Source organism: Trachurus japonicus, chromosome 12, assembly GCF_045865225.1.
Source record: "Trachurus japonicus isolate A0001 chromosome 12, Traja_1.0".
Classification (NCBI taxonomy): Eukaryota; Metazoa; Chordata; class Actinopteri; order Carangiformes; family Carangidae; genus Trachurus; species Trachurus japonicus.
The window spans coordinates 10893683-10965099 of NC_140918.1; the positions used below are offsets into that span (position 1 = coordinate 10893683).

A 71417-nucleotide genomic window follows, 5' to 3' on the forward strand; every position below is an offset into this window, starting at 1 on the left:
CTTAAAATATAGACTTATTTAATTTTTTTCGGGACAATTACGCAATTTGGGGCTTCAGCACAAGACGGACATTACATACGAGCATCATGGAGGTATTTGGATGTTTTTTTGTGTGTGTTTTTTTTACGAAGAGCTCTGGTGTCCCTTTGCAACCGTTATATGGACATGCACTGCTACGCCAAGACCCCCTGTAACTCAGAGAAGGGACGGTGGACTCTGAGAATTCTTCCAGCCCTTAGTCAACATGAGGGTGAGTAGATAATGAGCGAAATATCATTCTAGGGTGAACTATCCCTTTAACAGTTTTACTTTCTGCACATGTACACGCAGACAGAGAGACCGTCAGACTCACACACACACACACACAGGTTTTCAGCTCAAATTCATCAGGCTCTCAATTATTTTATACTTTTGATGTAAACATCTCCAACAATTTATATTTTTCTCATGAATTTAAGTTCAGACGTTTAGTCTTTCCAACTCTATTAATAGTAGTACAATTACAGATGGAGCCTGGGACATAGGATGCAGCTTTTAACATGTGTCCTATCTATCTATCTATCTATCTATCTATCTATCTATCTATCTATCTATCTATCTATCTATCTATCTATCTATCTATCTATCTATCTATCTATCTATCTATCTATCTATCTATCTATCTATCTATACCCCTCCCTATTTTTTAACCCCTCTGTCTCCTTTCTTTCTTTCTTTCTTTCTTTCTTTCTTTCTTCTACTCCTTCATTTGTATTTTACGTAACTTTTTATATCCTTCCCTCTCTATCCATCCATCCATCCATCCATCCATCCATCTACCTCTTTCTATCTATCATCCCCCTCTCTCTTTTTCTTCTTTCTTTCTTTCTTTCTTTCTTTCACTCCATTTCTGTCTTTTTACTTCTTTGTTTGTTTGATTGTTTCTTTCTCTCTTTCTATTCCTTTTCTCTTCCTTTGTTTTTACTCCATTTCTTTCTTTCTTTCTTTCTTTCTTTCTTTCTTTCTTTCTTTCTTTCTTTCTTTCTTTCTTTCTTTCTTTCTTTCTTTCTTTCTTTCTTTCACTCCATTTCTGTCTTTTTACTTCTTTGTTTGTTTGATTCTTTCTTTCTTTCTATTCCTTTTCTCTTCCTTTGTTTTTACTCCATTTCTTTCTTTCTTTCTTTCTTTCTTTCACTCCATTTCTGTCTTTTTACTTCTTTGTTTGTTTGATTCTTTCTTTCTTTCTACTCCTTTTCTCTTCCTTTGTTTTTACTCCATTTCTTTCTCTCTTTCTTTCTTTCTTTCTTTCTTTCTTTCTTTCTTTCTTTCTTTCTTTCTTTCTTTCTTTCTGTCCTTTTCTTTTTTCTCTCTTGTTTCAATCTTTCTTTCTTTCAACAATTTCTTCAGCTCATTCAGCATTGCTTCCAGCATTCACACCATTTCCATTCTTGGAAATGTTTTTTCTAGTTAGTGTGACTGCTGAAGCAGTCACACTATTGTTCTTCTGTTTGGCCATTTTCTTCCGCCTTTTTACGGTCTTCTTCTAGTCCTTCATACTTTGTGCTATTTCAACAATTCATATATCAAAACGTGCAGCTTTTTTTGAACTTTATCGGCATTACTTTTCTCTTTTTAACTCTTTATACTTTTTAAAATATTTAACTTTTTCTGATTTTTTTCAGCTTTATAATGTGTGTGTATTGCGTCTAACGAGCAGAGCCAGAGTGGTGCCAGAGTGGAGAGAGGCAAAAAAACATTCTAGAGTTTTTCTGGCTAAACTGTCAGCACGGCCACAAATTAAACTCTAGACAAATTATTTTCTCCAGTTTTGTAGCCACACTTGTCTTCTGGCTAAAATTCTGGTCAAAAATGCAAAGAGACTTAGATAATAATTTAAAATATTTTTTAAATGCAGCCAGGGAGCTCTCTGCTCTCATACAGCTCAATGCATTTTTTTCACAGCAGCAGGAGAAGGAGCTCAACTTTGTAACTTGCTGTTAAGTGCTTTTTAAATCATTTTAATTCACCAAAAAATAGTCACAGGTCACAAAAAAGTCCTCTCCTTGCTTGGTGTGGCTAATATATACTCATTTCTCCTTATTTTAAGCATCATTGAAAAATCTCACATTCATGAAAGTCTCAACCTCTCTTATTCACAACTCTGTTTGTAGTCCAGTTGGTAAGGTGTCTGCTTGCCAACCCCAAGGTCACTGGTTCGAATCCAGGCTGAGCAAACTCGTTATGTTATGTTGAATTCTGCTCCCCTCCATCACCCTCAATTGGTTACAGGTGGTCGTTAAGAGACGCATTAATTGCTAGTGCCACCATTTGCAGCACATCATCAAATTACAATGGCAACATGCTTAAGTCTGTGCTCTCTGTGGCGAAGTGGCAGAGTTAAGGTTTCCTGATCATGAGGTCATGGGTTCGATTCCTGCCTCATTCATGTTGTACTTTCTGCTAGAGACTTCATTCAAATTCTGATTTGTAGACAAACTTCTAATGGCTCTTTTATGATGCTTTTATAAAGACCCACTCCCGTGAAAATCGTGTTTTTTGAGCTTTTCACATGTTCCTGTGGCATTTTTCTTGTGTTAGAGCACATATCAGCAGAAAAGGAAGTGCAAAATTGCATTTCTGAGTTTTTCTGCCTTCAAACTGCTGTGAACCAATGGCAGACTCAAACTGGCAGTTTCAGGGAGACTGGAGCTGATGTGTCACAGCTCCAGGGGAGGGCACTAGTGCTACAAGCTGCCGCCCCGTTCTTCATCTGGCTCAGAGGTGAAAGGCTTGGCAGCTCAGTGTAGCTGTCAAGGTATAATAGGTATAGCTCACCTGATAGAGCAGCTATCACAGTGAGCAAGGACTATGCTCCAGTCTGTGATCGAATCTCAGTGTAGAGTTTTACACTAAATGCGCTGAATCTGTAATTATACAATGTCCAGCTGTCAGCAACCGGGGGGCAAAGTCAAAGTCTTCTGACCATGAGATTGTGGGTTCAATTCCTACCTTGGTCAACCATTTGTATGGTCATCACTGCTTGCACTATTTTTACAAAAGTGTCCTCTACTTACTTGTGGTTAATTTCTGCACTTTCCTTACTTTTTTTTTTAAGCAGAAGCCAGTGATCCTCTTATAAAAGGTTTTCTTTGCCCCTCATATACTGTCCCTGTCTGTAGCCTAGTGGTTAGCTTGCTGGTCTGAAAACCTGAGGGTTGCTGGTTCAAATCTTGCCTCAACAACAATTATAGTGAATTATTTTCCCAGTAGTCCTCTGTTGACTTCTGATAACTTGCTTCATGTTGAAACTGCTGCTCTCAGCCTGAAATTCACAGAAATTTTCATTCTAAGTCATTCAAGCTTGACTCTCAAGCTTTCTTGATGTTGACAGTGCAGATCATTAACAGACAACAGTCTCTGCAACTGTGTGCACTGTGGCCTAGAGGCAGAGTGGAAGTCTACTGACCATGAGATTGTGGGTTCGATTCCGACCTTGGTCAAACATTTGTATGGTGGTCACTGCTTGCACTATTTGCTAATTCTGCAACAGAAAACAAAAATCTCATATTCATCAAACCTCTACTTCACTATTAGTGTTGGAATAGCCCAGTGGATAAGGTTCCTGCCATCTAACCACAAGGTCACTGGTTCAAATCCCACCTGAGCAGTCTTGTTAGTGTGTCAGCAACTTTGAACTTTAAAGACCCGCTCCCATGAAAATCATGTTTTTCGTGCTTTTCACAAGTTCCTGTGGCATTTTTCTTGTGTTAGAGCACATATCAGCAGAAAAGGAAGTGCAAAATTGCATTTCTGAGTTTTTCTGCCTTCAAATTGCTGTGAACCAATGGCAGACGCAAACTGGCAGTTTCAGGGAGACTGGAGCTGACGTGTCACAGCTCCAGGGGAGGGCACTAATGCTACAAGCTCCTAGCCTCGTAAACCAGCCTCTCGCAGAAATGCATTTAATTTCATTTCATTTCATTTGGGGTGGGCGGCAGCAGGGCGGGAGTAGTAGCAAAGACGGTTTAATATCTTTGGTAGTAGCGTTGACAGACAACCCCATTCAGCCAATCAACAAGTTGGTGTAGCGACGGGGCTTTGCACCAGTCGGTCCCTGATTGGCCAATGTGCTGTGTCAATCACAGCGGCGACGCTGATTGGCTCGGCCTTCTGAGGGTTTCAGTCGAAACGCTTAGAATGGGGATGAGGCCAGACTCTCCCTCGGAATGAAATGAAATGCACTTCCGCGAGAGGCTGGTTTACGAGGCTAACAAGCTCCCACCCCGTTCTTCATCTGGCTCAGAGGTGAAAGCCTTGGCAGCTCGGTGTAGCTGTCAAGGTATAACAGGTATAGCTCACCTGGCACCCTGATGGGGTACGAGGAGGTGGCTGGGCGGGTGCAAAACAGCGCAGTCTCCGCCCACCCCCCAGAGGTGAATTGCTAATGTGCATGGCTAATGAGCTGGTTTTAAAATGGCCGAAAAGGGTTGCGGTAAAGGTTTATTGATCATGAGGTCATGGGTTCGATTCCTTACTTTTTTTTTTAAGCAGAAGCCAGTGATCCTCTTATCAAAGGTTTTCTTTACCCCTCACACACTGTCTCTGTCTGTAGCCTAGTGGTTAGCTTGCTGGTCTGGAGACCTGAAGGTTGCTGGTTCAAATCTTGCCTCAACAACAATTATAGTGAATTATTTTCCCAGTTGTCCTCTGTTGACTTCTGATAACTTGCTTCATGTTGAAACTGCTGCTCTCAGCCTGAAATTCACAGAAATTTTCATTCTAAGTCATTCAAGCTTGACTCTCAAGCTTTCTTGATGTTGACAGTGTGCAGATCATTAACAGACAACAGTCTCTGCAACTGTGTGTGCACCGTGGCCTAGAGGCAGAGTGGAAGTCTAATGACCATGAGGTTGTGGGTTCGGTTCCGACCTTGGTCAAACATTTGTATGGTGATCACTGCTTGCACTATTTGCTAATTCTGCAACAGCGTTCAGTTGCTGTCAGCAGTCACACCATTTCCATTCTTGGAAATGCTTTTTCTAGTTATTTTTCCACTTCCGGACGATTTTCGATTCGCTACTAGTCCTGCAACTCTTCGAGTTGCAGGACAAATTATATATCAAAACGTGCGGTTTGATCGGGATCGGGGTGCTATTACTTTTCTCAACAGTTTACGAATTTTTCGCGACATAGTCGCGAAAAACTGCGCAAAAAATTTGCATGTAAGTCAATGGGACGGGCGAAAAAAAAAGAGCGAAAAAGACCAATCATTGGAGTTTAACAAACGTCTACTGCTCAGGCATACTTTCACCTAGAGACTTCATTTAAACTTTAAACAGTAGACACAAGTCTTGTGTATTGTCGTATTACTCCACGTTTTGATGGGTCATATAGTTTTTGATCAATCCCTGATCAATGACCATGATCATTTTTGGAGAAATTATGAGTTTATAATGGGTGTGTATTGCATGGAATGTTCGTGTCAGAGTGCGTGACATCATCGGTTAGAGTGGGAGAGAGTGAAGAAACATTCTGTATTTTTTCTGGATAAACTGTCAGCACGGCCACAATTTACACTCTACAGACATAATTTTTTCAGAATTTGTAAGACAAACTTGTTATCTCTCATGTCATGTGCTCAAAATATCAGAGAGACTTACAGAATTGACAGAATCAGCCTCTGAGTGCGGCCACGTCTGTCTCTGCTCCTCATTGAGTCCAATACAAATATTTTCTGAGAGGAGCAGAACGGCCTGATGTTTTAAAACTGCCAGCGTCGCCAAAATATTTACTGTAGAAACACCAAATTGTACCGAAATTTTCAGTAAGTCCTTAGAGCAACGTTGATCTGTGTTTTGTTCTGATAGGAGTTACCGTTTTGTCATGCTAGGCCTAATTGTGAGACCGGTGCAGAGGCAGAAAATGGCTCTTTTTCTCCACGTTTCTGTCTGTCTCAGCCTGCGGGGGCCCCTATCGCCGTGGTAACCTCTTTGATCCTCAGGCCAGAGCTCGTTAACTTCATAAACAATCCACCTGGCGCTCGTTTAAATGTTTATAAACACAGACACAGCTAAATCAGACTGACACAGGATGCAGCTACTAACTAACTATGTGTCAAGTCAGTCACACACACACACACACAGACTCTAGAGCCAGCTTCATGTGATTACAGTTACACACACACACACACACACACACACCTACACACACACACACACACACCTACACACACACACACACACACACACACACACACACAGTTAACCTAATGTGGTTACAGCTCCTCCATATCAGTGCTTATAGAAAGATGATCATGTGTCTGTCTGATCAGCTCTGTCTTGACCTTAAGATCGTGGGTTTGATTCCCATGTTGACAGAGATGGCACAACCCGCAGTAGCTCCCGTGGCCCATTCAAAATTTCCCGAGAGGAAATTTTCTAGTTTACACTTTTTATTGTGTTTTATATTAGGCTAAATATTGATCCATAAGAAGATATTTGAATTTTGAAGAACTCAAAACCATCTCAGTATAGTTTCCTATCTCGTCTTTTAGCTTCTCTCTGGAGCTCTAGTTACAACAGGTAACTACAGGTAATGTGAATAAAAATATGTATTAACAGCCTGATTAAACAGTCTTTAACTGTTATTGGCCTATATCTGGACGCTCTCTGACTCTTTTTCTTTCTTCAGACCCCATAAACAAGATTTACCTATCCTTTCCCGGGTGGTACCCTGATGTGTTGGTCATGCACAGGTCTAATGACTTTGTAATTGTCGTGGAGAATAATAATACCAGCCCCCTCCCAGAAGTTGGCTCCTGGAGGCTGGAGGTCTCAGAGGAGGCTCTGCTGTTCCTCACCGGCCCGATGTCCACCATCTTCATCCCTTCCTTCTACACCGTGGTCTGCCTCATCAGTCTGCCCATCAACATCTGCGCCGTGGTGGCCTTCTCCCTGAAGATCCGGCCCAAGAAGCCGGCGGCGATCTACATGTTGAACCTGGCCTGTGCGGACCTGCTCTTTGCCGCGCTGCTCCCCTTCAAGATCTTCTACCACTTTAGCGGCAACGACTGGGTGTTCGGACCGCTCATGTGCCGCGTGGTCACCGCAGCCTTTTACTGGAACATGTATTGCTCTGTCCTGCTCATAGCTTGCATCAGCGTGGATCGTCGCCTCGCCGTCGTCTACCCCATCGACTCCCTGGCTTGGAGGACGCCGAGGAACTCCATCATAGCCTGTGCAGCCATGTGGATCCTGTCCCTCGTCGGCACCGTGCCCCTCGTCCTCTCCGACCAGACCTACCACCTCAGTCAGCTGAACATCACCACGTGCCACGACGTCCAACCTGCTCAAAAGCTGATCTGGAACTACAGAATCTACTTCACCATCCTGAGCTGCGCCCTCTTCTTCCTGCCGCTGCTCGTTACCCTAGTATCCTACGCTCGTGTGATCTGGTCTCTGAGCCGGGTCCCAAAGGGGATCATAGGACGCTCGCGGAGAAGAACCAGAGCCGTAGTGATGGCTGTCACGGTGCTGGTGATATTCGTGCTGTGCTTCACGCCCACAAACTGCCTCCTGCTCGCCCACTACCTGCAGTACACTGCAGGCCTCACAAGCAAACAGGAGAGCCCTGACGGCTCTTACGCTGCCTATCTGGTCTTTATGTGTCTGGGAAGTCTCAACTGCCTCCTTGACCCCTTGGTCTACTACTTTGGATCGTCCCAGTGCCAGAGACAACTGGCCAGCACCCTGGGGTGTCACAAGATCTCAGGGAGCGGTGGCTTCAGTCAAACCTCCTCTGATTCATGCAGATCCAGCGCCAGACCGATTCTCAAATCCAGACAAACACAAAGCTCCAAAAACAATACTACAGTCACTGAAGTGGACTCTTTACAAAGTAACCTGTACAAGAAACTACTGGTCTGAGCAGATGTGACCCCTTGCACCACTTCACTGACTCTTTGAAGGATGTATATGATTCATTATAAAGTAAATAGAGCTCAAAGCTTATCTGTAAGGTTTTAACCCACCGTCTGAGTTTTTCTATCATCATTATAACGGAAGGATTTCGAGATGTGAGGTTGGACAAGACTGTTTTACTGAATCTGAACGTTTGATACTATGAAATGCTTTTATTTTTGCACCATATGTATAAAAGCTTATGACATAAGTCTATAAATGTTACATTTAATGAAGTATTTTGTGTTTTATTTTGTATAAATGCAATGAAGGTTATTTTCAAGCACTTGTTTTATATGTTTTACTTTGTACTTTTTTGAAACATGAACATACAACATTTCTCTCCTTTTTTTTTTTTTTTTACCTCCTATTGTTTCAAGATGGATGTTCTCATTGTGACAGAGTTTTATAGACACAACTATGTGAACAATGCATCACTATAGTTACTAGTTGTATGCTGCCTCCTGCTGGTGTAAAATGTGCAGTGCTGAATGTGTATCGTATTAAAACTGTCACTCTATACACCAGCTGTCAAGACTCCTCCCTCTTCCAGCAGATAGCGCTGATTTACTATGAATAAAACTGGAAAGACGGAATCACCTCTATCACACTATGGTGTATTGATGTTGAGAAATATGCTCCACTGGGCAGTGACGAACCATCTTTATTATTATGGATTATTCAGACAGTCCAAAATCCAATGACTCACAAGTTTTTGTTAAATAAAAGTCAAATGTTAGTTCATAGCTATTTGCTGAAATGACATTGAGTGTTTTGCATTTGCTTTTTGTCAATGTCCAGTGTTATTGACAAAAAAAATATGGTAGCTACTAGTGGATGTGAGATGGATGTGGAGTTAGGCTATATTTTTGAGTTTTTAAATCACACATGTTCACTAAAGACTGTTTGGCCCATTTCCAGTTTAGACCTATAAGCTGGTGTGCATACGTTGTATTTGGTTGTAATGTGGGTCAATTTTAACACTTCCAAGTTCTCCATTCAGGAACAAGTTAAGAATCATCTGATTGACTCTGCTCAATTTAGTCCTATTTCCATGTGTGAGGAAGTAGCACCATGTGGCCACAATTTTAAAAGTAAAAAAACTAATTTTGAGCCATGATAGTGTTTGTTTTTTAAAACTTAATTTATTTTTGATATGGCATCGCCTGCTTTGTAGTTAAACTCATCAAACTTACATGTTTATTGTGTGTCTATGTAGATATCCCTCATGCAAGTTGTTAGTGCTAATGTTTTAGTTATTAGCTAGCTAAATAATGGCTACAAGGGTCCTGATTAGTTGTAACAACAATGAAGAATGTTACAACCATCACTGGTCTCCCCTAGCCTACTAATTTTTTAATGTGATTTGTTTCTCATACAAGTGGACATGTTTTTTTTTGGCATGTGAATGGTTTTAAATATGTATCAAAATAAGAAGAAAAGAAGATGATGTTTGAAATGCTACTAAATGCAAATTAAACTATAACATTACATTGCAAAATGTAAATATAAGGGGCCCCACTATGGATCCCTGGGGTACTCCTGTGAGATAAGGAGGTTTTAGTCCTAACGTAGCAAAAGCTAACTGTAGCCTCAGTTTAGCCTACACCTCTCATAAAGAGCTATTGGTAACATTAGCATTAGCTTTAGCAGAGCCAGAGAGAGCTGAAAACCAATGATGAATGAAATGTGTCCCTCTGCAGCAGCAACTGTAACAATAACTCTGCGACAGATCAGGGCCACAGCTTCGACTTTCCTCTGATTGTCCACCCAACCTGTAGTGGAAACCGACTCCAGGAACAATGTGATGTGTTAATGTGTGAACTCTCAAAATGCCAAGAAAGCCTCTAATCTTGAAAGGATCTCACCTCTTCAAATCAAATTGGTTTAAACTAAAAAAAAAAACTGGTTGTTCCTGAATAATATTTTTGTAAGGAAGTAAGTTTATCCTGGCGGTGAGCTCACAAATTGAGTCCCAGTGGATTCAAAGCAAAGGATAAATGAGTCGAACAGCTCCGAGCTCATCCTGCTTTCACTATCTCCCTAAATAAAGGCCACAAATTGGAATTCCAGTCTGCGCCATCATTGGTCATTTTAATGGTTTCAGCTCACCTTACTGTTGATCTGATGTGGTTTGGTTTTTGTCTGCTACAAACAAAGGAAGCACTTAAGCATCTCTAGGGATCTTGCTTCACGTTGGAGAGGTAATGGCACACAAACTGTAGCCTATGTACCGTATAGGTAGCCTATAAACCCGGAAGCCAGTTTTGCCGGTTTGGTGGAATTGTACGTTTACGTTTCCATGGTTTTCAGTCGTTGTCATAGTTGCGGTAAACGCATGGATCTATTAACGCTGGCTTTTAACACGGATGTCAATTTGTGTGATATCCACTGTTAAAAGCTGGTGTGATGATCCATGCGCTTTACAGATTTTCATTGAAAAATTTTTTAAAAAATCCATGCATTTACCGCGACTACCGAAACCATGGAAACGTAAACATAAAATTCCACCGGAAGAGCAAAACCGGCAAAACAGGCTTACGTTTTTGACGTTCGGAAAAAAGTGGATAAAAGTAAAAAAAAAAAAGCAGCCCATAATGAGCACAGAGCTTTGAGAGAGAAGTCAATTAAGTACAACAGGGAGCAACATCCTGTATCAGTCTGAGCTGTGTATGTGTTTACAAACATTTAAACGAGCACCAGGTGGATTGTTTATGAAGTTAACGAGCTCTGGCCTGAGAATCACAGAGGTTACCACGACAACTTGAGCTGGTTGCCAATGATGATAGGGGCCCCCCAGGCTGAGGCAGACAGAAACGTTGCGAAAGAGCGATTTTCTGCCTCTGCACCGGTCTCGCATTTAGGCTTACTGTGACAAAACGGTAACTCCTATCAGAACAAAACACAGATCAACGGTGCTCTAAGGACTTCCTGAAAAATTTGGTACGATTTGGTGTTTCTACAGGAAATATTTTGGAGACGCTGGCAGTTTTAAAACATCGGTCCATTCTGCTTCTCTCAGAAAGTCTTTGTATTGGAGTCAATAAGGAGCAGAGACAGACGTGGCCGCACTCAGAGGCTGATTCTATAAATTCTGTAAGTCTTTCTGATATTTTGAGCACATGGTGAGAGACAGAACAAGTTTGTCTACAATTTTCTGAAAAGATGATGTGTGTAGAGTGTAAATTGTGGCCGGGCCGAGTGTGGAAAGAGAAAAAATCTGGAGTTTTTCTGGGCTTTCTCCCACTCTAACTAATGATGTCACCCACTCTGACACGAACATTCCGTGCAATACACACCCATTATAATCTCATAATTTCTCCAAAAATGATCATGGTCATTGATCAGGGATTGATCAAAAACTATATGACCTATCAAAACATGGAATAATACGCCAATACATAAGACTTGTGTCTACTGTTTAGAGTTTAAATGAAGTCTCTATAGGTAAAAGTATGCCTGAGCAGTAGACGTTTGTTAAACTCCAATGATTGGTCTTTTTCGCTTTTTTTTTTTTCGCCCGTCCCATTGACTTAAAGCTATTTCATAGCTGTAGGGGCCAATCTTCACTCTGTTATTAGATTCAGAAACAACACTGCAGTTTCAGCCTATAAAAGGAGGCTGTTCGAGTGGGTCCCAATGGCTGCTGTGCACTTTTATAAGCCTTATATGTATTAAATAAACTGAACAAATCAGGCTGTTCCTCAGACAAACTAACTGTGTCATAATAAACCCATCTATGTTTTTGCTTTCTATCCCTGTTCCTTACAGGGACCAGATATTTTCACCAAAAACAAGACAGCTCATGATCCGATTGGCTGTCAGTGTGATGGGGACTGGACACACACTCAGACTAATTTGTGAGCAGAAGCAGAAAGAGTCTGGAGGAGGTCGGAGACACACGCAGAGTTCGACGCAGATTAAACATTTTGAACACGTTCTCAAAAAAATTACCTATTTTTCTCCCATCGTCACTTTATTTTTCTCTCCAGTAAAATGTTTCCACCAACTTTCCTGGTGGTCCTGGTCTGCGCATGTGCTGTCTCAGCTGCGACCACGAATGGTAAGAGCAGGGGTGCCAATGGGGGGTGGAGGGGGGCTTTCAGCCTTTCCCCTTCTTTAATCTGTGTAATGTGGATTGATCACTGACAAGGCCACCGCGGCTGCCAATTTCAGCTGCGTGCTGCCATGTAAATTAGCCTAACTGATGGAACATTAATCCTCTGTTTTGCTGATGTTTGCCGCCTTATGTAGGAACGGTTGGGGGGACGGATTGGGGTCACTATGAATCTGTGGAGGTCGTGACCACTCAGGATGTAGGTAAGAGCACGGTTTCTCATTTAAAACAACTTCTGTGCTTGTGCTTAACATTGTTTAAAATCATTTTGTGTTGTACATTAACATGCCTTGAAACGTATTTATGTTACTGAACTGATTTATGAACAAAAAAGCAGCTGATTATTGATAAATCAGCTAATTCTATTAGCTCTAATATAGCAATATTTTAATCACATTCCAACTAATTAGTGTTTCTTGTTTTGACTCAGAATAATTGAACAATTATCATTTGTATCATTGGTTTATTAGCAGGGTTAATCTTTCATTCTGATTAATCCTCCAATAAATTAATACAAAAACATTTGTACATCACTTTTTGATCTTTAGTTTATTTATTGTTTGTTCCAAATGACTTACTCTCAGTTGTTCAATTTGACTAAAAACAAAAGTTATGTAAATTGTTTGATATTCTGATTAGATATCCAATTTACTATAGTAGAAAACTAAAAAATATTTCTGTTTGCGATTCTGCAGCCAGTAAATTTTTTCTACAAAAAAAGCAACTTAAGATTCTTATAATTTACACTTTTTATTGTGTTTTATATTAGGCTAAATATTGATCCATAAGAAGATATTTGAATTTTGAAGAACTCAAAACCATCTCAGTATAGTTTCCTATCTCGTCTTTTAGCTTCTCTCTGGAGCTCTAGTTACAACAGGTAACTACAGGTAATGTGAATAAAAATATGTATTAACAGCCTGATTAAACAGTCTTTAACTGTTATTGGCCTATATCTGGACGCTCTCTGACTCTTTTTCTTTCTTCAGACCCCATAAACAAGATTTACCTATCCTTTCCCGGGTGGGACCCTGATGTGTTGGTCATGCACAGGTCTAATGACTTTGTAATTGTCGTGGAGAATAATAATACCAGCCCCCTCCCAGAAGTTGGCTCCTGGAGGCTGGAGGTCTCAGAAGAGGCTCTGCTGTTCCTCACCGGCCCGATGTCCACCATCTTCATCCCTTCCTTCTACACCGTGGTCTGCCTCATCAGCCTGCCCATCAACATCTGCAGCGTGGTGGCCTTCTCCCTGAAGATCCGGCCCAAGAAGCCGGCGGTGATCTACATGTTGAACCTGGCCTGTGCGGACCTGCTCTTTGCCGCGCTGCTCCCCTTCAAGATCTTCTACCACTTTAGCAGCAACAACTGGGTGTTCGGACCGCTCATGTGCCGCGTGGTCACCGCAGCCTTTTACTGGAACATGTATTGCTCTGTCCTGCTCATAGCTTGCATCAGCGTGGACCGTCTCCTCGCCATTGTCTACCCCATCGACTCTCTGACTTGGAGGACGCCGAGGAACTCCATCATAGCCTGTGCAGCCATGTGGATCCTGTCCCTCGCCGGCACCGTGCCCCTCGTCCTCTCCAACCAGACCTACCACCTCAGTCAGCTGAACATCACCACGTGCCACGACGTCCTACCTGTTCACGAGCTGATCTGGAACTACAGGATCTACTTCACCACCTTGAGCCTCGCCCTCTTCTTCCTGCCACTGCTCGTTACCCTAGTATCCTACGCTCGTGTGATCTGGTCTCTGAGCCGGGTCCCAAAGGGGGACACAGGAAGCAAGCGCAGAAGAACCAGAGCCATAGTAATGTCTGTCACGGTGCTGGTGATATTCGTGCTGTGCTTCACGCCCACAAACTGCCTCCTGCTCGCCCACTACCTGCAGTACACTGCAGACCTCAAGAAAATTGACACCCCCGTCGGCTCTTACGCTGCCTATCTGGTCTTTATGTGTCTGGGAAGTCTCAACTGCCTCCTCGATCCTTTGTTCTACTACTTTGGATCGTCCCAGTGCCAGGAACAACTGGCCAGCACCCTGGGGTGTCACAAGATCTCAGGAAGCGGGGGCATCAGTCAAACCTCATCTGATCCATGCAGATCCAGCGCCACACCGATTCTCAAATCCAGCCGAACACAAAGCTCCAAAAACAATACTACAGTCACTGAAGTGGACTCTCAAACAAACCTCAACAGCCAGTGCAAGAAATTACTGGTCTGAGTAGTTGTAGTAGTAGGATAAGCACCACTTCACTTACTCACTCTTTTTTTTTTTATTACTTTATTTTTACAGGGACAGTGCACAATTAAGGTAATTGTACCAGAGTTAGCTGACAGCTAATTTACATCTGTTGTCCCTGGACAGGCAGACAGAAGAAACAACGACCGTCAGTACACTAAATAGGCTACAATACATAAAAATGAGACAATACATAAAGTTCCATCAATGTGATCAGAGTACAGGCCTGTCAATCATAGATGGTTACACTTTTGTGTTTCTTTTAGCCAGAGCTTTAGGCTTGACTTAAATTCTACTAGGCTTCCTGAGTCTCTTATGTGTGTAGGTATAGAATTCCACCTCCCTATGACTTTAATGGAGAAAGCAGATTGTCCAAAAGCTGTTCTTCTGAACTGTGGCACCCAGTCACCCCGAATAGATGCTCTAGTCCTGCCAGCTCTGCCACTGCTGGGGCAGGATAGGCATTCCACGAGGGGAGGGGGTGCCAGGTTATGAATAATTTTAAACATCAGACAAACATCAGAGTAGAACATGAAATTATCAAAATCTAGAAAATCATATTTTTTAAGAATGTTATAATGTTATAATGTTATAATGTGATTTATAGGTTATGTTATAGCTTATCTGTAAGGTTTTAACCCACCGTCTGAGTTTTTCTCTCATCATTATAAAGGAATGTCGAATGTCGAGATGTGACATCCCAGTTGAAATGCTTTTATTTTTGCACCATATGTATAAAAGCTTTTGACAAAAGTCTATACATGTTACGTTTTTTGTATCTTATTCTAGAGAAAAGCTTATTTTTTCAAGCACTCATTTTATAGGCTATACTTTGTACTTTTTTTGAAACATGAACTTACAACATTTCTTCTCTTTTTTCCTGTAGAATTTTATAGACACAAACAACTATGTGAACAATGCATCACTTATAGTTATAAGTTGTACGCTGCCACCTACTGGTGTACAATGTGCAGTGCTGAATGTGTATCCTATTAAAACTGTCACTCTACACACCACCTGTCAAGACTCTTCCCTCTTCCAGCAGATAGCGCTGATTTACTATGAATAAAACTGGAAAGACATAATCACCCCTATCACACTGTGGTGTATTGATGCTGAGAAATATCAAAGTGTTGAAAGACAAAATACCCCTGATCTCCACTGGGCAGTGACGAACCATCTTTATTATTATGGATTATTCAGACAGTCCAAAATCCAATGACTCATGAGTTTTTGTTAAATAAAAGTCAAATGTTAGTTCATAGCTATTTGGTGAAATGACATTGAGTGTTTTGCATTCGCTTTTTGTCAATGTCCAGTTTCTTTAAAGTGTTTTTGACGAAAAATATGGTATGAGTGGATGTGAGATGGATGTGGAGTTATATTTTTGAGTTTTTAAATCACACATGTTCACTAATGACTGTTTGGCCCATTTCCAGTTTAGACCTAAGCTGCTGTGCTTAAATTGCATTTTACCATAAGGGAGACCGGGGGGGATGGTTGTAACATGGGTCAATTTTAACACTTCCAATTTCTCCGATAAGGCACAACTGATTGACTCTATACTGTATATGCTCAGTTTAGTCCTATTTCCATATGTGAGGAAGTAGCACCCTGTGGTAGACACAATTTTAAAAGGAAAAAAATAATTTTGAGCCATGTTTTTTTATTTCTAACTTCATTTATTTTGTTATGGCATTGCCTGCTTTGTAGTTAAACTCATCAGACTTACATCTTATTGTGTGTCTATGTAGATATCCCTCATGCAAGTTGTTAGTGCTAATGTTTTAGTTATTAGCTAGCTAGTTCATGGCTACAAGGGTCCTGATTAGTTGTAACAACAATGAAGAATGTTACAACCATCCCTGGTCTTCCCTACTAATTTTTAAGGTGACTTGTTTTTCATACAAACAAAGTGTTCAGTGTGTGCATGTGAATGGTTAAAAATGTATCAAATTAAGTAGAAATTAAGATGATTATTAAAAGCTACTAAATGCAAATTAAACTATAGCCTAACATTACATTGCATACTGCAAAGAGAAGGGGCCCCAGTATGGATCCCTGGGGTACTCCTGTGAGATAAGGAGGTTTTAGTCCTTGCAGAAAACGTAGCAAAAGCTAACTGTAGCCTCAGTTTAGCCTACACCTCTAGCTACTGGTAACATTAGCATTAGCAGAGCCAGAGAGAGCCAAAATACAATTATGAATGAAATGTGTCCCTCTGCAGCAGCAACTGTAACAATAACTCTGCGACAGATCAGGGCCACAGCTTCGACTTTCCCCTGATTGTCTGCCCAACCTGTAGTGGAAACTGACTCCAGGAACAATGTGATGTGTTAATGTGTGAACTCTAAAAGTGTGAACTCTCCTGCACACACAGGTAAGAGGGCAGCATCAATCTTCTTCTCATCTAGCCTAACTCTTCTCTAGAAAGTGATTACCCGCTATCGCTCAAAATGCCAAGAAAGCCTCTAATCTTGAAAGGATCTCACCTCTTCAAATCAAATTGGTTTGAACTAATAAAAAAAAAACTGGTTGTTCCTGAATAATATTTGTGTAAGGAAGTAAGTTTATCCTGGCGGTGAGCTCACAAATTGAGTCCCAGTGGATTCAAAGCAAAGGATAAATGAGTCGAACAGCTCCGAGCTCATCCTGCTTTCACTATCTCCCTAAATAAAGACCACAAATTGGAATTCCAGTCTGCGCCATCATTGGTCATTTTAGTGGTTTCAGCTCATCTTACTGTTGATCTGATGTGGTTTGGTTTTTGTCTGCTACAAACAAAGGAAGCACTTAAGCACCTCTAGGGATCTTGCTTCACGTTGGAGAAGTAATGGCACACAAACTGTGCTGTAGCGTACTGTACTATATATCTGTGGAAAATCTGAACATGAAAAGTCTCCAACCTAAATATGGAGAACATATTTGAAATATGTATAAATCTTCGCTCTGTTATTAGATTAAGAAACAACAATGCAGTTTCAACCTATAAAAGGAGGCTATTTGGAGTGGGTCCAAATGGCTGCTGCACTTTTATAAGCCTTATATGTATTAAATAAACTGAACAAATCAGGCTGTTCCTCAGACAAACTAACTGTGTCATAATAAACCCATCTATGTTTTTGCTTTATATTCCTATTCCTTACAGGGACCAGATATTTTCACCAAAAACAAGACAGCTCACAATCCGATTGGCTGTCAGAGTGATGGGGACTGGACACACACTCAGAGTAATTCGTGAGCAGAAGCAGAAAGAGTCTGGAGGAGGTCGGAGACACATGCAGAGTTCGACGCAGATTAAACATTTTGAACACGTTTTCAAAAAAAGAAACCTATTTTTCTCCCATCGTCACTTTATTTTTCTCTCCAGTAAAATGTTTCCACCAACTTTCCTGGTGGTCCTGGTCTGCGCATGTGCTGTCTCAGCTGCAACCGAGAATGGTAAGAGCAGGGGTGCCAATGTGGGGTGGGGGGGGGGGCTGTCAGCCTTTCCCCTTCTTTAATCGGTGTAATGTGGATTGATCACTGACAAGGCCACCGCGGCTGCCAATTTCAGCTGCGTGCTGCAATGTAAGTTAGCCTAACTGATGGAACATTAATCCTCTGTTTTGCTGATGTTTGCCGCCTTATGTAGGAACGGTTGGGGGGACGGATTGGGGTCACTATGAATCTGTGGAGGTCGTGACCACTCAGGATGTAGGTAAGAGCACGGTTTCTCATTTAAAACAACTTCTGTGCTTGTGCTTAACATTGTTTAAAATCATTTTGTGTTGTACATTAACATGCCTTGAAACGTATTTATGTTACTGAACTGATTTATGAACAAAAAAGCAGCTGATTATTGATAAATCAGCTAATTCTATTAGCTCTAATATAGCAATATTTTAATCACATTCCAACTAATTAGTGTTTCTTGTTTTGACTCAGAATAATTGAACAATTATCATTTGTATCATTGGTTTATTAGCAGGGTTAATCTTTCATTCTGATTAATCCTCCAATAAATTAATACAAAAACATTTGTACATCACTTTTTGATCTTTAGTTTATTTATTGTTTGTTCCAAATGACTTACTCTCAGTTGTTCAATTTGACTAAAAACAAAAGTTATGTAAATTGTTTGATACTCTGATTAGATATTCAATTTACTATAGTAGAAAACTAAAAAATATTTCTGTTTGCGATTCTGCAGCCAGTAAATTTTTTCTACAAAAAAAGCAACTTAAGATTCTTATAATTTACACTTTTTATTGTGTTTTATATTAGGCTAAATATTGATCCATAAGAAGATATTTGAATTTTGAAGAACTCAAAACCATCTCAGTATAGTTTCCTATCTCGTCTTTTAGCTTCTCTCTGGAGCTCTAGTTACAACAGGTAACTACAGGTAATGTGAATAAAAATATGTATTAACAGCCTGATTAAACAGTCTTTAACTGTTATTGGCCTATATCTGGACGCTCTCTGACTCTTTTTCTTTCTTCAGACCCCATAAACAAGATTTACCTATCCTTTCCCGGGTGGTACCCTGATGTGTTGGTCATGCACAGGTCTAATGACTTTGTAATTGTCGTGGAGAATAATAATACCAGCCCCCTCCCAGAAGTTGGCTCCTGGAGGCTGGAGGTCTCAGAAGAGGCTCTGCTGTTCCTCACCGGCCCGATGTCCACCATCTTCATCCCTTCCTTCTACACCGTGGTCTGCCTCATCAGCCTGCCCATCAACATCTGCAGCGTGGTGGCCTTCTCCCTGAAGATCCGGCCCAAGAAGCCGGCGGTGATCTACATGTTGAACCTGGCCTGTGCGGACCTGCTCTTTGCCGCGCTGCTCCCCTTCAAGATCTTCTACCACTTTAGCGGCAACAACTGGGTGTTCGGGCCGTTCATGTGCCGCGTGGTCACTGCAGCCTTTTACTGGAACATGTATTGCTCTGTCCTGCTCATAGCTTGCATCAGCGTGGACCGTCTCCTCGCCGTCGTCTACCCCATCGACTCCCTGACTTGGAGGACGCCGAGGAACTCCATCATAGCCTGTGCAGCCATGTGGATCCTGTCCCTCGTCGGCACCGTGCCCCTCGTCCTCTCCGACCAGACCTACCACCTCAGTCAGCTGAACATCACCACGTGCCACGACGTCCTACCTGTTCACGAGCTGATCTGGAACTACAGGATCTACTTCACCACCTTGAGCCTCGCCCTCTTCTTCCTGCCACTGCTCGTTACTCTGGTGTCCTACGCTCGTGTGATCTGGTCTCTGAGCCGGGTCCCAAAGGGGGACACAGGAAGCAAGCGCAGAAGAACCAGAGCCATAGTGATGTCTGTCACAGTGCTGGTGATATTCGTGCTGTGCTTCACGCCCACAAACTGCCTCCTGCTCGCCCACTACCTGCAGTACACTGCAGACCTCAAGAAAATCGACACCCCCGTCGGCTCTTACGCTGCCTATCTGGTCTTTATGTGTCTGGGAAGTCTCAACTGCCTCCTCGATCCTTTGTTCTACTACTTTGGATCGTCCCAGTGCCAGGAACAACTGGCCAGCACCCTGGGGTGTCACAAGATCTCAGGAAGCGGGGGCATCAGTCAAACCTCATCTGATCCATGCAGATCCAGCGCCACACCGATTCTCAAATCCAGCCGAACACAAAGCTCCAAAAACAGCACTACAGTCACTGAAGTGGACTCTCAAACAAACCTCAACAGCCAGTGCAAGAAATTACTGGTCTGAGTAGTTGTAGTAGTAGGATAAGCACCACTTCACTTACTCTCTCTGAAGGATTTATAGGCTATGTTATAGCTTATCTGTAAGGTTTTAACCCACCGTCTGAGTTTTTCTCTCATCATTATAAAGGAATGTTGAATGTCGAGATGTGACATCCCAGTTGAAATGCTTTTATGTTTGCACCATATGTATAAAAGCTTTTGACAAAAGTCTATACATGTTACGTTTTTTGTATCTTATTCTAGAGAAAAGCTTATTTTTTCAAGCACTCGTTTTATAGGCTATGTTTTACTTTGTACTTTTTTTGAAACATGAACTTACAACATTTCTTCTCTTTTTTCCTGTAGAATTTTATAGACACAAACAACTATGTGAACAATGCATCACTTATAGTTATAAGTTGTACGCTGCCACCTACTGGTGTACAATGTGCAGTGCTGAATGTGTATCCTATTAAAACTGTCACTCTACACACCTCTGTCAAGACTCTTCCTTCTTCCAGCAGATAGCGCTGATTAACTAAAAATGAAAATGAACAGACTGAATCACCTCTGACTGTGGCGTATCGATGTCTATATTGATTAATCAGACGGTCCAAAACCCAATGACTCATGAGTTTTTGTTAAAATAAAAGTCAAATGACTTTATAGCTATTTGGTGAAATGACAGGGAGTGTTTTACATTTGGTTTTGTCAATGTTCAGCTTCTTTAAGGTGTTTTGGATGAAAAATAAGATATTGATGGTGAGGAGATGGATGTGGCGTTATAATCTCGACGGTTTGGCTGCTTTTCACACACATTTACTGTATTTGTGCATTCATGCAGTAACATATCACTTAACACACACACCTACACACAGTTTTACATGTGAAGGAAAACTCTTCATGAGATCATGCAAGTTCTTCTATATAAGTGCATTATTGTCCCTTTTTTGAGTTTTGAGCTGCCCTTTAATACTTTATCAGGTGAAATGAATCATGGTCTCTGATCGTGTGTTTTGTTTTTTCAGTAACCTGGATATGATGTTTATCTCCTGGCAACTGGCGTCTATCAGAAAAAACTAGCTGAGTTCCTCAAAACTGGGATAAGATCTTTCTAAAAATACACCACAACAGGCCCAGTCACAGGGTACTGGTGAGCATGTAAACACAATCATCACACAAAAAGGTTTAGGAAATACCCTCACCTCGATACTACTGTGTTTCTCAAATTGTGTTGGCTTAAACATTCATTTTAAATTGATAAAATAATCACAATAGGAGGGCAACTATACATAGCCTACTAAGATTTAAATTTTGAATATGTAATAACACTATATTCTAAACCTGTTAGAAACTGGATTAATGCCATTTGTTGACATATTAGATCAAACTGAAGCAATTGTGTGTATTTGTATATGCTTATAAATCCTATAGCCTAGCATGTTGCTATTATATACATTACAGAAAAGTGTTTGCATATAAGCTACAAATAAAATTCAGAGCCTAGCTCTAAACATATATTTAGCATATAAAAAAGTTTAATATAAATGGATATATAAATTCTATTAGGAGTATTTAATCTATGTGTAATCTTATATCTTTAAATACCCGGATTATGTGAATGTGTGATAATAATAATAAATCATCTTGTAGGTGACATTTATGGCAACTTCACTCTTGATATATGATAGCTTATCATGTTTTAAATTATCATTAGTTATATTTACTGGCATATAACGGTCACATTCAATCAGGTTTTATCTGATATTGATCAGCAGACACACACATAACGTGACGAAAATAGGGGAAGGAAAGAAAGAATTGCACACTTGGACCGCCGACAACATCCTGATAGGCGTGTCTGTCTGAGTCGTGTTAAGTGTGGGCACGCGCAGTCACCTGACCGGATGACATCACACAGGTGGTAAAACCTGCTGTTATGACACGGATCCACACGGATCACCGGAGCTGCAGCTGAGCACAGAGAGGTCCGACCGCACCCGCGGGCTTGACTCCAAATATCCGCAGCCATGAGCTTCAGGTCGCGATGGCTCCAGCTGCTCCTGCTGTCGTGCTGCGTTCACGGCTGCTTCTTTATGAAAGGTAAAGTGTGCTCTTTTGTTTTCAGCGCTGTTGTTGTTTGAAATATTCAGCCCTGAGAGATTGAGGATTAAAAAAACAAACAAAAAAAAACGTCGAGTACAGGCCTTGTTTGTTTGGTGCTTTGTGTTTTGGTTCTGTCTTTAGTTTTAATTGTCTTGTTTGACTGTAAGAAATAAATAATCACATGGATCATTTTAACAAAGACGAGTCAAGCTGAGCTGTGGTTGTCTAAGTGCTGGAGGCTGAAAGAAACTGTGTGTTTGTGTTTGTGTCTGTGTGTTCCTACGTTCAGTGTGAGTCCAAACCGGTTTCGCTTCTGCTTTTCATGTCTTTTTTTCTCATGTTGCACCTCAGCAGAAGAGCGAGGCTTCTCGGGCACGGAGACCAGCGAAGGCGTGTGGGTCACCCCCCAGGCCCACCAGGTCCTGAGCAGCCGCCTCACCACCGTCTTCCTCCCCGTCGTCTACATCGTGGTCTTTGTGGTGGCGCTGCCCACCAACGCCATGGCCGTGTGGGTCTTCCTCTTCAGGACCAAGACCAAGCACCCGTCGGCGATCTACATGGCCAACCTGGCGATGGCCGACCTGCTCTTCGTGATCTGGGTGCCTCTGAAGATCGCCTACCACTTCAACGGCAACGACTGGATCTACGGATCCGGCCTGTGCAAAGTGCTGGTGGCGTTCTTCTACGGCAACATGTACTGCTCCATCGCCTTCATCGCCTGCATCAGCATCCAGCGCTACTGGGCCGTGGTGTACCCGTTGTCCCGGCGGCAGAGCAGCAACCGCCTGGCCGTCTGCGTCTCCGTGGCGATCTGGGCGGTGGTCTGGCTCCTCACCATCCCCCTCTACCTGTACGACCAAGAGGTCCGCGTGGCCAACCTGAAGATCCGCACCTGCCACGACGTCACCAGGCCCGGTGATAAGAAGATAGCGGCGGGCTACTTCCTGACGATGGGAACTCTGGGCTTCGTGGTGCCCACCGTCCTGTGCATCATCTCCTACGTCCTCATGCTGAAGACCCTCAGGAACAGCATGTCCGACCCCGCCATCGGCAAGAAGCGACGCAAGGCCGTGGTGCTGATCGTCACGGTGCTGGTGATGTTCCTGCTGTGCTTCACGCCCAGCAACGTCATGCTGCTGGTGCACTACGTCCTGCTGCTGAACGGCGCCGTCAACAACGCCTACGGCTTCTACGTCACCACGCTGTGCCTGGCCAGCCTCAACAGCTGCATCGACCCGTTCGTGTACTACTTCATCTCCGAGGACTTCAGGGACCACGTGAAGAACACGCTGCTGTGCCGGAGCGAGAGGACGGTGGAGAGGATGAGGGTCTCCTTCAGCGCCCTCAAGTTCTCCAAGAAGAGCAGCGCCTACACGTCCGACTCGGGGAACACGCGGAGCTCCGAGTGCTGACCGGCTCGTCTTTTATTTGTTACGCTGAATGGGCTCTTTGCACAGCTCCACTACTTCCTGGACTTAAAGGGATAGTTCAACATTTTGGCAAATTGGCCCATTGCCATAATCGCTATAGTCATAGCAGTAGGTTCGTTACCTTTAATTGTCGGTGTAAGCTATTTTTAGAACGGCGGAGCGAAGCGGCAGGCTGCTCAGGGCTATGCTATGGACGCTAAGGGAATTTCTTGGTTTCCCTCATCAAACTCATCAAATACACAACCCAACAACTCAAAAACGCTGTTGTGGACAAGTTGTGAGCTGCACATTCACCATGCTATGAGACAATAACAGAACGTTATGAGACGGAGCTGTTTTAGAGGTAAATTCATGCAAAACCGCTGATGCGCGTTGCGTTCAGGGACAGTTTTTCAGCAAGCAGACTCTGTATTTACCCTGTATTTACCTCAAAAGAGGCTCAGTTTCGTAACGTTCCATTATTATCTCATAGCGTGGTGAATGTGCAGGTCACAACTTGTCCATGTTTTGGAGTTTTGGGATTTTGTATTTGATGAGTTTGATGAGGGAAACCAAGAAATTCCCTTAGCGTCCATAGCATAGCCCTGAGCAGCCTGCTGCTCCCCTCCGCCGTTCTAAAAATAGCTTACACCGACAAATAAAGTTAACGAACCTACTGCTATGACTATAGCGATTATGGCAATGGGCCAATTTGCCAAAATGTTGAACTATCCCTTTAATGCTGCTCCTTTGTTTCCTGTCTTACATTATTGGACAACCTGATTAATCCAGGTGTGTCTGAGTAGTCACAATGGTCAGACACACCTGGATTAATCAGATTGTCCAATAATGTAAGACAGGAAATGAAGGAGCAGCACTAAGTTCAGGAAGTATTGGAGTTGTGCAAAGAGCCCATTGAAGCAGATTTTCCTCCAGGAGAGTCGTCTGAAGTGATGACACCTTCCCTTCCTCCTGAGAAACTCTGAGCTGTCTCAGTTCTTTTTAAATAAATGTATTTTTATATCATTTATAACCAAAGTTTTTATCACACAGAGTTTTTTAGTTTTATTTTCATGCACTGGGATATGAACATTTGCCTTCATTTCAGTTGTTGAGATGAACTCTTATATAGGCAAATTTCATGTGTGTGTGTGTATGTGTCTAATGTTGTAAGTGTTTATTTGTATGACTATATTTTACGGTGTGCCAATAAAAGTTACTGTATTTGCCTCCATGTGACACTGTTTAGTTCACTGACCCTAACCTGTGATCACGGTCTGTTGGAAACGTCGAGCTCTTATGATCCAAGTCAAACGACAACAATATCTATATCTTTTTAAAAAATAGAAAGTCAATTCTATGTGGCATTCATGAGTCTAAACGCTTGTTAACACACCAGAAATGTTTCTGTATCAGGGAGGAGTAGGAAATGTCATTACTTCACTGAAATGACTTTAAGAGCAGTGGAGAGGTGTGAACTTTGGTCATTTACAGTTTATTTAAGGCAAAATCACAGTTTGTAATCAAGTTCTCCAAGAAGAGCAGCGCCTACACGTCCGACTCGGGGAACACGCGGAGCTCCGAGTGCTGACCAGCTCGTCTTTTATTTGTTACGCTGAATTGAAGCAGATTTTCCTCCAGGAGAGTCGTCTGAAGTGATCACACCTTCCCTTCCTCCTGAGAAATTCTGAGCTGTCTCAGTTCTTTTTAAATAAATGTATTTTTATATCATTTATAACCAAAGTTTTTATCACACAGAGTTTTTTAGTTTTATTTTCATGCACTGGGATATGAACATTTGCCTTCATTTCTGTTGTCATTTAACTGAGATGAACTCCTTGGTGTCCATATAGGCAAATTTCATAATGTGTGTGTATGTATCTATGTTGTAAGTGTTTATTTGTATGATTATATTCTACAGTGTGCCAATAAAAGTTACTGTATTTGCCTCCATGTGACACTGTTTAGTTCACTGACCCCTAACCTGTGATCACAGTCTGTTGGAAAGGTCGAGCTGCATGTTCCTTATTTTGACACAACACCTCTGACATTCAACCTTTACAGTCAGTGTTTGTGTTGCTCTTATGATCTAAGTCAGACTACAACAATATACTGTATATATTTAAAAAAAAATAGACGATAGTCAATTCTTTGTGGGATTCATGAGTCTAAATTCTTGTTAACACATCAGAAATGTTTCTGTATCAGGGAGGAGTAGAAAATGTCATTACCTCCCTGAAATGACTTGAAGAGGTGTGAACTTTGGTCATTGTTTATTTAAGGCGAAATCACAGTTTGTGTGTTTGGGTGGGGTTTATTAAACTGTACAGAGAAAGTACAGTAGGAGCTGGACTATAGATCTAAAACAGCATTAGTTTCCAGGCAGATCTGAGAAAATTAGTTTTTCTATGTTTTATACTTTATATACTATTATACATGTGCAGTCTGTCTGGAGCTTGTAGAATAAAAAACAACAGTTCTGATTTATACAAGATTAGGGAAAACATGGCGATGTCAGTGTTACCGTTGTCTTTTATTTTTATATGATAAAAGCAGAGAGAGTTCACGGCCAGAAAGAAATCAAAAGAATCAAACAAGCTTGACACAGGAACTGATTTCATGTAATTTCAATAGAAAAGGATAAAGAACAGTATCTGCTGAATGTCACATTAGTCATCTAATAATGTTAAATACTGTTCAGTTGAGTATCAAACAGGTTTAACATCTGTTGTGCCACACTGTGTAAATCCTGTAATAAAATAATGGAAATACTCTGTTACAATCACTTTCTAAGCAAAAGTGGTTATCAATAACATCAATAACGTGAGTTTAGTGTCTTCACTTTGTCCCATATTATTAAAAAAAACTGAAAATATTTGGGTTTAAGGCTGTACTGTAGGTCAGACAAAACATGACCTGAGTACTTTGTCATGTTTGAAGAACAAACTAATGGCAGGTTATGGATTATAGATGATAGATAATAGATTTTAGATTAGCTGAAGTGTGGAAATCAGATCCACACAAATCCAGCAGCCCATAATAATGACCCACATAATCAGTAGATAAACACTTTGGCACTTACTGTCTGGGCAGGTGTGACTTGAAACAGATAATGTCTTATCTGTTGTGCACTTTATTGTTTTTTTATTCTTTTATTTTAGCCTTAGGTAATGTCCTGACTTGTGTATTGTATTTTTTCTGGCAGTGGGACAGTGAAAAACGGCATTTCGATTCCTTTGTATATTATTATATGGTTGAATTGACAATAAAACCTTGAACGTTGAACCAGAAGCTGTTTGTGAATTGATTGACACATTGATTGTAAATCTGTTACACAGTATCGACACACCTTGTCTCTACTGGGCTGAGCTTTAATCTGTGCTTCTATTTTTGGACTCATCCTGCTTTTATCGGGGGAAACTCGCCACCAGCCTCTGTTTCATCACAGAACAGGTAGGCGGCAGGCCCGCTCGTGCATGACGTAAGCGCGCGCACAGACAGGTAGTCTCGGGGCGTGTCTTCCTCGCTTGGAGAAGTTAGTCAACCGACATTTAGGAGATCATTTCGGGGACGCGAGCACAGAAAGAGAAGTGAAGTGGAGTGGATACGTGTTGAAACAAAGAGCACAGACATGGATTTAAATCGATTATTGACGCTTCTGTTGATTTTCTGCTTCACAGCTTCAGCCGTGGCAGGTAAGACCGGAAGTCCACCTTTTAGGTTTTTATTTTATTATATGAAAAGCTGAATGTGACGCAGTTTGTCTGATCTAAACAGATTAATATCGATATATTATTATCAGAACCTACTCGTGTTCCGGTGTTTTAATGTAAATGTTTATGCATGTGAATAAAGAAGTGAATAATTGACGGAAGTGTTTTTTATAACCTTTGGTCGCGGTCTATTTCCGAACAGACAGACAGGAATGTCGGGAAATGTAGGCGAAGAAATGTATCGTAGATATTGATTATTTATCTATCAGTGATTTACATTTGATAGCCTGTTTCGGTCTATAAAGCAATAAAATATTGAAAAATGTCCTTAATTTGCTCTCTGTTCTACCAAAATAATATATTGATAATATAATAATAATAATACATTTTATTTGTAACGCGCTTTTCCAAGTGCTCAAAGACGCTTACATAAAAACACAATTTAAAATACAATGCAGAGAATTATCACAGTTAAAATACAAGAACAAGATACACAAGTTTAATTTATAGATTAAAAGCCAGTTTAAAAAGGTGGGTTTTTAAAAGTGATTTGAAGGTGTGGGGGTCTGTACAGTCTCTGATGGGTTGGGGGAGTGAATTCCAGAGGGTGGAGGCGGCAATCAAACCAATTTCTAATCTATATTCTATCTATAAACTGATCAATTGAATCAATGGTTTCAGCTCTAATATGAGTTATTTTTGTTATTTTTAAGGTAAATCTAAAGGACGGGGGTTCATCGGGGTTGTGGACCCTGAAGACTCAAATCAAGTCGTCGTGGACCACGCCACGGCAGAAACGCTGAAGAGCGGCCTCACCACGGTCTTCCTCCCCATCGTCTACATCATCGTCCTTGTGGTCGGGCTCCCCGCCAACGCCATGGCGGTCTGGGTCTTCCTCTTCAGGACCAAGAAGAAGCACCCGTCGTCCATCTACATGGCCAACCTGGCTCTGGCCGACCTGCTGTTCGTCATCTGGACGCCGCTGAAGATCGCCTACCACTTCGGCGGCAACGACTGGACCTTCGGCGAGCCGCTGTGCAAAGTCCTGGTGGGCTTCTTCTACGGCAACATGTACTGCTCCGTGCTGTTCATCGCCTGTCTCAGCGTGCAGCGGTACTGGGTCGTGGCTCACCCGCTGTCGCAGCAGAGGAAGAACAACAAGGTGGCGGTGGGCGTCTGCGCGGCCATCTGGGCGTTCGTCTGGCTCACCACCACGCCGCTGTACCTGTACGACCAGACCGCCAAGCTCAAAGACCCCAACGTGACCACCTGCCACGACGTCAACATCATCGAGGACATAGAGAACCCGTTCCCCTCCGTCCAGCTGCCGTACTACTACTTCATCTTCATGGGCATGGTGGTGTTCCTGGTCCCCTGCGTGGTCATCGTCGTGGCGTACATCCTGCTGCTGCGGACGCTGGGGAACAGCATGGACGACAGCACGGCGTCCAAAAACCGGCGGAAGGCCGTGCTGCTGATCGTCACGGTGCTGGTGACCTTCCTCGTGTGCTTCATCCCCAGCAACGTCATGCTGGTGGTGCACTACTCGCTGCTGAAGGACGGAGTCGTAAACAACGGCTACGGCTTCTACATCACCACGCTGTGCCTGGCCAGCCTCAACAGCTGCCTGGACCCGTTCATCTACTACTTTGTGTCGGAGGACTTCAGGAACCACGTGAAGAACACGCTGCTGTGCCGGAGCAGCAGGACTGTGGAGAGGATGAGGGTCTCCTTCAGCTCCATGAAATACTCCAGGAAGAGCAAGTCGTTCGTATCGGAGAGCGGGAACACGCAGAGCAGCAGCTGTTAGCCGGGCGACGGCCGGGCGACACCGATACTGATGATGCAGCATCGTACAAAGCTGCGTGGCACTGGGACACTGTAACACTGGACATAAGGCCTGTAAACTGAAACTAAATAACCTCAAAAGCATCAAGAGGCCAAAGATGAACTTGAAATGTGAAGCTGGTTTTGCTGGTACGAGGTTTTGGTGCTGAAATGTGAAACATGAATATATGATATATGTGTATATATGTGAATGCAAAGAAGGCAGACAAATGTACTTTTGACTGACTAGTTTACTGAATTTAAAGCCAATGATTCCTGTAATATTAACCTGCTGTGCACAGAGAAGTGTCAAACCTTATGAATTATGACTTTTTATCTCCTCTTGCCTATTCAGCACATCCCTTCCTGCAGCAGGTTTTGATTCCTTTTTTTTTAAGCCACTTGTGTGTGTGGACGTGTTTTGAAGTGATGAAGAAAATGTTGTTATTATTGTTACATATAGATTTTTTTTAATAAAAGATGAAACAACATGACACAGTTTCTGTGAAACTCGTTTTCTAGTATTGTGCAACAACCTCTCCTGTCGTGAGTCACCGCCCTCGCTGATATCATGCAGCCGGGAGAGGGGACGGAGACGTGACTCACTGTCGTGGATTACTATCTGTGCCTCATGGAAATGTGAGGAATGTGGGGAATGTGTTGTAGAGGACCTGAGTGTCAGACAGACCAGTTTCTTTCAAGCCACATGTTAATGTTCACTCGGGTGTTAATGATCGTGTTTTCTGAGGAAGGAGCAAGGACGAGAGAAGAGAAGAGAAGAGAAGAGGGGCTTCAGGAATGTTATAGCAGGACATGTTCAAACAGATCGTCCTCTCAAACCGGTTTCACCATCAGACCATGTTGCAGCCCACTTTCCTGTAGGTTTTGACTTGTACCTGTAGCTCATATAATGTGTAGTACAGTCATGGCTCTTTATTTTCAGTAGAAACACAGCAGATTAGTGTCAACAAAGAGGTTTGTTGACAGTTGCACAAACACCTTAAAGTTTCTTCTCAAAGATGAGAATTCTCCTTAGCTGAGGGGATTTACTTGGACATAATCTCTTAAAACAATGTCTTAGTCAATTTGCATCAGTGAGAGATACTTTTCATTTAGTCAAATTCAGCTGTTTCCATGGAGAGTGTTTGTTCACAGGTATTAGCTTGTACCTGTTCGTCCTCCTGTTGTTTCGATGGGAAAGCTTAAGGGTGGATGTTTTATTTGAACTTATACTTTAAGAAAAAACCTTAACTGAAGATGTTTTTTGTGTCCCTGACCTCAGGATCTCTAGATAAGGAGCAGATGTGTTTGAAGCAACAACCCCGCCCAAAACAGTCCACCCTCCCCCAGGTATATAGGACAAACACACACACAGGGCTGTGAATGGTTGATGGCTTCCTGTTTAACGACCGGTTGTGGCAGAGCTGTGGGCCGTGTGAAGAGGTAAATGATTGTTGTGTGGAGTGTCGTCTTACCTTTTGTCAGCACTCTCAGTAGAAAAACCTTCTTGTTTTGTCAAGCAGCTGTGAGGGGACATGCAGGGCCACTCCCTGGCCACATTACACACACACACACACACACAGCTCCTTTCAAAACATTCCTCAGTCCGACCGTGTGACTGTAGGACAAAAAACCACAAATGTTGGTGAATCACATGGTGAATAACAGGTTAATAAAGTATAACACCAGGAGAAAGGGTTGGAGTGCAGATTATACTGTAGGCTATATGTGTGCTAGAGGAGGTTATAGTTGTGAAACCTGTTGAGTCAACACCAAGACCTTGGTTGTGATTTGTAAAAGTTGCTGAAGGGAGTTTGAACGCGTCATGAATTATGCAGCCGAGTGACGTTTTAGCTGTAGCAGAGTTTATGACCATGAACGGGAGGACACGTTACTTATTACACGTTTACCTGGCACAGCTTTGCTATGGCGGCCGTGAGAGGCAGCGCTGGTATTGTAGGAATGGATGGTCAGTCACATCATTAGATTATGTAACTGGGTAACTTATCTTAAAATGCACACGGAATAACTTCTAATGCTTAATCATAGTGATGTCATAAGGGAGTGTAGGATCATGGGAGTTGGTCATGAGGTTTTTTAATCAATAGCCAAATTATCCACAGAGGTGACCTTGTCTACATAAGAAATAGGCCTACTGAATAAAGCAGTTTCACCTTAATCCACTGCCTGACATCAGCTTTTTTTTTTTTTTTTTTATCTCTGAAAACTTAAAATCACTTAAAGCAGAAGTAAGCAGAATGTTTGTATTAATATAAGTCTTAAATAGTTATATCTTCCGACAGCAATCACTTATATAGAGTGTTTGGTCCGAAACACGGGTCTGTCAGTCACTCTCTGCTGTAAGTAAGCCGAGGAGAAAACTTTCCTTTTATCCTACAACCTTTATACAATGAGGAGAGAGAACGGCATAAAGGGGCAGTCCTCTCTGTGTGTGCAGCCAAGGGATGCGTGTGAATGTGATGACGTAGGGACGAGGGCGGGGACTGCTAACTCCATCGGCTGACAAGAAGTTAGCCAAAACAACCGGATCGCTTACTTCTGCTTTAATAGCAAAGACAGTTAATAGTAAGTCCTTCTTCCAGTTTGTGTAGCCTATAGCATATAGAAAACAACCAATAAATGACCGTACCATACATGGTTTTTGCTAGCTGTGGAAATAGGAAACATTCAAAAAACACATTTATATAACATGTGTCTGATTACTTTTAAACATTTTCATATGCTATCTTTATGCTAAATAATAAGCTTCCAGAGGCCATCTTATTTTAACTTAGCACAAGCTAACAATTAGCCTGGCCCTGTTCAGAGATAATGTTACGGTCACTTTCGGAGGTTTGAGAAGGGGGGGGGGGCTGCCATATTGTGTAATGTTTTGATTGGTTGCCTGGTTACCTGTCCGCTTAAGTCTGACGTAAGCGGAAGGAGCAGGGAATGCTGGGAAGACGCCAAAGTGAGAGCCGCGTGGAGACGTGGCTGCAGCCCCGCTGAGGAGTCAAGAGAAATTGATGATGAGAAAGGACCCGTTTCACCTCAAGATTGAATTATTGTTTAGTTATTGTCTCGTCTAAACACAAATGAACTAACAAAGCCACAACTGGCTGCAGATCCCATCAGACTCCAGGGTTTCGGTGGTAGAGATATGTGCACCTGTGTCAGCCCTGAAGCCTGGACTTGTTGGAGCCTTGGTTGTGAAGCTTAACTTGCCAGGGTGGCGCGTGGTCGCGACAAGAATAACCCACCACAAGCACCGCAGAGGGTCAACTTCCTGGTACACACATGTAGTGTACATGTGGTGGTTTTGTGTTGCACATTTCTGCCATGCAACATTTACCGTATTGTCTGAACTCACTTCTAAATTGCAACAACCCAGTGACCACAACATCAACATATATGCACGGTAGGTTAAATGTTTCATAGCATGCCAGCATGTTGCACAACAAACCACTGTTGTACAAACTTCACTGCACACACAAACTGTCGAAATGAGTCTTTTCACAATCTTTTAGGTTAAGAAAACACACACACAGTACACATGCTATCACCAGACATGGGAATAGAGTGTGAGTTTATTGAATGCATTCTCGAGGCTGCATGATTTATCTCATCATATATGTCAACAGTTGAGCCTCAGGTAGTTTCTGATATGTGCATCGTTGTTTATTGTTTCCTGACGTGTTGAAACCAAACAGACGTGCAGCAGGTTGTGTTACCTGCTGAATAACAACAAGGAGGTGGAGACTCCTGACCTAGAGAAACACTATAGCTACTGTGCTGTAACACTGCATTTCCTGTGAGATTCTTGCCTACTAATCTGTCAACATAATTTAATTGTGTAGCTCCAGATAGTTGGGAGGGAGTGGGATTCATCTGTTTAAGTTTTATTATGTGTGAGTGAAAAGTCTAGTTTCCATGAGGGTAAAGAGGTCAAAAATAACATGAAAACTTTATTTAAATGAGGAAATCTATGCAGAATGAACCTGCTGATTTGCACATTGATCTAAAAAACTAACACTGGCATGCTTCAAATCTCGAATTTATACATTCACAGTTGTAGATTTTGCATCACAAACATCTTCTGCTTTTGTTTGTGTTGAATGAAGAACTCTTCCAGTAAGAGCATTCATTTTTTTTGTCCCCAAAAGGGAGGATGATAGATTAGTATTGCGCCCACGCATCATTCTGGGGGTGCAGCTAAAAGACGCCCATTCATGCGTGTGAGTGAGAGGGTCGGCGCTGAGGAGGGAGAGAGAGGGAGATCGTACGTGCTAACGTGTGTGTAATCGTCCTGACAGATCACACCATCGACTGTCAGCCACTTTTCAATCGGAGCCACTGAGTGAGTGGTTCAACAGAGCAAACCTCAAATAAACAGTTTCATGTTTTTTTTTTTTACTTTATTTTTTTCAAAGTAGCTCAAAACATGTTACACATGTACTGAAACGGACCTGAGAATAACACAGAGACAAAATACAAAACACAAACTACAGGATAATCTACGCACCACAGCAGTAGAGTTGAATTCTTCTCAACACTGCATAAACTAAAATTCTTACCAAGAATATTTGTCTTATTTCTAGTTAAAACAAATCTAATTATACTAAAAATGAGACTCATCACATAAAAAGTAGCTTGTTTCTAGACACTTTTTACGTCAAGTATATTTTCACTTGAAATAACCCTAACCCTAACCCTTTTTTCCGTATTACAAGCACAAAAAACTTGCTTTCACTGGCAGATTTTTCTACCTTTAAGTGAAAATTTGTTTCAAACAAGTGAAAATTATCTAAAAACAAGTTGATTTTTAGGTGATGAGTCTTATTTTAAGTGGAAAGAGATTAGTTTTGACTAAAAATGAGACATTTTGACAAGAAAAAGGACAAATATTCTTGGAAAGATTTTGAGTTTTTGCAGTGAACAACTTACCAGAGAGACATGTTAAAGTGACAATCAGCTCCTAAACTGTGGAGAGTATCCATGTTCTGTTAGAAGGGAGCAGTGGAGGATTTCAAAATAAAGTGAGTCAATTTAATAAAGAGAAGGAGGTTCAGAGAAAGAGACAGAGAGGAGAACTGGCCGGCAGGAGAGAGGAGGGAGGAAAACAAGATGAGAGCAGGTACAAAAGAGGCAGACTGAGCAAAAGAGAGACGGAGAGTCAATGGTGGATTAATTCAAGCTCTTTAGTCTATTCTCCCTTTCATCTCGTCTGGCTCTCCCGTCATGGCAGTGCTGTGGCCCGAGGGGGCTGGCACGGTGTGGGTGCCCCCCAGCCAGTCCCAGTGGGAGAAGAATGGGGCGAAGTTGGTGCCGGGCCGCTGGTGGTGGGCGTCATGCTTGGGTGTCCCGCCCCAGAGGCCGAAGGGCACCAGGTTGTGCATGGCCCACGGGAAGTTGTAGCCGCAGTGGTCCTCGGTGGACACGTAGACGTTGAAGACCATGAAGCCCCACGTGGTGAGGCAGTGGCACTGGAGCAGGATGGGGTCTACGGTGGCCCAGAAGCCCACGCTGAACAGCTCCCAGCCCGACAGGTACTGGGTGACCAGGCTGAAGGGCTGGTTGTACTGGTGGTGCACGGCGTGGAAGGTGCGGTACAACCAGGGGACGCGGTGGTGCAGCAGGTGCCACAGGTAGTACTGGAAGTCGAAGACCACCATGCAGCCCAGGATGCCCAGCGAGAAGCTCCACAGGGTGGGGGCTTCGCGAGGCAGCGGCGTGGGCGGCCTCCACAGCCACTGGGCGACCGCGGCGGGGAAGATGTAGAGCAGGTGGTTGTAGACGGTGACGCCCAGCGTGGTCCAGATGTTGGGCCAGGTGACCGGCCTGTCGGGGTGGAGCCGGTAGCGGTTGATGCAGGGCCAGGCGGGGGCCAGCAGGTCCAGCACGGTGTAGACCCCGACCAGGAAGAAGTAGGTGGAGACGGACAGGACCACGGGGAACAGAGGGCTCCTCAGGAGGTCGTGGTGGTTCTGGTGCAGGTAGTCCCAAACGGGCTGCAGGACCAAGTCCCGGGACTGGCCCCCACTCACGTTCGCCACATCCGACATCCAGGATAAAGCCTCAGTTCTGAGTAAGCCGCCTGTGCTCATCACTATACCACGGCGTTTCTCCTCCAGAAGAGGGGCCGATCCAAGAGGATTTACTTCCCTACGAGCCCCCCAGGAGAGGACAAAGAGAGGCTAAACGAATGGAGAGACCCAATCAGCGTCCTCGTCGTATAGGTTAAGCAACAGGCAAATTGTCTGGTGATGTTGTGCCAAATTGGACTGGCGGACTGTCTTAGCCCCTTATGTATGTTCAAGCCCCACCTCCACCCCCACCACCACCACCGCTACCCCCCTGCATTTTAAAAGAAGGCGCTCTGTAAAGGCTCTTTTTCATGGGCACAAGGACCGCAGCCAGGACTCAGGAGCCAGGCCACAACAGCTCTCATTTTTGACCCAGATCATGGAGAGAGAGCTTCCGCTTACTGGTGAATTTGACTTTGTCACCAATCGCACGCAGGATGCTGTGGTGAAGCTGCGAACATCAATGGAATAAACATTATTTCTGTATACATTTACCCACAGCAGCTTATGCATCCTCACCCTATATGGTGGTTAATGAGATTGTTTGTACCCCTGCCTGTCTCACGCTCTCTTACACACATACACACATATGCACACATGCACACACACATGCATTCATACAAACACAAAATGAGCCCAGAAGAGTAATTAATCATCAGACAAGCTGTCAAATGAGACATGAGTTGAAAAGCACTTCCTGTCTGATGCTGGACCGTTGTTGCTCTCTGTGCTCAGTCTGACTTTTCATGTTTACGTAAGATTTCAGTTTTGCAATAACTGAGCCAGAGCGGCGGCCGGCCACAGCTCTCGTTTCCATGGCGTCGGAGAATAAAATCATGTCAACTAAAACTCTCCTGCTCTGATTTACATCAAAGTGAAAATCAGGGTGTGTGGATTTAAACTGGGACCAGAGAGTCAGACACCATCGCATTGGATATAATAATAATAGTTAATAATTTGACTTTAATTATTTTCACTGGGCAGATTGTTCACTTAAGTCTGCGGTGATAGAAAAGCTCCGTATGAATGTGTGGTTTATAATGTAAAGCACTTTAAGGGTTCAACAAGTCTAGAAAAGCTCTATACTGTATATAAGTCCATTATCGTCCATTTAGCTAATGCATCAACGTGACCTGAGACAGGACCTGATTTAGAGTTGGCTAATACGTCCTTGCATGTGGTAGTCTATTAATGAGTAGCCACAGTTTGACGTATTTGGGAAATAAGTATAATCATCAATGCTGCTTCCTGCTCACATAAGTTACATAAAAAATACTGAATTGTCATTTTTGTAGTTGGTTAATTAGTGAGTTTCTGGTGTTTATGCTAAGCTAACCAACAGCTGTCTGTATGGATTCACTGAATGAACACACCTGGGATGGTAGGCTATCTTATCTAACTCAGCAGGCAAACACACCAATACATAATTAATACAACACATGGAATCAATAAATGGTTATAGTTATGGGTCTGGATCTGCAGGCTGATTCACAAAATGAAAGTTCACAGTACTGTAGGTTTTCATGTTACATACTGTAGACACTCCTACTGTTCAACCTTCCTTGTTTCAGTTCCTGGAAGAGATTTAAATTAGTGGTTATTAAAACACACGTAACATTTCCTGCTCCTTCACCATAGCTGAATAATTGTCTTTACAAAAGTTTGTCAAACTATAAACGAATAAAACAGAAGTGACAAACTCTGAAAAGCAGCGGTCGAGAGGTCGTCTCGACTCAAGGTGCCTTTAGCAGCAGTTCTGGTGCTCTCAGTCATTTCAGGTGCATCTTCATTAAGAGATGACGTTTAGTCTGTTGAGAAAAGGAATATGACGTTTATATATATAATAACCACAAATATGTATACAGTGGGTTTTTCACAGAGAGGAACATGCGTCAGTGTGGACATTAGTGAGTCTTTGCATGTGGAACATACAACATAAACAGGATGAGAGAAGATGTGTAAACAATGATTGTCCAGTCCACTGCACTCAACATTACATGCACTGTAGAGACACACACACACACACACACACACATCCTCTCTGCTGGTGCGCAATGTGACGCCTTTGATCAGCCAGTAGAGGGCAATAAAAGTCAAGTCTTCATCAAACGTATCTCTGCAATAAAATACTGAATGAAGGGTTCTCACTTCGATTGAGAAAATAATTCACCAGTATAGCGTCAACACTTCAGCTGAAGAAACTCTGTCTCTGTTTCAATCACGCACACTGTCCACAAGGAAACTGGTTTTTACAGCACTGATGATATCTGTGCAATTTACAGCCTCTATATTGGTAAAATAAAATATATATATATATAGGAAAAAGTGTAGGCCATTCTTTTAAGTATAAAAAAAAGCCTAACGACAAAAAACTGCACGCTCTCATTGGCTCATAGTTTCCTGTGGGATCTTGACGTCAAACCCAGAGGAAAAACTATGACAGTCAAAAATAACTATGTGGCCCCTGACTCATCAGATCCAGAAGTGGGTGACTGAGGAAAGACGGAAAAAGACGGAGCACAGAAATGTCAGAAATGATAAGAAGAAAGAAACTGCTTCAGAGTCTCAATAACCAGCTGTTTTCAGTGGATGTGTGTGATCTCAAACCCACATAAAGATTTGTGTTACCACTTTCCAGACAGGTGTTGGGAAAACAAACAATGAGTGGAGCTCCCCACATCACCAGCGTTCACCATTAGTGGTCAGAGGAAGACGATGACAAGGTGTGAGCGCCCTGCAAAAACCACGGCACGTTCAAGGAGCGACCATCATCCTTTGTTGTGGATGGTTTCATGTTGCAGAACAAAGAAATCTGTTGAATGACCTGACGATGAACTCACGCTGACACACATGCAGTGGTTGTATTTCCTTGTTGCTTGTTGTTGTCGGATCACATTTAGCTTCTGACATTGCGTTAACAGCAGTGGCTTTAAATCCGAGCCAAGAGAACAAACATTTACAGAATGAAGGCCGATGTTAAAAGACGCCATCTTTGTTTCAGACAATCACTGTGTTTGTCAGTGAAGTGAGAAAAACTGTTTACATTGAGTCATGGTTACGCTAACACCTCAAACAGGTCATTTTTTAAAAACATCTCTCAACCACTATACCCTTAATAAAAGTTTTATAACAAACAAAGATGTCATTATGAGAACATTATACATGTTAACAAGACTTGGTGAAGAAACTCCTGCACACTTTCTTCCTACTTTCGATATTTTATATTGTTAAAAAGCCAATGTTTCGGTTGTTTAACCTTCTTCAGGATGTCAAAATCATGGAAAAGAAAAATTAATTATTTCCGTAAGCTTGTTGCTATGTTGCTGCCTTTTAGCAGAGAATCCAGGAAGACACAACTTTTTCTTTTCTCAGAGGAAAAAAAAAAAAAGAGGCTGAAGAAATGTGAATAACCACCAGATTTCAACACAACACGTGAGCTGAGATACAGAAGCTACAACCTGTGTGTGTGTGTGTAGGGTTTTTTTTGACACCACGTGTTGGCAGCTTACTGGAGGTATGAAAATAATACTACACCCTCAGGAGCAGAGTCATGTCAGGGCTCATCAACAGGTGTTGCGTGGTCTCGGCCACTCGGACAGCATCGGGAAAAGGTGGAAGACGAGAGTCCCTGGTGCAGAACAGATGGATGAGACAAGAAAATAAGAAAAAATGTGAGTGTATAACATTTGCTAATGGTCTTAATTTTGCAGATATCTCATTACGAACCATTAAAATATTGGACAAACTGACATTTTGGCGTTACATGGAAAAGTCAGAGGGTCAAAAAGTTATTAAAGTTCATCCTCAGGGGGACATGAATGTTTTTTCGTAAAGGTCATGAGGTCAAGACTTTTCTCAGAGGTTCTCCAAAGCCTCAAGGATTCATCCTCTGGGGACCATGCATCTGTACAGAATGACAACCCACAGTTGAGATATCTGTTGACATGAGTAATAAAAACAGGACAAAAGGAGTAAGAATAAAATAAAAATTCATGATTTTCAAGACGTCTCCATGTAGCAGCGTTAAAATTCACCCATTGCATCAAACCCACAGTACGTAAAGTGTGTGTCTATTATATATATTTAACTCTCAGTCTAGTTGTTTGATTTGTACTTTACATTTCATTTCAGATTCAGCAGCAGGTAGGTAATATAAACATCTCATCGTTCACCGAGTCACCTTCTCTGCTCTGCAGCAGGTCGTCTCTCTCCGCTCAGATACACAAACACAAACGAATGCATCATCTCCGATTGTCTTTGCGGTGACATTGAAGATACTGCGCAGGACCTGAGGGCACACGCGCAGAGGATATAAAATCATACATCATCTGTCAGGTAGGCGGGGGGGGGCGGAGAGGGGGTTTCATCGCCTTAAAGATCACGAGCGGGGCTTTAAAACCCTCTTGTAAAAGACACACAAACTCAGTGTAACTCATGTTTTGTGTTGTTGTCAAATTCATCTTTGAGGAGTCCTGTGGTTATTATAAATATTAAAGTCACTCCTGCATTAAAATGAATGCTGTGTTTAGCACAGCTGCAATAACTGTCCCTAAAATAAAAGAACATAACACCAAAGAATACCTTTAATATTAAAATAAAATGTCTTTATGGGGACTTTTACACTGGTTGCTGCTAAATATAATGTAAAAAGGAGATATTCTGAGGAGCCACAGCTGATATTGGATGGATTCTGCTGAAGGAAAATCATTTAAAAGCATTTCTATATCTGACGTGGTGTCACTTTGTGTCAAAGGTTTCATGGTCCACGACACCGACTCTCAGCAGCTGTGAGGGGAAACTGTTTCATCACCTTAATAAATGGAAAGTTCTCCTCTCCGTTGCAGCGGCTGCATGCGAGCGGAGGAAAAGTTGCAGACACACACCACCTGACGACTACAGCGTTCCCCCCGGGTGTCGTCTTCGGGGGCTTCGTGGCTGAGTGGAGTGTTATTCTCCGCTGTCAGCTCTGACTCGGTGACAGAGGAGGGGACGGTCACGTGTGAGAGGAGGCCGTCGGACACGAAATGACAAAAGGGATGAAGGCGGAGACAGCTGCTAAAAATAACCCACCACAATGTGAACATGATGATTTTGAAACCTGATATAGCAGCAGCAAAGCAAAACACCTAATTTTAACGACCTATACACAATGTGAAGTAAAATACATCATTCTGCCTGTGTTGCATATGAATGAACACAAAATAAATCTATATTTAACTACAAATATAAAGAGAAAGGAGTCCGGAGCAGACTTCAAGTTACATTTCTAGTATTTTTTTGTGTTCTAATTCATATGACAAGGAAACTTCTTAAAGAAAATACCTGCTAAAGTTTTTTTTTTAACAGTGTTTCATAGCACTTGGTTTATGTTCAAGAATAATGGCCTGGTCACATCCTTTCCCCATCTTTAATCAGACCTAAACTAACCGATACATTGTATTTTGTAAATTTCTTTCTACACTCAAAAAACAATCTTTCTTTAAATGTATTTTTGCAAAATAAATTCGTAGTAAAGACATGTGACTTATTTATAACAGAGAGTAATGGTTAGGGTTATTGACTATCCAACAAACCAGAGATACCAGTAACTTAATGCAGTGTTCCTTTACTTTAAGTCGAGCTAATGTGTTTAAATGTAACATTCAATTACTCGTAGTTATTTTTGCTGTTTTGTAAATGTCAAATACATTTGATTTAATAACAAAAGTGCAATGAAATGAAATGAAAAATAAGTTTTAAAATTCAAATGCAACAAAAAATCTTCCTTAAAATGCAACAACATGCAACAAATTTTGGCAGCACATTACTTCCATATGTGCGCTCAGATACTTTCCACTATACCACTGTATATACACTGTACTACTAAACTTCACTGTTTCTTGTGTATGTGTGTGTGAGTGTTTCTGTTCACTTATGTAACAAGAAAACGAAGATGGAAACCTTCCGGCTCCCCTGAGCAGAATACATCACATTTATGGTCCAGCTGATATTTTCCCTTGTGCTGTTTCTCATTAACCAGAATTAACCACATCAGGGCTGCAGCAACAACAGGCTGTCGGTGTCTAGATAGATTTATATAAAATTATGTCACCAGTGTTTCACTCTTGTAATGACAGTGTCTTCCTGGTCGATGCATAAGATAACTGCACTCAGATGTGACTTTTACCATTAAAAACAGACATAAAAGAGGTAAAAATGTGCAAAATGCAACTTCAGCATTGTCAGAAACACATTCAACAGTGAAACTATCTTCATTTCTGATGAACAGAAGTGGGATTTTGACCCAGAGCTGAGAGATGTACTGTAGGCTGATGTGGACGCATGTGTGATGAAGGCCCGACGCGCGGTGCTCAGGGTTTGATGAATCCCCGCGGGGGCGTTCTGCAGGGTTACACTGGTGCATGTTTTGTTTTTCACTTAACAGCATTGATTAAAGCCTGGAAAGGAAGACAGTTACCATGGGCGTCTCACCTGTGGAATTAATTATCAGCACACAGATAGGAGGACGGCCCACGCAGCGTCTCCTCACTTCCTAATAAACAAGCTGTGCCGCGGCGTCTCTCGTCACATCAGTGCAGGACTCTAACCAGGTAAGACCTCCTTCCTTCCTCTTCCCACCGACACATACTGAGTCTCTATTGTAATCAAGTGTGGATAATGATGATCGTTTGATTTAATTAAAAGTATGAAACATATTATTATATTGCTCCTGTTTCAGGAAGCTGCAACAGTCTTTCAGCATCCTTCCCATCCAGCAAACATGCCGAGCCAGCTCGAGGGCGCCATGGACGCGCTGATATCAGTTTTCTACAACTACTCCGGGAACGATGGAGACAAATTCAAGCTCAACAAGGGCGAGTTGAAGCAGCTGTTGAACAGCGAGCTCACCGACTTCCTCACGGTAAAAAGATGAACATTTTTATGATCACTATAATAGGTTCGCCTGCATCTCTTGGTTGGGTTTGTCTGAATGAAGTGTGCCACACTCATTCAGTAGGTCAGGGGTGAATTCATTCAGATTTTTAGGGCAGATCTGGATCATTTAGTGTGAATTGGGAAGTTTTCCTAGTTGTTTGGCTTTGGTGAGCCGTTCCTGCTGCTGTTCATTTTATATACTGTCTATTCAAACGATGCAGCAGAAAAAAAACACACACACACAGCAATTTTAATTACTTGGAATATGTTTGTGCATCAGAGTGTGACCTTTACATCTCCTTGTATTGGCTCAATTGATTAACTAATGGACAGTAAGAGATCGTGGTAATTAAATTAAGCGTCGTCATCATGTCAGACGCTCAAAAGTGAAATGAGGTAACTCCGTTTTCAGATGATTTAAAAAATAAGAACAGTCTGACCTTGTTGGAGGGAAAATTGTTTTTCATCGATTGCTATCCTGCTGTCAAAGTGTAACTGCTGGTGGCTCTCACAGCAAAGCACTATGGGAAATAAAGGATGTGGAGCAGGAGATAGATAAGGGCATTTGTAATAAGCCCCAGTGTGTGTGTGTGTGTGTGTGTGTGATAGCAGCGAGTGCAAGTCTGAGATTTCAAATGATTGAGACCAACGTGTCAACAAAACGGCCGAGGCCTAAAACCTGCGATGCCTTCAGATATAGTATATATTTTCCCCCCTCTCTCTTCTCGTCCTCCCTCATGCGGACGGGAAGCCTCAGGTGCTCACACATCATCATCATCATCATCATCATCATCAGTGGCCCATATCGCCTCCAAATATAGACATCCCCATGATGTCATCACATCCCCATGGGCTACGGTCTCCTGTGAGATCGACGCAGCCCCGACCAGACCAACACTCACACCCTCGGCTTCCTACCACTGAAAACTCTGACACTTGAACACGTCCTGGTAGATCGCTGTATATTTTGAGTTTATTCTAGGACTGGGGGTGGTTAATGTTGAATAAAACATGCCCCTCCCACAATGAAACTGAGCAACAAGAAGCTGCAGCCAAAGATATAGTATACATTTTTGCTTACTTTAAATAAAACTTAAGCGTAATTTGGCGCTTTTTTAATCAGTAGGATTGTCTTTAGTTTATAGTAAAGTTATTTATTTCATTTAAAGACAGGTCATATGAGATAATAATTCAATCAAATTAAAGATTTGAAGATATTATGAAGTGCAGCTGTTGAATTAAAACCTCAAATCACAAATGTTTTAACAAATTGAAAGATTTAGCTTTAAACTTACTTCATGTTATGAGTATTTTATACTGGTTTGTTGGCTGGCTGAGATTTTGTTTTAGATTATTATCATCTTAAACTGAGTTTGTTCTTTATTTATTTATATCAAATCTTGTAAAAAAATTTATTTTGGGTATTTGTTTGATTTCTATTTTCATTTTTTCCCATTTAACAGTGAAACAGGGGTTAGCTGGGATGTTTTAGTTAGTTATCAAGCTATATTTGTACTTTTTTTAATCAGTTTGTGCATTTTTCATTTTGGATATTTTAGATTTTATTTCTGATTTTGAAATTTCTTGCGCTTCCATCTGAATGTGAAACAGATTAAACGTACAAGTCAGACTTATCTTGACGCTGACAACAGATAAATCCAGTTCTGGTTTGAACTCCTGAGATGAATTTTTTTTAGACTGATAAGACCTGCAGGGTTTTATTTATCTGTTTGTCTCTTCATTTCTCGTTCTCATCTTTCACTCTAACTCAAACTAACTCCACGCCCTCACGTAGCTTTGAGTCTTTTTGACCATTAAAAGATCACAATGCGACAGTTGTAGTGATATTTTCCTGACCAGTTTGCCTTCAGTGTGTGGAATGGATTTTTAATTTCAGCCTTTGACTTTAATGACGGATGCCTGCAACATAAAGATCACACTGCCCTGTGAGGGCGGAAAAAGGAAAAGCCATGTCTTGTTTCTCGATCCTGGAGGAAATGACCAAAGCAATAAATGTCGTGTGTGATCAGCTGCAGCTCACGGGTCATTTAACAGCAACATCACTCTGCTCTCCGCTGGACGACACCGTGGGCAGCTTTCGCCCTGAGTCGATACTAAGCTCCAATAGCAATCAAATAACAGCATGAGTGCTGCTCATCCTACACGGACACACTCATGTTTCCTATATCTGTACGTCCAAGTTGCACTTTTAATTAATTGCTCAAACAGCGGATATGAAGCGTCCATCACGTAACCTCCTGTGTCTTTTTGTTTCCAGTCTCAGAAGGACCCGATGCTGGTGGAGAAGATCATGAACGACCTGGACTCTAACAAAGACAACGAGGTGGACTTCAACGAGTTCGTAGTGTTGGTGGCCGCCCTCACCGTCGCCTGCAACGACTTCTTCCAAGAGCAGAAAAAGAAGAGCAAGTAGAAACCCAACTGTAAAACCAAACTGTAAATCTCCACCTCTACTTTAAAAAAGAAGAAAAAAAGCCCCCACACAGTAAACATCCCATCAATTGAACAAGTTGTTTTTAGCATTTTCCACAGTGCAGGATAATGAATGTAACATAATGTGAATGTTCAGCCAGGAGCTGTTAAACAATGATGTGATCTCACACTTTACGCACAAGCTTAGTCAAGTTAAAGTCATTTTCTGTGATGTTAGTAACAAGAAAATACAAAGAACCATTTCCCTAAATCTTCAATAGTGTTGTCTTTGTAACTTTTGTTCACTGTGTTTCAAAGTAAAACCTCCTCCTGTCTAGTTTTCTCTCTGTGAACGCAGCTTACAACGACCCCGACTGCCAATTCATTCGGTGGCATTCACCTTTTTATAGACGCCTTCGTCATCTAAAACTGTGTCTCCCAAATCCTTCTGTCATCATTTTCTCATAGCTCCGGTCCCGGCTGACGACCCTCCCTCCCTCCCCTCTTGTTCGCTTAGAAATGTCAAATGTTAAACGTCTAATATTTTCCTGTTTGAGTCACTGTCGCAGCCTGAAGGTGCAATTACTAGGAAACGTTTCTGTGCCTCGTCGTTCTCTGTTAACCCAAGAAGAAATGTTTTTCCTGTCGAAGTTAGACTCGTGGAAAAACACACAGGGTTGACGCTGAACACTGAACTCTTCCTGTTTATCAGTGACAGTGATAAAGAGTTGAATGTTCTCTGTCTGTATCAGTTGATGCTTTCCCGACGTGTTTAGCAACGTTCACCTACTCATCCGTCTTTTACGCTGCTGAAGTCAGAGTCAGAGTGACGTCATGTAAAAACTAAAAGAAACTGCAGTAAATAAAAAAAGCTCTATGTCCTCTGGAAACTGGAACATGTCTTTTTTATGTGTTTTAATGTGTGCATGTGTAAATATTCCAATCCTGTAAGTATGAATGCATGTATAGATACTCTAAACATGGAAAAACCTTGCAATGTTCTGCAAAAGAATGACTCCTGTTACTAATATAGATATAATTAGAGTCTTATGCACTAATTAAGCTCTAGTTTTAGGGTAGTCCAATGGTTCAGGTGCCTCAAAAGGGTCAAAGGTTAAAAGATGTGGGATCACAAGATGATTATGGCTGGGGACCGAACAGGAACATCCTTAGACATAATATTAAAATAGAGTTTCATTATTGTAGTGCATATCTGTGGCCTGTTTTAAGAGTTTGTTTTGAATCCTTAGTAATTAGATTTAAGACTTAATTTGTACTTTCTATTATTTCCCACATTTTAAAGACATGATTCAGTCAAAAAAAACTTCAACATTTCATGGCTGATCTGTGTAATTATTCATCCATAACTTACACAATTACAAAAAACGTGACTGTTTTGATCGTGGGTTTGAAACACTTTGTCATAAAAGCAAGAATCTGATCCGATGGGGCTCTGAGGCCTTTATTTATGTCTCTTCTGAGTGTCTTAGAGGATAAGTGTCTCTTTGGACATCTGAAGCATGTGGCACGAACGCCCCCAAGAAGACTGAAAATGTGGTGAATTAGATGAGTCTATTTCAAATTTAAGCAGAAAATTGACTCATAATTGGAGCTGGAGGAGGAGAGTAAAGAGTGATCCTCTGAAATGTAGTGGAGTAAAGTACAGCTCAGCACAGTGTGTGAGTGTCTCATTCAGCTTTCTCTCACTGAACATCAGAAAAGGCGACAGTGGGTTGTGGTTTTTCGGGAAATGGCTGCGTACGTATACCATGTCTGGATGACGCAGGACGATTCCCAATCCGCACTGACCACCTGCGTCCAGCAGCATCAGCCTATCCACGCAAAGACAGGCACGTCTTCCCCCTCGAGCAGGGAGATGCTGATACTCTCACCTTGGGAAGGACGAAAGTGCAGACTGAAGCTGTATTTTCTATGGGTTTTCCTCCGCACGTCCCCCGTCCCCGTCCCCCCCCTCGTCCCCACTAAAAATAACAAACCAGACAGTTAATTGGCGATGACATTTCTCGGCTGTGACGTGGAGGAAAATTACTGCAACAAAAATACAGTGGCAAGTGCGACGCTTTTATGCGAGCAGATGGTGCTTGCACTTGCACGAGTCCTCACCGTTACAATGCAATTTGTGTGTGATTGGCTGTAATCGAGCGGGATAATCAGCCCCGTCTCCCAGAGGAGGAGATGCCATGCAGTAATTATGCTTTTTTTTTTTTTTTGTTCACTTTTTAGAAAGGTTGCAATCAATCACAAGTGTCATTTCATCATTTTTGAAAGTGGATATTTATATCCCCCCCCCCCCACTTCCAGTCAAACTCTTCAAAAATACTCACTGAAATTGTGGGTTCATTTCCTGTGAAGCTTCACGTATCAGGAAGCGGTTTTCAGGAGACCTTTGAGTCGTCAGTCTGGACCATGTGTCATCATTTCCTGTGTCGGCGAAATCATAAAGGTCTGTTAGTGAGGTAATTAAGAAACAGACAGAAGCAAAACAAGGCGCAAATTGAGTTTGACATAAACATAAAATGCCGCCGCCATTAGAAATAAAATAAGTTCCTGTTATTGTTGTCAGGAATCCGAGGGAGATGAGAAATAATGACTCTGATTCTAATGTATTTTCCACCACACCATAGAGAGATGGATGATGGTATATCGTGGCATATATGGTTGAAATAAGAAGGTCGTTCTCATCAAAAACGAGAAAAAGACTGAGCTGGGACAAAGACTCTCTGATAAAGAGAACACACACACAGCTGTTGATAACATCTGGAAGTGAATTAGACAGGAATGTCCAGAAAGGGAAGGAAATAATGAAGGAAAACAGCTGAGTGTGGAGATTTCCTATATTCATAAAACATAAAAAAAACAATCTCTATGTTAATATTTAAAGGTTTCTAGGACAGTTTCTCTTCACTTCAAATGTCATTCAACTAGAATTTAGCTGCTACCTGCAACGAATGTCTTTAAAACACGCCTGCAGCCCTTATCTCCCACATGCTGTCTTTTCCCTTGTTTCGTCACTTTGTGCGTCACCGTTTGTGTCATAACTCCTCATTAGGAGTGACCTGTATCTGTGTGTGTGGTAGTTTTTATAGCTTACAGTATACACAACCTCATCTGAGGATGAAAACTGACTGGAAATTGAATGTGATGAGAGCCGCGCTCCGTCAATAAAAACACATTATTAATCATAATACCAGAAAGGAAATGATAAAAATACACATGATAAACCACTCAGTCAGAGAGAAAAACGTAAAAGGATGAATCAGTGACGGGTTTGCTGTTTTCAACATTTGACAATCGTCCCCTTTTAAAATTTAAGCCTCAAATACTTCACTTCTCAGTAATACAGCGATTTCCAGAAGAAAAAGAAAAAGGTCACTTTATTGTTTGAGCGTTGGACACTGACCTTGTTAAAGTAGACATGGATGCAGGCGGAGGTGAAGGACTTGCAGGTAGGTTGAGGTACAGTAATAACACCCAGGGCCTCACTGAGGAATCTCACAGGGACAAGACAAAAGATCTTTAAAGAAGAGCTGCATTGAGACACAGTGGTGACAGGACTGTACTGAATAAAACATGGATTAACAGGAGTCTAATACATAGCTACCATTAAAACAAAGAAAAAGCATCACTGAACTGTACTTGAGTATGAATGTTTAACATAGTTCTATATAATTACTACAACTTAAAATATAATTGACTTTAAAGCCATACTTCAGTATTGTTTTGAACTAAGGGTGAACTAAGACATTTCTTTTTTAAACTAATGTAGCCTTACACATTTTTTAGATTACAGTTAGTACATTTTATACAACATACATATTTGTTAATATAATTTAAAGGATGTTCATGTGCAGTATACTCCGTTTCAATTATAAGTCTGTCAAAAGTCACGTGCTGTGTTCTTGTAGTTAAGTGATTTAAGGAGATTTAAGTAGACTATTTTTGATCAGATTTTATTTGCAACATGCATGAAGACAAAAAACAAAATGTATTTGAAAACACACGTACGCTCTGAGACCAACTTGTTACATATTTTAATTTATGCCCTTCTGCACTTTATTATCTTAACAGTGTGAGATGCGAGATGTCACATGGATTATCATTGTATTCCTGAGCACCGTTTAGAAACAGATGGAGCATGATCCTATTATGAAGCACAGCACGTGAGGACGACAGACTTTTCCACAGCAGCTTGCTTTACCCTGGAAAACGGTGTGGTCATCCCTCGGGGGATGACGACAACACACACACACACACACACACACACACACCGGTGAAGAAGATGCCACCGTGCAGCTCCTGATGGGCAGCCTGATCTGTCTTTGCATCATGTACGATGTCGCCTGTGAATCACTCAGATGTTTGATGCTCATAATCTGTAACAGAAATGATGAAGTTAAAGTTAATCTAATCATGTTGCCAAATCTTCTCACATTTAGGCACAAACAATACCATAATGGTTGTTTTTTTTTTACACAAATAACCATGAACACATCAGAACCTAACTTTACCGTACATGTTGTATTGATAACATAAAATTAGCTACTTAAAGCTAAACAATGTAACACCTTTAAATGTTAAAATGCTAACCAATGTTTTTAGGTTTAATGCAGTTGTTCCCAACCTTTTTTGGCTCATGACCCCATTTTGACATCCCAAATTTCTGGCGACCCCGCAATCATGCCGTCACAAGATGCGCCAGTTCAGATATTTTTATATGCTGCATTTTATTTGAACTCTACGTATATTTGACAAAGTGAAAGTATAGAATACAGTTGTATACGATTGTGGTGTTTTTAATCAAAATTTTAAAAAAAAATATGATCAATTAGGCCATTTCAGGCGACCCCATTTGAATTCTAGGCAACCCCACATGGGGTCCCGACCCCAAGGTTGAAAAACACTGGTTTTACCATGTTTAACATTTAATTTTAGCATTTTAACAGGCTAATGTTTTCTAATCATTTCAATGTTTATTGATTGTAGACTAATGCTAGCTGATGCTAGTTTGCTAATTAATATTTGCTAGTTGATGCTACCTGATGTTTTCATGCTTATGATTTACAGTTCAACATTTTAGCAGGCTAACTTTTGCTAAATAATATATAAATTGATGTTTAACATTAGCATTTTAGCATGCTAATGTTTGTCTATTAGCGTCTGTGGGCATGCTAATAGACAAACAGGTAGAATATAATAGAAAAACAGGTAGGAAATTCCTACCTGTCCAGCTACCTGGCTCAGTCCCACACACACCTGCCTTACAGTAACTCATGATCGCTCTCATTTAGGCTACACACCTGTTCCTATTTCCCTGTGAATCCTGTTAGTAGCTATTCAAATAAGCTAATTTCCATGCCTGTGACCTGGCCTGGCCTGCTTGACTGCTTCCTGTTTGACTCTGTACCTGTGTTTTCGTGACTGTCTTCTTTCTGACCTAACTTCCACTTCAGGCTATTTCAAATAGTAGCCTACAGTACAAACTGCTTAAAAGCTGAATCATGAATGTCAAATTGTGACGTGCTGCACTCACACACATCGAGTGTCTCCGAGCTCCTGCTGAGTGATTGACAAATTAGTGATAATTTCCCCTCTCAGAAAGGCCAGACTCAAATGTCACACCTGATTTTCTCAATCTGTGGAGTAATAGGGGAGTTCAATAAAACCATCATCATCACCAGCACAATCAACACTGTCAGTCGACAACACACTGTCTTCCTGTGAACGCAGCACAGCTGGATTTCTGCTGACAGTGTAAGAAAGATACTGTATTGAGTGCACTGTAAAATAGTCTCCAACAAATACACTCTTGTTTGATCAGCATTTGGTGAAGCCTATACACAATGTCAAGCAACAACAGGACATAATTTGGTAACACTTTACTTGACGCCTATCTCTATAACACATTATAACCATACTTATAATGAGTTATAATGCAGTTATAGCACTGTATAACTATAATTATAAACACTCATAAATGATCATAATGCTTTATAACAATAAGCATAACACATTATAAAGCATTTTATCTTGACTTATAAGGTCAGGTATTATAATAGGTTATAATTGTTAGTCACTCACTGACAATGAACACATCGATAATGCATTATAAATATAGTTATAATGTGTTATAATTGGCTTATAAACGTATGACTATCATTATAAACACTCATTAATTATCACAAGGCTTTATAACAATAAGCACAAGACATCATAGAGCATTTAGAAATGGCTTATAAGGTCTTAGTATTATAATAGAGTTATAATGTTCTATAATGTGTTATGCTTATTGTTATAAAGTCTTATGTGATTTATGAGTGTTTATAATGATAGTTATACATGTCTATAAGCAAATTATAACACATAACTATATTTATAATGCATTATAAATGTGGGCATTGTCAGCCAGTTACTAACAATTATACGGTATTATAATACCTGACCTTATAAGTCAAGATAAAATGCTTTAGTGTGTTATGATTATGCATTATGATCATTTATGAGTGTTTATAACTATAGTTATACAGTGATATAACTGCATTATACATCATTATAAATATGATTATAATGTGTTACAGAGATAGGCGTCAAGTAAAGTGTTACCCATAATTTTACGCAGAAAAAATAACGCAAGATTTAATCAGCAGTGGTTGCTCGGTTGAAAAAGGATTGTCTCTATAGACAGCTGCATGATTAGTTTCTATCCAAGTTTTCCTCCCCACTATTCAAATTCAAATTAGTGAAAGCCCACTAGAGGTGTTTATCACTACAACACACACACGCTGATTTTTTCCTGGAAAGACGAGTGTCATCATCGCTCGCTCGTTCATCACCAGCTGTGGCTGCAGGTGTCTGTCAATGATAATACACCTGTGGGCCTTTAATCACAGGTCGCCCCATTGGTTTCGGGCCATTCAAGACATTATTGTCAGCGGCGTTGCCTGCTGTTCTCTCTGCAGCGACAGAGAGGAAGTGTTTTATGCCCGAGAAGTGACATCAGTCCACATCATCTCTAACTGAATGGCTTCATTGATGTTTTTCCACTACAGGACACTACACTGTGAGGTCTGGATTCATCCAACAGAGCCATGACAACTACAGAACCGATCTTAGTTTGTTATAAAGGGAAACCCATAAGAGAGCAGAACTGGGCACCCGACTGCCTCCTGGATTTAAGAAGAGAAAAATGGGGAGTGAGGGAGGAGAGACAGACCATGAACAACAGTATCTACTGCTGACAGATCACCTCCATATTGTGAATCAGATGAATTTCTATTTTTACGAAGGAAGGACACAAAAGTTCCCCCATCTGTTCTGCCTTTGGCTCCAAACTGAACAAAACCAAGATACCGAACATAAAATCGCTCCCCCCGCTGATTCTTCCATCAGCGTAGCCTACGAGTGCGACATATGTTTGGTGAACGTGACAAGAAATGTGAAGTGCTTTGGGGTGGTCGAGTCGACACAGCTACAACAGTGTACAAATACTGTAGATGGTGCCTTCCCTGGAAACCATCAAAGTCATTTTTAACACATCATCTGGGAACCATGGACGTCTGAACCAGATTATATCCTATGACTAATTTGTCTGCAGAAGATGTTGAGCGATCTCTCTGGAGGGAAAACTCAGCAGATCAACAAAAAAGTCATCATGTTTGAGTGCATCTGTACAGATCTTCATGGCAAACCATCCAATGGTCAGACAGACTGATGGCACAAACACCAGTAGCTGTCACTCGAACCTTTTATTTGTCTATGAATTCAGCTTCGACTCGGCCCACTGTGTCAATACACTGTGAGAACCACACCAAAAAACACAAGAGCTGTCTGGGAAGGTGGAGCGATAAATACCTCCCATATGTGGCCCTCCCTCCACTGAAACTAATGAAATGAAAGTAATTTAATGGAGCAGTGCACAGAGCAGTTGCAGGAATTTCCTGAGCAAGAAGAGTAGTGGGTGAATATCCTATTTATAGATACAGAGAAAATATGTGCCAGCATCCATCTGCCAAGAATAAAACAAAAAGGTAGATTTATTGTCTATTGCGACGAGGTTGTTTTGTGTTTTTACAGGAGCATGAGAGCAGATTTACACCTGGAGACTCCGTCCAAGTCGTGTTTATGTCAAATTGAATGTGTTTTGTGGGCTGAAGCGCTGCCGTGCAGAGTTGAAATAAAGAACAGAACCACAGCTGAGTGCTTTGTCATGCAGAATAATTTTATTACAAAAAGGTTTTTATACAAATTCAACTGCATAATGGCAATGGATTACACTTGACCGATCACCCCCTCCGTTGTCACCTGTGGCAGGAAATGTCTCTTCGTGTGTCATTCAGCAAAAATAATCAGAAGGTAACATTCATTTTAGCACCATTCCTTTTCAAGAATGTTGACCGTGAACCCGTACGCACGTACTGTAACATAAATAACAAGATCATCTTAATAAATACACATATTGTACACAAAGCAAAAATTAAAAAAAACAGAAACAAAAGCAGTTCCACCAAACACAAAAGTGATGAAGCAACAAACAACCAAAAAAAAAAAAAAAGGAAAGATCAAGTAAAAGTCTGATGAACTCTGTTGTTTGAATATGATAATAATCGCGGCGACTGTATATGTCTTATTGTTGAACGGGTGGATCTGTTGCTTCTAATAAAGTAATTTGCAGTCAAATGATACATTTGTCACTTAATGATCCTGCAGGGATCAGTTGTTGAAGCAGAAGTCTTCCACATTGTTGAGTTTGATCGTCTGCAGTTCCTGGCTGTCCAGTAGCCGGTAGCTGAAAGACACTCGGTTGACGAACTTCCCGCTGGACACCATCCTCACCACCGTGTTATCACAGCCGATCTTCATGTGAGCTGCAGGGAGGGCGGAGACGAACAGTCAGTCTTGGTTTGCATAATGAGAAACGGAAAAAAGGGAAAAGAAGGCGTGAGATCGGTGTGTAGTGTACTCACTGGGACCAGTGAAGGAAATGCAGAGGTCTGTGATGGGCAGCAGCTTCGACGTGTCGATGCCGTTTCCTCCCAGCAGCTGCACGAAATCTCCAGACTCTGCACATCCAGGCATGGACCTCTGTGGAGAGCAACATTGGCATTCATTTTTCAGATAAATTAATTTAAATACAATAAAAAATGAAAACCTGGTGAAAAAACAATGTAAATCATGTCAGTAAAGTTAAGTTTTAGACACAACTTAGAATGAGTTAGTATGTTCCAAATAGCATGGTCTTACAAAATTAACACTTCCCTATTCTGTAGTATATCGTTTTCTGTTTAAGTTCCAGAGAACAACCTCTTTCCAAAAACAACTTAAACTTATCAAATATAAATTTAAGTTGTTTTTTTAAGGCATTAAGTAATTTGTCTCCCACTCGGGGGCAGCAGAAACAACTATAAACACCACCTAAAGATCAAAGTTGAGCAGAAGTTGCCAGTGTAATGCAATAACTGCAGTATTAACTGTCTTTTAGCTCTGTTTTTGGTCTCCACCAGCTCCTGAAGGAAATATCAAGCTCTCTAGCTGCTACGTGTTTTACTCTTTTCACTGTCCAACTGTCTGTCCACAGTTTGGTGCTGAGCTCAGTGTACGGTAGAAACAACACTTCTGAAACCAAGTGAGCACCAACAATAACAATGATCTAAAAGATGCTTAGCTATGCAGAACTACATGAGCCACACTCACACAGTCATTTTATCTTTTTTTTTGACAGAACATTTTAGACCTCCTTTCTTGTACAGGTATGAGGAGATGCTGCTGATCTGTTTACTAACACATTTCATAAGAGATCTGATTTATTTTGCACAAGAGCTAAAAGTATACAATATTAACACATATGATGAAGAGAGTGAACCTAAATTGACTTAAACAGACCTAAAGACACATGCACATGCAAGGACTGAATTTAAATGTAGTTCATTCAAATCACAATTGCACCCTGGAAGTGGATATTAAGAAGTTGCTGCACTACAAATCAGCGTGTCATGATGGTTTGTTCACCTTGGGGAAGTTGTTGTGGTGTCCCAGACTGAACTCTGAGATGTCAATGGCCACTGGATAAATGATGGAGAAGCTGCAGTTCCTGTGCTGCTGAGGGATCACCATTGTGAAACTGCCCTCTGGTGACTGGGAGATGACATTACAGGCTGAAAGAGAAGGAGAGGAGGAGGGAAGCACAGTTTATTAGATGGATACTCAGTTTATGTAAGAAATAAGTTATAGCTTTACATCCAATGATAAAAAATCATTTGTAAGCTGCAAATAAGTATGATAGGTTGTACATTGACTGAAACTAACTTGGCTTTTTACAGATTTCACGCTTGGTATGGTGACCTCAAACAATTTGTGAATCAGTTAGATTTGCCCTTTTCTAACATGTTACTGTGCGGCAGGGTGGATTCTCAATGTGGTCATGGTGCTGATCCAGAAACACAGAGATGAGACACTGTCCCCGGTCAGCGCTCAGGATGACTAAAGCCCCCCGCCGGGCTTCTTGCATCACACTCGCACACATTCATCGCTGCACAAATGGCCTGAAATCATCAAGAATCCACTTCACCAGTGTGTGACAGACAGTCCGTACTCACGGAGAGGGTTGACGTGCTTCCTGACCGTCAGGGTGAAGCTGCTGCCGGCGCTGTGGATGCGGAAGAAGACCATGGCCACGTTCTGAGAGGAACGCACGCTTCTCCTCACCGAGCCCGAGTCGCAGTAATCCACATAGCGCTCGAACAGAGGCAGCGGGTGATCCTGGGAGCTGGGGAACTTCTCTCCCTTCATCACCCAGCCGTCAAACACCTTCACAGGACACAACAACAGGGAGAAGCTGCAATTAGGACGAATTCTGCAATGTTTTGTCAGTAGAAATATTCATCTTTCATGTGTCATTTCACCATCATGACATATATATACGTGGAGATAATCAGCAGGCAAACATGGAAGAGGGTTTCAAAGGCAGGTCACTTGACATAAGCAGGTTTATCTTATGTTAAAGGAGCTTTTTGTCTAATTAGGACGTTTCTAAGCTTAGCAAGTAAACTGAGCTTTGAGTGTGGAGGCGTGAAAACAAGCCCAGGCTGCAGCAGGAAAACAAACAAACAAACAAACAAACAAACTCACTTCATCGCCAGTGAATATAAAGAATATTACATAACAGAACCAAAAAAGGTCTCACGAAACAGAAGCTTGTGATTTATACTTCAATAAAACATCTTAAATGATGTTTCACACCTGATGAAGGTTTTATATGTGAGAAAAGGAAAGAGTTGGTAGTTGTGTTACCGTGATGAAGTCTCCTGCCCGGCAGTCGATGTCCACGCTGTCGTAATCCACACTGATCACCTCGCTGGGCTCGGCCATGAAGAAGGCAGCACAGCTGAGCTGAGGATGCTCCGCTGTGAAGGTGAACTGTCCCTCCACCGCCACCATGTCCAGACAACCTGAGACACACACACAGATTCACATGTGGATGCATGAGATGACTGCTGCTTTTTTTTATTTATTGATTAATTCTATTTATATATGCATTGTGTTTATGCACCACTAGGAGTAGCATCTCCAATCCCGCTGTATCTGATACAATGACAGACAGTAAAGTTTCTATTCTATTCTATTCTATTCTATTCTATAAACTATGACAAATATAGATTATGATTATACTTAAAAAACAATACATTATACTGTATTTTTTCTCCTTTATTGTCCTTTCTTCCATTCCTTCTCTAATTTATCTATATTCATGAGTTCCACATGTCAATAAAGTTTATTTAAATTGAGTTTTTACACCTGTTTTTTATTTAGCCCATTGGATTTAATTTTATAATGTAATTTCCATTAAAGGCAATGGCAGGTAAATAAAGGCAGACGTCTCATAACATAAATAAAAGCTGCACAACAATAATGTCTCACTGCATGATGAAGGTTATAGAACATTATTCAACATGACTTACGTAAAGGTCGGCGGTACATCAGCTCCTCAGGTATTTCTCTCTTGAGTTCCGAGTTGAAAATGGAATATAATTCATCTTTTGAGATCTCGTTGTTCTGCAGAAGAAAGTGCAAAAGTTAAATAACAGGAGATTTCGATTGTGAATCTTCTGAAAAAACACGAGTCAAAGTTGTGATGAACTCACCTCGATGTATCTGGAGTCTCCCTTGAGGACGCACAGGCACAGCACGAGGAAGAAGAGCTGCTCTCGGAAAGTGCGCTCCATCACGCGCATCTCTGTGTGGAGGAGCGACGCACCTGAGCGGAGGAGAAGTCTGAGCTGCGCTGAGACCTGCACCGCGTTTTATAGGAGGAAGGAAGGCACGACCACCCGACATGGTCCCTGTCTGTCACACACACACACACACACCGTGGACCCACCACCACCACCCCCAACCCCCATCCCCCAACGTCCATATACCCTCCCTGTGCGGAGCCAATAGCGCGGTTGTGACGAGAGCAAGGATGGACAGGTTGAGTGAGAGAGAGAGAGAGAGAGAGAGGTGGGCAGCTGATGCCAGAAGAAGCTGAAACCACACAGACATCAGAGGTCATCATCGTCGTCGTCCCTCAGAGCAGCTGATCATCAATAATCTGCTGATGATCCATTATAGAAACTCATTTTTACTGTAGTTTGAATTTTAATCTGCAACATCTCAGTTTTTGCAGTTTGAGAAAAAAACTAAACAAAAACTGAATAGATCCTTGTCTGGATTAAGCCGGTGCATATTCTCATTTGCCCAGGTCATAGTATTTCAAAGGAGGTTAAATCGAAAGCAACTGGACTTAGTTATTTGTCTAGGAAGACGTTTCACCTCTCATCCAAGAGGCTTCATCAGTTCATGTACGCAACTGACCAGGCTGGGACTGTCTGGATTCATTCAGTAAAGCAAAAAAAGGTCCCAGACAGTGCTCCTGAATTTGAATTTCACATTTAATGGGGAAACAACCGGTTAATGTGGTTAAATGTGATAATAAATTATTGATGATGATAAAAATTGTCTTTTTTAAAATGAAATCTAAATATTTACAACTACACATAACAGCTGAGAAAATGATCACATGATCAAAATATAAGGTCAACACACACCTAGTTATATCTTTATATACTTTACATTGTGTATAATGCATCACACGTCCTTCATTGAGGGGCCATGACAAAAGGAAGCTGGATAAATGTTTTTCCTTTTTTTTTTTTTTTTTTTTTACAATTCCTATCATTAGCATAAATGTGGCTAATAGGGGTCAAAGGTCAAGGTAGATTCTAGTTGTTCCTGCGCCATCTGTAGGCTACATACAAAATACAGAAAGAAAGATTCAAATTGAGTTGATATAATACATGAGTCAATTTGATTTCTAAAAGAACAATCATAATACTTGTATATTAGGCCGTATAAATAGTACAAATAGTGAAGATGAGGAAGAGCAGAAAATACAGCTGTGGAGTGAACCTGGAGAAGATGTTTGTTGGTGTCTCTCACTTTATCTGATCAGTAAAAAAACTGGGCGATGAAGAGTTCAGCTACAACTCCTGTAGCAACCTGCTGTTTACTGTGTTCACACTCACTAAGCTGCTTTCACGCCTGCCTTGTGTGGCGCGGTCCTGACAAACCCCAAAGCTACATAGGAGCTGTATGCTGTGGCTTTTATTTCTTTTCTTCTTTTCTTTTTTTTTTGAGGGGTGAGAAATCGAGGAATTTTCCGAAAAATGCATTTGTGCTTTTGTGCGGTTGATGTAAAATATGAATAATAACGTCTGCCCTAAATCTAGATAGCCTAACAATAAAAAGTATTTTTTTTTCCCATCATAAAATAAACACTGTGTTTATGTTTGTGTCACACATCTGGTTCTCCCTTCAAAACTACACGTCAGCATCTGTTGAACATCATTTTCTTGTTCGTGGGCATGAGAAACTAATCAACATTCAAATGAAACGAGCGAAATACTTGGTTGCTGGAAGGTTTCACGTTGCATTCACTGACTTTTTGAAACTCAAGGACACTGAGTTCCCGTCTTCCACCTGTCTGAGCTCAGCCCCTCGGGTCTGCAGGTGCCTCGGGCTGCTGCCGGAAAAGGTCAAGCCATTCAAATGCAGAAATTGGGCCCCGCTGTAATCCATACTCTTGGTGCTGAGTGGTACAAAACAACATGTTTGCGACTCCAAGATAAGCTATGTGTCCCGGCGTATATGTATGTACGTATATATATAAAAAAATATAATGGACTTAATGAATCAGAGACTGGAAAACCCATTAAAATATCTGCATAACCCCAGAAGGCAAATAGGAAATGAGAAAAAAAAAAATTTCATTGAGAGAGAAAATGTAGGAACTTCTCCTCCAGCAGCTTCTTTTGGACAGATTACATGACTTCAGTTAAACTCCTTTGTCCCCTCAAGTGTCGCTGTTAAATATAAAAACTATTGACGTTGAATATTTGAACCGAGCCAAAGTTCAGCTCCTGTTCAGAGTTAAACGGAGTCTTTAGCAGTTTTTCTCTGCAGACTCAAGTTAAATGTGAATCTACCATTGAAATATTTAAGCATATTAAAATTTATCAATGTAATTTGGTGGTTAACAGATTAACATTTGACTTAAACTTACTGAAAATACAACATGCCCATCTCTTTGACAGTATCTTGCCATGTTAAAATAGATTTTGAACCATTTTTCAACTAAAACACATTATCATCTCACCTCAGCTTGATGCACCACCACGAGTTACATCCCATTTTATCCTGAATCATATAAAAATATGAACCATTTATGTTAAATCCTGTGTGAAGTCTTGAGTTGAAAGTGAGACCTTGACCTTTGACCACCCAGCTACAAACCTTTCAAGCCTATAGTGGTGATTATTTGAAAAATAAAAGGGTATACTCCATATTTTATATTCATTTTTTTTGGTCAAAAGCTCCTGATAAAAGAAAAATCTTGTACTGAATTATGTTGATATTAATGTTGAATTGCCCATTAGATGTTTTACCCTCTCTGGGGTTTTCAAACTCACCTGTGAGTTTGAAAATCTGGGCAAAAAAGAGATTTAATCTTAGCTATTTCTTGAATTTCTGCAAATAAATGACATCTTTGTTTTCCTAAATCTTACCAGAAGTTGGTGAATGAATGAATCCTGATACATAAACAGCTCACACCTCTGAAAACAATAATGTTTCTCTGAGTCAGACTGTTTATTTCTATTAACGTTACATCGCACACGTCATCCTCTTTATCTGCCTGTTCAGCCTGGTGCCTCTGACAGAAAGCTGATTACTCAAGGCCAAAGTGTTTTCCATTACTACAAATACTTCCATTTTACGGTACAATTTCTGCACTACAATCAAATATCAGTAACGTATAGCTTAAATCAAAACACACTTTTCATTATGTGCCCTATTTTGAGGTATTTTGAAATGTCTTTACAGACACAGCCATTAAAACTACTTCCTGTCTTGTTAGTTGCAACATGCGTAGCGAGTTTTATTTGACCTGTGAGTGAATTTGCAAAGATGCCGGCCACTTGAGAGAGGCCCGAGCTTTTTATTTAGCCCTGAGAGGTCGGGGCTGAATAGCAGAGGCCATTAAGTGCAGGAGATGAAGCTTCATTAGGCTCCATCAAGTCAGATGCTCCCTTTGTGCCCTCACTGAAAGTTATGTACATTATCTTTTGGAGGAGCGGCCTCGCTCATAATCAACGTCCACTTAAGCAAAGTATGCTTCTGCCATAGCAGGAGGAAGGATCCGCATCTGCATGGGTTACACGTTTTTGGATAAACACGTCTTGATATGGCGCCAGTTTCTGTATGGTTGAACTGTGCCTTTACTTTGTTATAGATGATGGAAGAATTTGTCACAATATAAACTATAGCACAGAACTTTTTACTAGTTCTTGTGGTAATTATGACCAGAGCTGTGTCTCCATCATTTAGTGCAGTGGTTCCCAACCTTTTTTCCTTGAAGCCCCCCCTGCTTGTGTTGAAGACAAGCCAGCCCCCCCCCCTATTCACAACCCATTCCTGCACAGACGCTTTGATACAAACTTTTATTTACAAAAATAAACCGTTTTAGGTTTCTGTTCCCATTGTCTTTGTTTATACATGATTTTGATTATCCAATCGGGTGTGTTATTGGAATTTTTAAACTTTAATTTGCACAAATATAGCTTTAATAACCTCACAACCCCAGAACAGACAAAGCTCTGCGGACCCCCTGAGGAGAGCCTGGGAACCAATGCTTTTAAAAGGACACGGTGAGCCAAGGTTGCCTCTGTGGATTCTCTTTGGGTTCTTCCTCCCAAGACTCAAATACATGCACAATGGTGTAAATGAGGACTATAAATGGCCCATATGTGTGAATATTAATGTGTAAGGTTGTTTATCTCCATATCCTCCCAGACAGCGACCAGTCCTCACCAATGACTCTACACAACGGATAAGCAATATACTGTACGTAGTAAAAGGATGGATAGATGACATCCCATAAATACAGTCATGTAACTCCTGTCCTACAGCATCTCTACACTGGTTACCTGTCCAGGCCAAAGCTATAGACCTACAAGGCATTGAATGGCCTGGCCCCATCATACCTATCTGAACTACTCATACCCTATATTCTGCCCCGTCCTCTCCGCTCTCAATTCTCATCTTCTGGTCATTCCCCCAGTCAATAAAAAAATCAATTGGTTGTAGGGCCTTCTCCTACCGTGCACCTTATTTATGGAATAGCCTCCCACTACATATTAAACAATCCACGTCCACTGTAATCTTTAAAACACTTCTTAAGAAACACCTTTTTACACAATGTTTTGGCGAAATCTGAGTTCCCTATTTATCTCCATGTGTGTTCTTTTGCCTGTTCTTTCTTCTGTCTTCCTCGGTATGTTTTTGTCTATTTGGTCTGTATTTTTCTGATCATTTACCTTAATCTGACTGTGATTTTGTAATGTAGTGCATCATGAAGCACCATGGTGATTTTACACTTTAAATAAACTAAACTAAACTAAACTAAACTACTAAGTCTGCCAATATACCACTGTGTTGCAAAGCGTTGGATCTTCTCACCTTGCAACCTTGACAACATGTGACTTTGCACCGTTACCTTTTGGTGACAGCTGAGGCTGAATACTTACGTTTAGCACGTAATCCTTATGTCCTGCTTGCTTGCATTACCGGTTGTGCAGTTAATCTTGTGATAGGTCGGGCCACGTCACCCAGGATGGAGCTTTGAAGGAGTCAAGTCGTGCCATTGTGACGCAATAAGGTCTTCAAATACAAAAGGTGTAGCCCCTGAACAAAACATCACAATGGGTCATAACAACCTGCTCCACAGACGACCTATGTGCTCATTTTAATCCTTAAGTTGACAGACATCGCCTCAGAGTATATTGATTCATTAGTTACCTCAACTGGAAATCTTGCATCTCAGCCCCTGCTTCACCTCCTCCCCACATGTGTTGACGTTACATCTGACCCCTGTGTCTGATAATAAAAGGTGAATGAAGAAGCCTGGAGCTTTGTGTTGCTGACATTTCACCAGTTTTTTTTCTCCATCTGACGTTTCCTCCATCTGACGTGTTTTTGAGACCAAAACCCGACAAATGAGTTAAAAACAACAACAACAACAAGAATTTATGAGTCTGTTAACCGTTTTTAGATGGAAATTCATTATTGTGTAAAGTTTATTTTTGAAAAAAGTGGAATAAATAAACAAGGAGGAGAGATAACAGCGGGCTGATATAAATTCTGAACATGCTGCCCTGCAGGGTCGTGAGCCAAACGCTGTGACTGAGACGCTGTGACTCGACTGTGAGATCGTCTTGTATCTGCTCTCCCCCATCCTGACACTGACAAACAACCCTCACACTAAAGTGGGGAAATTACACGAAAATTTAAATCCATATTTTCCATATTTTCAGTAGCTAACAAGAAAATTGCATTTCTTATCACGGGGATAAAACTGTCACGTCTTACCGATAGCCTCCTGTCGATATATCTTGATGCTCAGACTAATATAAGGTGTGAGAGAGGTTGGAGACGGTGAACAGGTCCAGGTTCGATCATATCGTTTGGAGTTTACCGGTGAGCTCCGGTGTCGTCTCCCCCTCAATCTATCCTGACATGCCTGACGTGCAGAGCAACCTCTGAGAGATCTTCATCTACTGTAGCTGCTGGATGAGAGAGGATTATTGGTTCTTTGTTGAGGGTGAGGGGGGGAAAAAACAACAAATTTACATCTTTAAACTTAAAGGGATAGTTCAACGTTTTGGCAAATTGGCCCATTGCCATAATCCCTATAGTTTTAGGAGTAGGTTCGTTATCTTTAATTGTCGGTGCAAGCTATTTTTGGAACGGCAGAGCAGAGCTGCGAGCTGCTCAGAGCTACGCTACGGAGGCTCATGGGATTTCTTGGTTTCCCTCATCAAACTCTTCAAATACACAATCCAACAACTTCAAAATGCTCTCGTGGCAAAGTTGTGACCTGCACATTCACCACGCTATGAGATAATAACAGAACGTTACGAGACAGAGTTGTTTTAGAGGCAAATGCAGAGACTGCTTGCTGAAAAACTGCCCCCAACGGAAACGCACATCAGCAGTTTTGTATTAACTTACCTCGAAAACAACGTTACATTATTATCTCATAGCGTGGTGAATGTGCAGGCCACAACTTGTCCATGAGAGCGTTTTGAAGTTGTTGGATTGTGTATTTGAAGAGTTTGATAAAATCCTATTAGCCTCTGTAGCGTAGCTCTGAGCAGCTCACGGCTCTGCTCCGCCGTTCTAAAAATAGCCTGCACCAACAATTAAAGGTAACGAACCTACTCCTAAAACTATAGGGATTATGGCAATGGGCCAATTTGCCAAAACGTTGCACTATCCCTTTAATGTTGCACATCATACATCACAGAGGTGAGACCAGGTGAAAATACAGACCATATAGCACAAATAGATAGATATTGGTGCGATTATTGAGGAGTAGACTCACTAATCATCTCCTAGGTGTCCATCACCTTTGGACAGTCTCATATGGTTAAGCTTATGAGTTGCCACAAGAATATAATGAGATTGCTAGTCTCATAGTGGGGAAATATGCAATTAATTAATTTCAAATAATTATGCTCAGGGGTGTAATGAATTTATAATCGATTGGATGTCCTACATGAATAAATGCCATTTGTTTGCCGAATGTAATTTCATGCTATTAAAGGCCGCTCAGTGAAACATTAAAAAAAGACAGAGTTGTTGTCTTACCACCACCGACGTCAACTTTTCCCAGTTCCTTCAATGTCAACTGTTCAGGGTTTTTTTTTTTCTTACACATTTGCCCCCTGCCTATGATAATGAAAGGTGAGTGAAGAAGCCTGGAGCTTTGTGCTGTTGACATTTCACCAATGTTTTCATGTTTCTTGTTTCCTCCATCCAGGATGTTTTTACCTGCAGTCAAATTATCCAGACGTCTCCTCCTTTCCACAACACGTGGATGGACCGTGTTGTTAAATTTGATACAAAACACTGGATAAAACAGTTTCACCTTATATAAAATCTTTGTTTCTCCACTCCAGCACTATTCAGCTAATGTGTGTCTTGGAGAGGCCGGGAGGCAATCTGTTTTCTAATGTTTCCTCAGTTTAATATAACTGACTGATTAAAATCCTATATCTTCAAATGAAAAAATGTTGGAAATGTTCAACACCTGAAAAAGATTATATACTATAACATATGTCTGACATAAACTAACATTTTATTGTGGAAATGTTACATATTACACATTTTAAGGGTGATATAATAATAACAATAAATGGTCTAAAGTAATTGCCCATGTCATCTAATAATGATCAATAATAACTTCATAAACAACATCTTAGCGGTAAAAACACAGAACTGTGTCTCTGATCTGTCAGACATGTGGTTACTCATCAGAGCGATATCAGTGGGCGAGGCTGCTTCAGGATAAACCACACCAGTCAGACATAAGCCCCTACGGTGCAGCAACATGACTCTTTGATGTGTTTTTCATCATTTTTAGTCACTAATTATATTCCGATAATACATAAAAAAATGTCATGGAGTGTAAATATTACAGTAGTCGGGGAGTCTGGCTTTGCATAACCTCCTACTTGGCCCCTGGAGAAAAATAAAAACTGAACTGAGTGGCCCCTATTGTCCCTCCGCTGTCCCTGCAAAACTGTGCATAATGTGAAGTATCCTGTTGCAATCCATCAGGTGGATCAGGGCGGAATAAATGCATGTGGTAATGTGCCCCAGAACAACCTCCCTAACTACCTCAACAACATGAGGTGACCCAGTGTGACATGCACTAAATATCTCACTCTATATTGTGCTTTAGTGACGTTCATTGACGTAAATATGGGCTATGTTTCAACTGTAAATCTTTGATCTCATGTGCTTTTGTAACGGTAATGTGACTGCACACCTGGAAGGTCAGCGACGGCCTCATGACCTTAAACCTCCTGTATATGTGCACTCATGTGTGCTGTATATGGATGAACACATGTGCACACAGGCAAGTGTAGAATAGAAAGCCTCCTTCAGGCACCAGAGTGTAGCATAAGCAGTCAGTAGCATGTCTATGTGTGTGTGTGTGTGTGTGTGTGTGTGTAAGACGGATTCAGTTCAGCCGTGCATAATTCAGATTTAGGGGAAACAAAGGCCTGCTTATGTCATAACAGGGTAAGCTACACAATCTTGCAAGTTGAGCAGAAGAGAATGAAATCCAGCTTCCTGGTAAACAGGATGAGAAGCACATTCAGCATCTTTAGGCGTTTTTGTATCTTCAGAGAAAGTCTCTTTAACACACCTGTACATCTGATAAACAGATACCAAGAATTTATTTAACAACTTCACTGAAAAATATCTGCCTTTAATACAGAGATTATGTATTTCCTGTTGATTTGTTTGTTCAATTTACCACCAACCTGCTTGGTCTTTGATGCAATTTACATTACTGTCTCCTATGATACCGGTATGTGTCATCTCATAAACTCAGCTGTTGTCTGATTACTGACCAACATTAGTTTTCTTTGTTGTGATTGCAATCTGATGCCTTTGTTTCCAGAAGAAGAAGAAACAACACTTTTTCATCAGTGCACATTTAGAAAGAAAGAAAGAAAGAAAGAAAGAAAGAAAGAAAGAAAGAAAGAAAGAAAGAAAGAAAGAAAGAAAGAAAGAAAGAAAGGCCACCTTAGAGCTCAGGCTGTGGAGCTGCTGAGCTCACCTGCTGTTCTTCTCATGCCATCTGCTGGCAAGTCGAAGAAACAGCAGGAGTTGCTTCCTTTTACCTATTTATTTTGTTGGTGGCCAGCTTTGTTACATAGACACGTTTTCATCTGATTGAAAGAACAAATAAAAAGAAAAATAATCATGAAAAATGTCCCCTGAACTCTCTGCACAGCTCTGTAACAACGACAAATAACATTATACTAGCCTATGTTGTCTTTGTTTCTATACTGTAGTAATTGTGGATATTTCATGGAATAGTATTTCATGATAAACTCTCAGATAACATAAACATGCATGCAAAGCTATTCTTTCACCACCATCATTCAGGCATGCCACTAAACTGTGAATATGAATTTCACAGAGTTTTCTTTTTCTTTTTCTCAGGACAAGAGTGAAATGAAAATAAATGTTCTGAGACATGATTGTTTAACACTGTTAAAACAATCGGTAACACACACACACAGCTCACAAACTCTGGAGACGGTCAATAACATAACCTCTGACCTCCATGAAAAGAGGCCAACAATACTCCAAACTTAAAAAGGCTGAGTACTGACCTTAAACCTGCAGCAAAGCAAATAGCAGAAAGGACCTAAAAAATAAGAGAAAAAAAAGAGTTTAGGACAGCAGATAATATTTTTCAAGCCTGTTTCAAAACAGATTCCCTATATGAACTGAGTTATTGGTCCTTTTAATTTTACCTCCTGTCCAAGCCAAACATGAAGTGATTTGTTTTTAGACGAAACAAGTGGATATTTTTTAGTAGCTACAAGAAATGTAAGATAATGCCATAATAGAAATAGTAGTAATAATAATGCTAGAAACTATTTTTTTTAAAGTTAGTGTAGGTATTGGGCCCATAATGTTAACCACTATAACCATCTCAATGGTTTGCAAACTAAAACTTGCCAATTAGCTTTAGACACAAAGGGTATTCGAGGACATTCCTGTAATTTTGTCATAAATCATATTACTGGTCAAACTGAAATTTCGAGGCAACTATGGCGTCACATGAAAACCCAAACGATCATCAGAGTAATTCTGGTTCATCCTGAGGGGGACATAAATGCCACTTCAAGATTTCATGGTGATCAATCCAATAGCTGAGATATTTCAGTCTGGACCCAAGTGGAGGGGGGCAGAGCAGGCCACTGGCTTTAAAATCCCTGGAGCCACGTAGCATGGCTAAAACAGTTAAAGGGTCCTTGTTTTACGTTTCCTACTTAATAGAATAGAAAACACACTTTGACAGACCAATTTGACACATTTTCCATGTTTGACAGCCAAACAAAACATGTCAGTCTTTACATTTACATGACCAGCCATCGGGGAACCATCAGGACATCACATTAACTTAATATTACTTGATAGAGTTTGCAAAGCTGTTATTTTGGTATATTGAGGGTTTTGTTTGTTTGTTTTACTTTGTAAAAGTAGTAATTGTAGGTATTTTAAGTACAAGTAGTAGGCTATGTAACTTATGTCTGCTTACCTTTGTTTTGATTGTTTTCCTGATTATGATCCAAATGTCCAGGAAGTTTTTTAGGCAGCCAAATAATCCACAGTAGAAACCATGGGTACCCGATTCAACTGTCCCATTCATTCAGTGAACACCTGACATCTCGGAGCTGGAGGTTTTTCTTTTACTTTACAGTAGGCTAGCCGAATAGATCCACAAATAGGCCCTCTTCCACGGATGAAACAAATGGGGATTTAAATAAGAGCAAATATCTAGCTAATAAAACAGATCAAAAGTCGGTGATTGCCGGATACAGGAAGACTTTGACGGGCTAAACTAGCTTACCAAACATTTCTTTCGCCTTTAGCCGCCAAATACAACGCCAACGCATGCGCGTGCGGGGTATGACGCCATTAACGAGCGACTACAAACAAACAGTAACATGTCTACTAAACAGGAATATATTTACCATAGTACAAATTTAGGTTTTCTTTTTCTTTTTATATTATTATGTATGTATTTATTTATTATTTTAAAATGAAGAATATATAGGCTACAGCTATGGCCTATTGTAACCTTTAAAGTAAAAAATACGCCTGAGCAACAAGAATATTTTGACAAGTGGAAATAACTTCGACGCCTGCGTATCGACGACAATGCATCATATGACGCCCAAAACAGCTTTTAAAAATGTAACTAAGTGACTACAGCTTTCAGGTAGGGGAGAAAGTGTAAGTGTCAAGAAAACATGGTGCAGCCAAAAACAATAAGGTATCAGATAATTAGAGGAGTGGAGAGGACACTAGGGCCGCACGGACACCGAGCCCTCCGGTGGAGCAGCCCGGACCAGGGGGGGTTATGAAGTTCAGGGGCCGACACCAACTTAACTATCCGCTCGGTCGGTACCTGTGGTGGGACCCCACGTAAAAACTCGGCAGCTTCTTTGAACGGTCGCAGGATATAGTGTTACATATGTATTTGGACATTGTATACAGCACAGGCTTAGGCTGAGTTTCACATAATTTTGATTTCACGTTGAAGGACAAACACCGTGGCTTGAAGACATGAGTGGACTGTCAACAGAGCAAAGTGCTGTTGTGGGACTTCCCAATGGGCCAAGAAAGGTAAGATAACTTTTTCCAGTTGCTTTGTGTGTCAAGGGGAGGAAAAATAAACAAACTATAGGCTACAATAAAAAAAACAACAACATTGCAATGTGTTCATGTTCAGATATTATTAAGTTAACACTCACAGAGCCAAACAACTGCAGCTCCACATGCCTGCAATGATGGGCATGCAAAGCAGAGTAAGTGGGCGATGGTGTGTGAGTATGTGTGTGGCTGTGTCATGGAAACATTATTTTAGAGTCTAACTATAAGTAAAGTTGACCTCCAGCAATACCTTTATATACTAGTGCTAATTTTGTCAGACTATTCCTGCGGTGGGTTTTTACCTGCTGGTTTCCCCTTGAGACTCCTTTATTAGAGTGAGAAATAGGCTACAACCTTCATGTGCTTAAACAGTGAGTGTTGGATTACTACAGCCTAGGTTATTGCGTGATCATACAGTGTTACTGTCTGTGTAGCTGGTGTTGTGTCATCTTGCTGCGGTTTGCCAGGCTTTGAAATTCAAGATGGTGTTGCAGCCTTGAAATATATAGAAAGATGTGGAAATAATGAGACAGTGGTGACAGTGAACTCTGAGATTTCTGAGGATATTTGAGCTTGAATATGCTGGTTTGAGGCTACTATACTGCAATCCACAGTTTTTAAACTTTAGCTGAAAAGTGTGAGGCCTGCCACCAGGGGGCTGTCTACAGTCTTAACAGGAGATTATTTAATAGCATGTTGAATAAGTTGAATGGTACTCATTGCTCCAAGACATAAAAAACAACCACACAAACAATAGTTTATACTTAACAGAAGTATTTAATATCCTTTATTTTGATAGAGAGTAGGCCTACAATACCACATGGATGCCACATTCCTATTATAGGCAAAAAATGCATTGAAGTATATCGAATATTTTTGATATTATTCATTGATATCATCATTAACTACATTGTTAGTGTATTATCATTGATAATTAATGAGTAAAAGTATGTGCACAGCATTTTGATGTCGTAGGTGGTTGAGATGGAGTTAGTTTCCTATGCTGTTTTTATATGGAAAAGCATAGTTTGTAAAGTAAAAGCTAATAGCTTGGCTGTCAAATCATTATAGTGGAGAAAAGTAGGCTATATTTCCTTGTAAAGTTTAGAGGAGTACAGGTATAAAAGTATAGCAGATACAGGACATGTAGCCCACGACTGTATGTAAGATTGATACCTGATAGTAGTGCTTAATGCAATGTACTTTGCACCGCTGCTTAAAGGACAGGAGTTATTTTTCCCTTAACACTATAGCTCCTGGTCTGGCTTTCACTCCTTTATACATATTGAAGTTCTTTTCTAGCTTGTGCCTTTAAGGTATCTGTCTGATGGGAAGAGAGAGGAGATAAGTCATATCAGACCATGGTGTATGTACAGTACGTATGTGGCGCATGTGGCTACACTGGATGAAGTGATGGTCAAATAGCCGCCACACTGAAGCTTTACTGAGCCTTACCACGGATTTCTGTGCCGCACCTAAGGAGGTCTCAGTCTGGCTGTGCCAGTGTGTCCATTGTAAAGAAGAGCTATAGCATTATAAATCCATTAGCTACAAATACTAAAACCCTGCAGCATTAGTACAAATCAAGATCAATTGTTACAATGAACAATTATGTCCATTTGCAACCAACATTATTTGAATAACAAGCCATTTTTCTAGAAAACATAATTTGTTGTTGTGAGCATTTGCTGCTTTTCTATATATAGGCCTATATATAAAGTGCCTATAATTTTCATATTAAACCACTGGTCATACTAAACAACCTAATGAAAGCTGTCAGCACGGGCTTTTTATAGAACAAAAGATAGATAATTAACTGATTCGATTATAAAAAAAACCATCATAATTGCAACCTTTGTCTTCACACGCTTGGTGCTCTCTGTTACAGCATAACAGCATTATGAAAGGTCGGATGTCAGAGGTCAGCCTGTATCCTGCTCTTGACCCTTTTTTTTGCCAAATTCAAGATATATAAGTCTCTAAATAATACATGCTCTCAAAGAGGGGGTGAGAAATAAGCAGTGAGTGGTTTTTCATCAAGCCTCCATTACTTTGAAAGCATTATGTCTAATTCAGCATATGCAGCAGCCAGGGCCCTTAACTGACCCCTAGAGTCAGGACTGGGTAGCCTGGGGGAGATTAGAGGGTCATGATGGAGGGAGAGGGACACAAGTCATATAATGTCAATGTGATGTAAAGAGAGAGAGAGGGAGGGAGGAAGGGAGGGAGAGGAGATGGACCGTGGCCAATGATCGGCAAGCAGAATAACTAAAGTAGAGACACAAGAGGAGATTTCATAAAGCCAGCTCTACTCTCTTCAACAACAGGCCTAAAATGCGAGCAGGTCACACACAGGATGAGCGGAGAGAAGACACAAAGCTGGATATGAAGCAAGAGGTGATGAGGAGCAGCAGCAGCAGCAGCAGCCAGGTGCTTGAGTCCATTTATTAATTTGATTCATTAGTCCGCAGCTCATTTTTAATAGACGCGCTTTTGATACAGAGCAGCGAAGCCACGGGTCGAGGCTACATCCTGGAAAAAACAAAACAAAACAAACAAAAAAAAACAAACACCGTTTGTCCTCAAATATGATGCCGACGACTAAGGTTCAAGATCCGACAATAGCGGAGGAGGCTTAAAAGGAGGAACCGGATTCACGGGGGACGCATGAATTAAACAATCATCTGCACCTCACGTTTCCCACCCCAACCCCCCAACCCCCCTCCACACACACACATACACACAGACACACACATACATACACACACTTTAATGTGCCCAAACGGAGGTGTGTGGTGGAGGAGAGAGCGATCTGAGCCCGCAGCCGATGCCCGGAGAAACCAGCAGCCTGTGTGCATGCAGGCTGTGGCTGCGGCTGTGGCGGACGACAGGAAGGTGGTGGTGGTACCCAAACGCGTCGGTCGGTGTTTATTATCTGGGATCCATCTGACTCCGGAGGCGCGTCGCTGCTGAGGCTGAGGCTGAAGCTGAGGCTGAGGTAGAAGGAGAGGGAGAGGGAGAGGTAGGAGGCTATGGGCTGCGCTCCCAGTATCCACGTCTCTCAGAGCGGGGTGATC

General features: G+C 41.3%; 5 protein-coding genes and 4 pseudogenes across 6 annotated transcripts in view; 7 read left to right on the forward strand and 2 right to left on the reverse strand.

Annotated features, from left to right (window-relative positions):
* The first annotated feature begins 6725 nt into the window (after positions 1–6725).
* On the forward strand, positions 6726–8451 carry LOC146977136 (proteinase-activated receptor 1 pseudogene; annotated as a pseudogene). The gene has a single exon (XR_015037305.1). The product of XR_015037305.1 is annotated as a proteinase-activated receptor 1 pseudogene (transcript).
* Positions 8452–13180: 4729 nt separating this feature from the next.
* LOC146977137 (proteinase-activated receptor 1 pseudogene) lies at positions 13181–14320 on the forward strand (annotated as a pseudogene).
* Positions 14321–17673: 3353 nt separating this feature from the next.
* On the forward strand, positions 17674–20240 carry LOC146977138 (proteinase-activated receptor 1 pseudogene; annotated as a pseudogene).
* Positions 20241–21976: 1736 nt separating this feature from the next.
* Positions 21977–23528, forward strand: f2rl1.1 (coagulation factor II (thrombin) receptor-like 1, tandem duplicate 1). Its single transcript, XM_085793120.1, has 2 exons — positions 21977–22101; positions 22456–23528. The coding sequence occupies exons 1-2, from the start codon at positions 22029–22031 to the stop codon at positions 23514–23516; spliced, it is 1134 nt and encodes a 377-aa protein (XP_085649246.1). The 5' UTR covers positions 21977–22028; the 3' UTR covers positions 23517–23528.
* Positions 23529–27144: 3616 nt separating this feature from the next.
* LOC146977140 (proteinase-activated receptor 2 pseudogene) lies at positions 27145–29383 on the forward strand (annotated as a pseudogene).
* Positions 29384–33934: 4551 nt separating this feature from the next.
* On the reverse strand, positions 33935–35540 carry ch25hl2 (cholesterol 25-hydroxylase like 2). Its single transcript, XM_085792397.1, has one exon. The coding sequence runs from the start codon at positions 35155–35157 to the stop codon at positions 34252–34254; it is 906 nt and encodes a 301-aa protein (XP_085648523.1). The 5' UTR covers positions 35158–35540; the 3' UTR covers positions 33935–34251.
* A 6356-nt stretch (positions 35541–41896) lies between these two features.
* On the forward strand, positions 41897–44529 carry s100z (S100 calcium binding protein Z). Its single transcript, XM_085792398.1, has 2 exons — positions 41897–42037; positions 44330–44529. The coding sequence occupies exons 1-2, from the start codon at positions 41897–41899 to the stop codon at positions 44483–44485; spliced, it is 297 nt and encodes a 98-aa protein (XP_085648524.1). The 3' UTR covers positions 44486–44529.
* Positions 44530–52700: 8171 nt separating this feature from the next.
* On the reverse strand, positions 52701–56780 carry crhbp (corticotropin releasing hormone binding protein). The gene is made up of 7 exons (XM_085792399.1): positions 56640–56780; positions 56457–56550; positions 55789–55946; positions 55095–55305; positions 54508–54653; positions 53466–53583; positions 52701–53366 (listed from the first exon to the last, which is right to left on the reverse strand). The coding sequence occupies exons 1-7, from the start codon at positions 56727–56729 to the stop codon at positions 53212–53214; spliced, it is 972 nt and encodes a 323-aa protein (XP_085648525.1). The 5' UTR covers positions 56730–56780; the 3' UTR covers positions 52701–53211.
* A 14487-nt stretch (positions 56781–71267) lies between these two features.
* The window catches only part of pde8b (phosphodiesterase 8B), a 54159-nt gene continuing 54009 nt past the window's right edge, over positions 71268–71417 (forward strand). Inside the window, exons 1-2 of the mRNA XM_085793121.1 lie at positions 71268–71315; positions 71372–71417. The exon at positions 71372–71417 is cut by the window's right edge and continues 240 nt beyond it. Of these exons, the coding sequence (XP_085649247.1) occupies positions 71373–71417 (45 nt within the window). The 5' untranslated portion in view covers positions 71268–71315; position 71372. The remainder of the gene's footprint in view (positions 71316–71371) is intronic.

What these genes read in the sequence shown, in the direction of transcription:
- f2rl1.1 (XM_085793120.1), top strand. Translation starts at nt 22,029, where the DNA reads ATGAGCTTCAGGTCGCGATGGCTCCAGCTGCTCCTGCTGTCGTGCTGC. An exon ending in CGGCTGCTTCTTTATGAAAG is followed by an intron (nt 22,102 to 22,455) that starts GTAAAGTGTGCT and finishes GTTGCACCTCAG; the next exon opens with CAGAAGAGCGAGGCTTCTCG.
- ch25hl2 (XM_085792397.1), bottom strand. Translation starts at nt 35,157, where the DNA reads ATGAGCACAGGCGGCTTACTCAGAACTGAGGCTTTATCCTGGATGTCG.
- crhbp (XM_085792399.1), bottom strand. Translation starts at nt 56,729, where the DNA reads ATGCGCGTGATGGAGCGCACTTTCCGAGAGCAGCTCTTCTTCCTCGTG. An exon ending in GGGCAGGAGACTTCATCACG is followed by an intron (nt 55,306 to 55,788) that starts GTAACACAACTA and finishes TGTCCTGTGAAG; the next exon opens with GTGTTTGACGGCTGGGTGAT. An exon ending in CATTTCCTTCACTGGTCCCA is followed by an intron (nt 53,367 to 53,465) that starts GTGAGTACACTA and finishes CCCTCCCTGCAG; the next exon opens with CTCACATGAAGATCGGCTGT.
- s100z (XM_085792398.1), top strand. Translation starts at nt 41,897, where the DNA reads ATGCCGAGCCAGCTCGAGGGCGCCATGGACGCGCTGATATCAGTTTTC. An exon ending in AGCTCACCGACTTCCTCACG is followed by an intron (nt 42,038 to 44,329) that starts GTAAAAAGATGA and finishes TTTTGTTTCCAG; the next exon opens with TCTCAGAAGGACCCGATGCT.